Here is a 72089-nt window from a genome sequence, read left to right on the forward strand (position 1 = left end):
ATATAAAATATGGTACAAAGTTTTGTGTTTTGTGAGCATAAAAACATAAATGAATAGTTCGTATAACGAACCTAATGCAATAAAGGTAATATACGTACCAAACAAAAAAAAAATAAAAATATCGCATGTCCATTAAAATGAATAGCGGTATAGGTACCTACAGAAATATAAATAGGTAGGTACTCTGTAATACGGTATCGTACCAAGGGCCGTAACAGAAAAATAAATTCGGAAGAAGTCCAACTTTCTTTTGAGAACTGAGTGCTAGACTTTATTATCAATTTTACGTTAAAAATATAAAACGTTTTAATATATAAACGTTCGTTATCATATTTTGCTTTGACGGAAATATAAAATTATTCTCAATACTTATACAGTTATACGGCTATACCTTCATCTATATTCACTCGAACCAATTACTAAATTACAGTATTGCACTGGTATAACAATAATAATTAGAGCTAGGATTTTAATGAACTAAAAAATACACAAAAATGTTAAAATGACCTAAAAACTCTAAAAAAATTAAAAATGTACTTAGATGAGCAAAAAAATTTATTTTAAAAATAAATTTTATTATTAATTATTAATTATGAACATAATAGATTTGTGAATGTAACGGCTTCCTGATATAATTATTTTGAAAAATCAATAAAAGCATAAATTAAAATAATTTAATGAAGAATATGTCATTTTTTTTCAGCTGTACACATATCATTGCATTGCACAATGAGATTTTCAACATAATTTTTACGCAATGTAGACAAGTCTGGGATTTTAAATTTTATACTTTTTTCTAAAAAATGTCTAAAATTTGTGTTATTTAATTTAGCAAGTGGAATATTAGCTGCTAAAAGCACAAAGCTTCACAAAGCTCTAAATTAAATGACTATTGACTACTATTATTTGTTAAATTAGATAATAATACCTGATTATTTGGTTTCACTTCATTCAGTTTTCGTTGAATTTTACGAGCATGCTTTGATGTGTTGTTGAATTGTAAATTTATTTTCGGAGGCAACTGCAACATACAAACTTTACAAAAAAGCACCATACCGTCCGTAGAAAAAATATCGGCACAAAACTACGTAAACGGCTTCCTCTGTTGACTTAATTTTTGGCTTTTGTACAGTTACGATCGGTAGAACCACACAGGTACGTGTCGAATTCACTACTAAAGCTACTATTGTATACCTAAATAGTTATGGGTTCGTTGGATATTTTATCTTATCGGATAAATCGACAGTTAATTATATCACTATTTCAATATCAATGGACTGGAGTAGGTAGTTGCCTAAAGGTACTAATTGGGATTACCTTTACAAAACATATTAAAAAAGCTTAAAATAAACAAAAATTAGTTTAAATACACAAAATGAACGTAATATTTGTAATATTACGTAAAAATGACATTTTCAAAATGCAAGAAAATTCATTTTACACAAAAAATTCAAAATAAAAATTACATATTTTTAAATGTTATATTACGAAACAAATTTAGTCGTTGGTTAGAATTGTATAACACTTAGAGAAAAAAAATGCAAAGGTCACCAAAATACTAGCTCTAATAGTTATAATTATTATAATACGTCGATTTTCTGAGATATTTCTTCCGTAATCCACTTTGAGACATTTTGCCTGTGTGTGAATATTATGCAATATAAAAGATACTACATGTATGCGTGTATACAACGTCGCGAGATACCTACAACCTGTCGAGCGTTCGTCCGCTAAAGTTAATCTGACACGCGTTGACTTTTTTACACTCCAATAAATTATCCTTAATGCCTAACGTCGTATTAATGAATTAGATAGAGTCCTCGTTTAATTATTTTAATAATATAAACTATGCTCGACGCGAGCGCTTGCAGAGGTTAGCACGATGTTCTATACTATCTATATAATATCATGTACGTATAGGTACAGTGTTCGATAATATAAACGTCCGGAAAGTCGACTGTCGAGCGCAAGTTTTATAATTAGTTCTGACGGTATAATTTATCGAATTTTTAGTTCGTAACGTTCTATAATATGTAAATATATATATATACATGTATGAACATTTAATATGGTATACGTAAACGACATCCAACGTGCAGCTTTTTGCCACAGACTGCACGTGAAGAACTTCCAAACTCATTAAACCATTATATAAAAGTAATTCAACACAACATTATTAATACGAAAGTCGCAGCCAGGATATGCTAAGGATGCGCAACACTCCGAACTTTATATAGAGCTCGCACCACGAATCCCACAATAGGACATCAGCTATGATGAACATAATATCCTGAATGTGTATATAATAATATTATATACGAATGATAATATTTTCCTAAAAATATATGGTGCAAAATAGAACACCGACTACCATAATATATATATAATATATACTTCCACGAAATGCCCATGTTTAATAATATTATTCTTAATTTATTTGATGATGGTCAATCAGCATTTCATCAACTCTCGGTTTTAAATCACAATCAAAACTTTTCTAAAAAATGTTATGAAATATGCACTTATAGTACAAAATATGTAGATTACATTGAACTGAGTAATAGCAGTTAACGTTGAGTGTTTTAACTTTGAAGTTTAAATTGAACCTGTGCCTTGAAAATTTTTCTCGGCACCCTCGAATACGATTTGCGTCTTTATGCGCATGCGCATTTTACGTAGGTGTACATGGTGATGTCAGTGTACCTGTATATGATGTATAACGAGATTCGTATTATAGTATGATGTATAGATGTATAGATGTACGCTTAAATATAATACTTTAAAAATAGTGCACACATCCACTACATAAGATGATAACTTCGAGAGATCACATTGGGAGCGAATTAAATTATAATAATAATACAAATATTATATAATGACACGTTATATGCATGTACCTACCTATAAGGTATACGGAACCGCGAACGGGCCTATATGAGTCGTAGATTCGTATCGATATAATAATTATTACATACCTAAATGTTGTGCATATAGGTACCTACGAGTTTATCTCCGCGTGGTACACATTATATGACCACGGTATCGTGATAATATTATACACTCTGCATATCGCGGTGTGTATAAATATTATGTAGGTATATAATACGTAGGTACTGAGCCAATTCGACGGAACCCTTTTCTTCCTTTATAGGTGCATATTATAAATAGGGGACCGAGGTGTATAATAATATAATATAACGTTCAGAGCAGATACGTCGTACCAAAGACGCCGCGTACACGTATGCATTATAATATTATAACGTTTGTGTGTGTAATCGTATCGATACATAACGTGCAATTGGAAAACAGAATCGGACGCGCGCGGTGTATAAAATATTTAATGTAGTACGAGTGAGCTTGTGTGTGCCATGTACGGTGTATATATGTGTAGACAACGATCTGTAAAACGCCCGCGAAACGACGATAATTGATAACTCCGGAGCAGCGTGTGGGTCGTATAAAATCGACCGTGAAAATTGGGTTACCACGTAATATTATGTTTTACACCTGTATACGCACTATACATGTACATATAGGTATATTGACGCTATATAGTGGTGTACATACATATATATACAGAGCGCCGAACAGTCTGTACATGTGTATTATTTTCGGCCGCGTTTAGACACGACGACGACAAAGTAGAAGACGACGACGACGACGACGACGAGGATCGCCATCGTAATATCACATATTTACTTCCCATAATATTATGATATTATAACATTATCACCATTATTATTATTGTTGTTATAATAGGTGTACCGAGACCGCTCGCACTCGGCGTCGGACCCATCGACGTGCCGCACCAGATTCCGACGTTATATAACATTTAATATTATATTATCTATACGCATTATATACCTATATATAGCACTCTCTCAAGTATACAATTTGTACATAATATTCATGTATGCATAGGTATTGTGATATTGGTAGGCCGGACAGGTATGCTAGGTATACCGCGCGGTATTAAACACGCTCGCGATGCTACGGGGGTGTGTAAGTGTTTTTTTTCTTTTCGTCGTTCCATAACCTCTTATACCTATACTCATACCTACTTTTAGGTCTCTCCGCGGTGCGTATAATAATCGATCGATGGTTCGCGCTAAATTATATAGGTAAGCGCGGCCGCGTTAACACCTAGGCTTTGTGATCATCGATTATCACACCGGCGGCGCTAACCGATCATTATATCGATACCTATAGATACGTACGTTTTTCGAAGCCGATGCCAGCCGCAAACGTTATAACATAATAATATTAATATAATATTCTCCACGCCGTCGACGATTCCGGACCGATGGCTTGTCTCTATGCGTGTAGGTACCGCATCGTTATATGGGCTCGTGTCGAAAACGTTCTGAAGATGGTCCGTTTCATCCGCGCGTTAAACCTATATTAGGTATATTCCTTAGCTCAGGAATATTATAATATAATATTAATTTCTATCGCTACGCTTTTCCTTTAACTCCTTCGGTACATTTGACATAATATTAGTAGTACTCACAAATATGCGTTCGATAATATTATGGCTGGCTATAAAGCGTCACTGACTGCACAAGCATAGAAAATAACTATTCAAAATCTTACACTATATTATGCTCGAAAATGTATACGTTTAGTGTATTGTGTATAAGTATACATTGAAGTATAAGTCAGTCACGTGTTTGTTTTGTTTTTAAGTCTCTTTAATTAATAATAATATAATATTAATATACTATTGTTATACTGTCGGACTGCAGAGGAGGCATAATTTTAATCACTGTCTTTGATTTGCCGCCCAAATAATTGACTTGCGGATTTTTGTGCATTTATTTTAACGTAAATGGTAGACGAGTTTTTCTACTCGAAATGCTCCACGATTGGTATTACGATATTACTCGTATATCGAAGTCGTTATTGGTGTATTTTCGTATGTTGGCCGTACGCTATTATGCGATTGCACATCATATTCGACAAAGTTTGTGTCGTAAATGAATTAGCACGTTTATATACGTCTTAAACGAAACATCTCGAAATAACAATTTTCGCTGCAGTATAGTTGTCAGATAACATAATTTGAAAACATTACTGAAATTTCTTAATAAACAAACTATATTTAAGTCATTATAATTCTGTTACAAAGTTTCACCGGAATCATTATGCACGCATTTGAAAATTAATAATGCGGTTAACACTCGACATAACTTTATAATAAGCCACCCATATACTATATAATAACGGCGAGCGATTATAATATAGGAACAGATAGCCCCAGTGCTCTCACATCGGTAGAATTTTTTACCATTTTTTGTAGGCCAAACGCTTCTTTTGATTTATCAATATTATTTTTGGCGTATAATTAATACTGTCAGCTGTATGTGAACAACATTATAAATGTTGAATACAACCTAACTGAATACATCTCATAAAATTATATTTTTATATTTTCCCAATAGTTACTTATAACAGCTATACAGAGTTAAATACCAATATATGTTTTATCATTGTTATCATAAGTAGAGCTGTGATTTAAACGCGTTGGTATGGTTTTTTATGCGACGGCATTTTATAAATTTGGTTAGTAATGTCCACGAATCCGCTTCATATTAATACAAATTATCTTTTTTACTTTGGATGTTTTTGAATATTTTAACTATGTCTTCTGCTCCGTGGAGCTTCACAACTCTGTAAGAGTTTGGAGGGCGTGCCGCTGTCCCATTCCGTATTACTTCTAATCTTTCAAGATCATCCATTCATCCATCGCTACTTTGACGTGCCTCTGAGTCTTCTTCCTGTTGGCTTATATTATTTTACCTATGAACACTAAAACTTCATGATTTACAGGAATATTTAATTCGTTTAATGGTGCAAAAACCATGTCTTGTCACTTTCACTTAATGATAATTAAGTAACGAAACTATTTGTTCATTGCATGCCTATTATCATATTTTTATTGCATATATTTTACTGTTTTTCTATTCTATTATTAAATATTATAATGTAATATAAATCCTAACCCTAATTATATGTCTTTTGTGTCCAAAAGAACAGTTTAAAACTATTTTTCTTTCAAAATTTAAACTAATAAACGTGTTTAAATAATAAACGAATTTATTCGTCATTAGTTATTGAATTTCTGAAATTTTTTCAGAATGTTTCGGTTAATGGTTTTGTTAAAGACAGCTGCTCGGAACATGATATTGGTAAATTAAAATAAATTAATTGACTTAGACGCATATCATAAAAGTCTGTTTAAACAAAAACCTATTTAAACTTGGTATGCAATTATAATATATACGTTGCACTTACATAGTCGACAACCTTATTATTTTTGTGCAGGACTTATCTACAGCTATACATAAATTATAACACCTTTCGGGCGTAGGGACGTTCGATAAGAACCGCTTGTTACAGTACAAAAAAACTAAAAAATATCGTATAGTTAACCGCGATTTGAATTAACTATCTGAAAATAATAATAATTCGTCTGGATTGGATCCGCTCCAACGACCGCCGCCGCCGTCGTCGTCGTTTGTTTTAATTGGGTTTTATTTTAGACACTCGAATTAGCGTTATAATTAATACGTATACAGCTTTTGAAACCGATCGGTCGTGTAATACCATCACGCGTTTGTGTACTTATAAAGAGCATTCTTCTGTTTGTTTTCTTAAAAACAAATCGGCGACGGCTGCAGCCATTTAAAATACTATATCCTGCATATAGACTAGACACTAGACGGTGCTGCAGGGACGGTCCCGCGAGTGACGAGACCCATCATTTCAGAGCCGGGGATTACGGTTTTAGACGTTTATTTTCAGGTCGTTTTCTATTCCGGATGAATTACATTTGACGACGTAACACTTTACGGCCGTCCAAATATATACACACGGCACAATATTTTAAAAGCGAAGACGAGATTATATTATCGTGTGCGCTCGCTCTAATGTATATAGGTGCTCTGCAGCAGCGAGCTTATGATGCGGTTCGACGAGGATACTCTTTTCTGTGTTCAACATCAGTAATGAGTAATAAATAATAATAATAACTATTATTATTGCTACGATGCCGCGCGGTTTCACGTAAACCTGCAGCCTATTCCAATCCACCTACACACATATACACACATATATATATACGTATAACACGGAGCGGTGTTGTTTTAACCTCGTCTAATCGTATCTGGGTTGTACACGCCGGAAACACTGATTCTTACGTATACACACGTAGGTACCTATATTAAAATATGTACCCTGGATATAGAATGTGTGCACCACGCGTTTCTATGTGCGGAGGGGAAGGAAATCCGTCAGCTCGGTTAAACACGACGTCTGCTGCAGCAGCACACACTAGTCTTTATCTGTCGGTTCGGATGTGTGTTTGATCGAGAGAAGTAAAAAAAAAAAAAATCAAAATCAAACAAACGGTCGAGTCCGAAGCTTAGCGCGTATTGTTATGTACGGCGCAATAATATCATAATCGTGTATATAAGTCATGTACACATATATAATACATAATATTATTTACTACCATATCCCGGAGCGTGCAGTTACATACAGGTGGGTAGGTGGTATACACTCGTAAGCCGAGTGTAAACATTATTATTACGTCGATTTCCAGTAAACCGGTGCAGCAGCAGCCAGCAGCAGCTATCGCACATATAATATTATTTTAGGGTTTGTTTTGCGCTTATAATACGCGCGTTAAACACTCAATCGTAATACGCGTGTAATCCCACTGTATATACACGATGACGTGTTTGCGTATAATATATGGTAGCTATGTACCGCGTTCGTGGTGGTTTTTTACGACTCGATAAGATTGGTTTTTCCTGTTTCCGATGTATCGGAACCGGCGGCGGCGTCGTCGAGGCCGCAGCCCGGTTTGTATATATAATATTATTACGTAAGTGCCTGATGTCCTGCATGCAGTCGAGGAGGTCATAAAAATTTGTCGCACAGGTGAAAAGCCATTTCGGACGAGGATACAACATTATTTATTATATGGTACCTAACCGATTCGTGCCTAATATTTACATCCTTTAAACGTATTATAATGTACGTAGTGCGCCCTCGGGGCGTATCGTAGGTGTGTGTAACTGGAGCAGGTGCACTTTTGTCCACCTATCCGGTTTCATTCACCTGTACATAATATTATATACCTATACGGTAGGCAAGTATAAATCATCACTCGCGTGTGTACGAGAATTATACTTTTCAGAGGAGCCAATTAACATTTATATATATATATATATGTATATATGTATATGCGTGATACCTAATTTATAATATATATATAACAACGTTTAGGTATATGTACGTATATCTGTCGTATAATACACCATCGTCAGTGGCACCGTTTAGGCTTTCGGGGGTGGTTGGGGTACAACTACGGTCTATTGTATTACCGCCCAGGACTTTGCCATGTACAATTGTACATAATTGGCCACTGTATAAATCAAACGAACATTTTGTGTGATCGAAATCGAAAAATGTTCAGATAGTTATTTAATTTAAGTGCATACCTATGTACGTACAATAGTATATAAACGAAACTATTGAATAAACCAGGTGCACCAAAGTTTAGCTATGTATGGGCTTCCAATTATAAGGACATTAAACGGAAGGAACGACAAAAATAAATTAAAATCAATGAGTATAATAAAATATTATATATCATGAAATTATATTGTGTATTTTGTGTAGGGAACTACTTTTTTAAAAACTTTTTTACGAAAATAATTATCTGTCTTTCTCTGTCTACGGGTGAAAGATCAAAGCCGCTGCAGGATGGCTGCAGTGTGGTCGTGACGTGAAAAAACTCGTTAAATATTATAATACATTTTATTTAATTATTAATACTATCCGGGTCAGTCAGATACTAAACCATCTCGATTAACCACATTACTAGGTATATGGATCGAATTATTGATTTTTCTACCTATAATATCGTTACTTTTGTGCTTGCGTGTGCGCGCGTGTGTGTGTGTGTGTGTGTGCACACGTATACAGTGTATGCCTATAAATAAACACTCGTCGAACCCGTTGACAGATGAAAGTAATTTTCTTGTCTCATTTACTGCCATGCACCGCTTCGGTTTGCGTGCATTCGGAAAATAAAGAAGTCCTGAGGGGAACAAATAAAAAAAAACGGTTTTGATCGACAAGGCAATATCTTGAAATTCGAACCTGTGCGTGTATGTTATTGCTATTATATTATATTTTATACCTACTTATTTTTTTCTATACCTCCGTTTGTTTTGTTTTTTTTTTTTTTTGTTTGTATGTGTTTTTTTTATTGTTATTTATTTTTATTACTCCGTGCGTATATACATATATGATCACCTGTCATCGTCTGTTAGAAAATTATTTAACGGATATTCTTCCTCGTTATCGATGCGATTCTCCAACAATATACAACTGCCATTCGATGTAATGATATCATAATACTATAACGATTCGATCTAATGACCTATATATAATATCATGTAGGTACAATTAATAAGAAAATTATTTTTCCGTTCTCAAATACATATAGGTACAAGTGCTCATCGATCGAAATTATTAGAAATCGTATACGCATTATTAAACAGATAGGTGTATTATGAATTGTGACGCTCCTTGGGTCTAAGCGCTATGCTGCTGCAAGTAGTGCAGTATTCATGATATTACAATCGTCAGAGTAGACGGTTTACGAATTACAAATAATTACAAATGATGCCACAACAATGTCATTTTATATGTGAGAGGTTTAATTTGTATTTTCACACTTGAAAAAAATCTGCCAAATTAACATACAGGTAGCTGCACAGTTATTTTATCCAATGAAGATCTCAAGCATTTTTCAAACGTTGACTTATGTATTCATAATTTGAGCATTGAGTTTATCCATATTACCTATGTAGACTGTACGCTGTTTGCACAATTTTGAAACAATCGAATGTAAAAACAAACTAACATTGTGTTTTTTTATAATAAGACTCCTATTATATATTTTAATACTAATTAAGGAAATATAATTACTACGTTTTAATGAACAAGTAAGCAGTAAGAGATCAATGTTTGATGGAAACGTGTGTTTAGTAAATGTATGTATATTTTATTCAAATGTTTAGTTTGAACAAGTTTTTATGTACCTAGTACTTTTAAATTCATAGCTGAAAAAAATTTGAAAATAAATTATACCGAATTGTCTCATATTATATACTTATAAATTATAATTATTAATAATAAGTTATAACCTATAATAGTACCTACACCTACACCCTAATAATAAGTAATAACATATTAATATATATATATATTTCTTTATTGACTTAGCATCAACTACATAGATTATCTTAGAAGTGTTCATTTTAACATTAAAGATTATATACTATTATACAAATTGTTTTTTTTTAATTATGAAATTATGTTTTTGAGGTTAGAGAATGGACCAATTACTTCATACAAGTTGACCGGGATGTTGAAGTCTTTTATTAATATATATTATATACTAGCTGTTATACTCGTTGTTTTATCATATTATGTCAATAATATAATAAATTACATCGATATTTTTGGTATCATAATACCTAACATAATACTAATAATTATAATTGTGAACGAGTAATTAAATTTATTACCTATTTACTTATATATTGTGTATGTAACGGGATGAGAGTGTTGAAAATGTCATAAAAATGGTCAGTTTAATATATCTACGTTTATTAGTCAAATAACCAAATAAAAAAAACAATTTATAATCGCTTATACACAGTTTCTACCTATATACATATATATAACTTAATATAGCCTTGGCTAAATAATAGCTGAACAGACAAATAACTTTTTAAAACGGTTTGATATCTTAATGGCTTAATTAAGCACCTCGCCTATACCATAAAAAGCCATATATGAGTACCTGTACCTACACATTTAATACGTATGCACATTTCATAAATAGCTGCAGTTTCGAGAATTATATTAGGTGATGAATTTGCAAATCGAATGTTCACAAATGATTCAAAATTCGCTATAAGACTATAGGTAACGTATTTACTCAATGAAACAGAGTCCTATATCTATAAGTTGGTCACAATAATGGTATATTATATTATGACATTGTGCACTTTTATGCATAAACTGCCGATTACATACAATGATTAAATATTATATCGCGAATCATGTATAGGTAAGCCCACGCATGCGCCTTACTCAATACCTACCCAGAACTGTATATATTATATATATATATAATACTTATATCGGTATGTTTATAAAATTATAGACTTAATTATTACTATTACATAGGTTAGGTACGTACCTACCTATATACATGTTTTTTTTGTTTCTAATGCACTTGTCGAGAACATTAAAAATATAAAATCGTATCTATTCAGTGCGTAAATCGGTTTAATAAACTACCGGATCAAGTTAATGGTCTAATTATGAACAAAGTCCTGTACGAGGCCCAGGCGGCGAGGCGGCGGCGGCGACGGCGGTGGTGATTAGAGTCGAGGAAACGAGCGCCTCAGACCGTGGCGGCAGCGAATTAGACGCACATTCGAATTCACGGCAATAATAAGTCAGATGACCGTTAAAAAAAAAAAATGAATACAAAATGTATATTATGTACACGTATAATACACTATAAACCCATCAACCATCGCTGATAATTACGGATCAGCGATTTCAAAATGGCGGCCGATCTACTGCCGATGATATATTTACACCTATAACTACCTAAAAGAACGGGCTGGAAGAAAATGGTAATAACAATAATAATAACAACACAACAAGTATATACCTACAAGTGTATAATAAATATATATATGTATATTATAGTATATAATAATAATAATATTTTACTGCTTGTTCCATTAGAGAGAAAAATAATATAGTAAATATATATATGTAGAGAGAGATAGATAGATAGTTACTACACGAGCATTGGAGCGTACATATCGGATACGTACATCGCAACACTGATGTATATTACATATTATAAATATGTGACTATATAGGCACCTCCGTAGTATTGTAGAGTCCGCGTACAATAATTTCTCTCGTTCGACGAGTTGCAGTGTATACCTATACATTACTATTATAATACTATTATAATCGTCTCGTTAATTTCGATTCTGATAAACAATAACACAATATTATAATATACATACCAAGATGATGTCAGCGGCGCGAGCGGAGAAAACTGGTTGGCATCAGTATCTTGCACGCTCGACGCCATCCAAGTCGATAATATTTTTACCCGTATACATATGCATAAATAATAAATGCGATGGTATCAATGATGTGCTCTGCATATATTCGAAATAATATATGATCGCGTTACCGTTTTTAATATATTATCTACTAGCACTTCGGTGAGACGAACCTACCCTAACCTATACGTCGATAATAATATTATGACAACAATTAAAAAAAAATGATTATATTATATTTTATTAGCTTCGAAGTCGGTGATGTGCGCATTCCGTAAACATAAATTACACAAACTGTTGTCACTGTGCAGTATAATAGATATTATACGTTTCATACAAAATAAACCGTGTATGTGCCTATAATCTGTATATTATTTTATGTACAGTGTACGTTTTGGCGTCAGCGTTGATAATTTCTAAACGAGGATCTCATATAGAGAACACTTTAAAGTCTCGATTTGTCTCGGTTACGACAAGACCGTATAATATTATAATATCGAGTGTAGTGTAATAGTGTGTTAATAGCATTATTTTTTGCTGATTATACATTTAGAGTTGAGGTGTTTTCCCTTCGGAAAATCTTGTAACCTGTACAATTGTTATTTTTAAAATTAATCATAATATACTCTAGACACAGAGCCGTATTGATGACCGACGAAGAATGCAAAACACATTATTGAATTACCATATTTAGTATACACGGTATATAGGTACCTATAATATTTGTCAACAGTTCGGGCCGTCGTATATAGGTCCTCGCTAGTATTATACGAGTGTACGGTATCACTGCACTATTGCGTAATGTTGATGTAAAAAAAGTGATGAAAAAAAATAAGTAATCATAAACCAAAAATAACAATAATACACGAAACGAAATAATATGGTAGACTGCAGTAGTTGTTGATAATGTTTCGATGCCGGCGTATATACAGGAAGCAAACGAGCAGCTCGTTTCGAAAACAACAGGTGTACGCGTGTTGTGCGTATACGCGCGAACAATAGCCAATTGAAAGTTTTAATATCACAGGAGTGCATTATTACATTATTCCATCATGTTCGATGGACAAGTCGCTCGTTCAATACGACAAATAATATATACGAAAAAGAACCACCGGGAAATGTAGCAGTGGGGTTACGGTCGTTTTGAAAATTATGTAAACAACAATAATAATATAATATAAACTCTTCTCAGTGCCCCCCCCCCCCCACAGTGACGGTTATGTTCAACTGTCGGTCGATTTGCACGCATACAGAGATTTGTTTTATGCATTGCAGTCATTCATTTCTCCTACTCGCCAATAGGTCACAATGATCACATGATCAAAGGTCATCACAAAATTTGTGCATAAATCCAAATATTGCCTATATAAGCGTTCATTTTTTCGGTTAATGTCGTGAGTGTCGTTTCGCAATCGTGTTTAATAGCCGATTTATTATTATTATTATTATTATTATTATTAATTGTGACGAACATGGTATACAAACATTCAAAAATCCCAAAAGTTTTTTTTTTATATATATATATATAGTCAACAAATATTAAAGTGCTCTGTTGTTCACGAAGAGTGCATATTATATTCAAGGCGTTTACCTACGAGCATGCGCATAGTGCGCTTTGAGTGTTACGCGTATCGGCATGTAAAAATTAAAGAAAAAACTCCACGTGTAAAACTATAAAGTATGAAATCCGATTAAATCGTGTGTGTTATAACGTCATTTGTCCGGTTTGCTGGTCATTAACATCGCCGAGAGAATAAAATAATACCTACAATAGTAGTTGATAGTTCCGTCACCTCTCCACGACCTTGATAAGTGTAAACATTAGCGAATTCATTTTTATTATTATTATTCTTTTAACGCGTCTATAATTGATTTCCCGTAATATTACAATTATTGTTTACTCGTAACTAGACAGAGCTGTTATATCGGTGTACAATATGTCTATGAAAATATACAGTATATATTGTTTAATAATATGAATTTGTGAATACCTCCGAGTGCAACGTTTACGAGGCTCAAGTGTATTTTCCTTTCAATGTTCGCACTATTATAGGCGCCAATGCGATGATTATTCGATAATAATAGTAGATATACCGCAGTTCTCTGTTTCTACTTAGGTATACGTTCGTCGGTGAAAATTGACATGCGTCAAAAGATGTTGTTACTATATAAATGTATACACATTATACAATTATTTATCATTACCTTATAATATAATATCATCCTCAGGTAATACTGTGAATAAATGACGATAAAATATTTGGTTATTTGGACCGTTTAATGCGAGTATATACTTATATATCACTGCAGCAGACGAATGGTTTGTACATATATGTATATATGTGAGTACAAAGGTCAAGGACGCATGGCAAAATGTCACGAATTAAATATTGCACGTGCCAATTCGTTCGCATTAAAATAATATATCATATTGTATACGTTAATCATTTTCGTGCACAGACGGATATAGCAGGTATAATATACAACACGCGTATAGGGCGCAATGATAGAGTCCGAGCCCCGGTGAATTATAACTACACATCGGTGAGGGGATGGGCGAGTGTGAATGCGTGTGAGCGCGGGTGGATGTGGAATAATGTATAATCAACTCAATTTGTATGTAACCCCCGAAAGCGACCGCTGTTACACTCGTCGGCGCGGTAATGGCAGCGATGCGGTATGCGGCGACTGCACGAGGGCGTCGCACGGATTAAAATCACTTTCATTCATAGACAATTATTTAAACACTATGTGTATACCTACAAATGCTATCCGAAATTTCGGAAACTAGTGAACCTCGTGTCGTGTACATTTATAAAATATACGGGTACCGGGGAGGAGAAAATTAGGTAAGATGTATAAAATAGTCTTTAGAATACTCTGCAGTGATGTTGAGTTAGATGATTCTTGATAAAACATTTGTGACGTTAATTGATAAATGACGTATAATATCAGTGTTTTATTTTTTATTTTCGCTCTCTTGGCGGAGTTATTCAGTGAAAATGTCTACACCGATTTCCATCAGATATATTTTTTTATCGTTTAACAATTCTTATCTTATAGATTTTTTATTTAAACAAACTTTCCTTTTACCTAATTTGTGTGGAAAAAAGAGTATGATCAGGTATTAAAAAGATGAAGTGAAAACTTTTAAAACTTAGGAACTTGAATTGAATATCCAAATAAAGAGTTTTATTAAGAAACCCAATATAGTATAAGGAATTAAATATTAGGTACCTTATTTTCTACTTCCTATACATAGTATTTTGGTTCATATTAGATAACGTATATTTGCCTGCCGATTTTGCAGTAAACAACACTATTTACAATCCATAATATACAGTTTTAACATCGGAAAGACGTCATCGACGTTCAAATCGAATTAAAGAAAAATATTTGTATAATTTGTACTGGAAATAAATTCGAATCGAAATTTGTGTACATAATATTTTACGAAATCGAAAAAAAAAATAACAATGAACTTCAACGACAATCTCGAACAGTCATTGTTATTGTAAACGTAATAATATCAGCAGTGTGCATTGTATATTTTATTGTGGACATGTCAATTTCGTTTCAATTGCATTATTGCGGATCTTAGGTATAATTTTGGTTCGTATTTTTAATCGAAATGTATTCGAAAAAAAAAAATAGAAATAATGATGTTCGGGAATGACGATTGCTATTTCTCACGACCCGTATAATTTGTACACGGTAATGTACAAAACTGTGGATAATTTCCGAGACGTGTATTGGCATTTCGGCACTCAATTTAATTGAACCGGTCAACCGAGAGTATAGCTATGTTATATTACTTCTTAGTAATAACTGTACTTACTATTTTTTGTTGCTTCATGTGTGTTACACGATAACGACCAAAAATTATACAATTTATATTTTATACAGATACAGAACAACTCTTTTTTTAATGAAAATCGACTCAAAAAACATAGGTAATATTATATAAATTATATTTACTATCCAGGCATAGCTATAATAGTATAATTCGAATGTAATAAAATGTATAATGTTAAAGGTACACACACGCGAAGTCTCCACAGATTCCGCGCTCCGTCACCCATAGTTAGTAATTACAATTAAAAATAGGTAAACTAATATTAAAGTTAACTTTCAGACTAAATAATATACATATTATATACGTTCACAGCATAAATAATTCGTACCTACCTATACATTTTTAAGTGACTTGTAATTCACGAATCGATAAGTTTTCAGTTGCGTTGCATTTAAATAACCTTTTATTATTTAAACATATAATTTGAGTGTTTCGAGGGGATGTGGGCAACGTGTTACATGAACTGAAGAGAAAAGTACGATGCACAATTATTATTATTCTCGTATGGAGTAATCAATAAAATTGTTATTTTAGTATTACTAAATACACATGTAAAATTCATCGCATGAGTTTGTACATTGAATTATAACACTTAAATATATTAGGTATACCGTTCTAATATTTTAGATACATTTTTATGCGAGATTCATCTTACATATACATAGAACATAATATTAATCATGTTGTGTATAATTACAATTTTTTTATCGAACTGGTTGTCCTCGAAAAAATATACGACACAATTATTATTTAATGATAAAAAAAAATTTGATTTTATAAAAAATATCAACGTGTAATCAGTGTCTACGCATATTCACAGTGTATTTCAATGTAGATACCTACTTATCTACCTATATTTTAATAAATTATCTCCTAATATGATCTAAACAGCTAATACTGTTATAAAAACTAATTGATCTAAATAAATAAAGTAGTTTCAAACAGTTGAATAAAAAATACGTATTATAAAACACAAAGTGGTGTATTTTTTTTTTTATTCATGTTTATTTTCCTACTTAGGTATAATAATATATAGTTTTTTTTTAATATAGTTAGAGTTTTTTATTTTAGATTATAACAGTTTTCCTGCATTAGCAGCTAGTTTTTATTTTTATGCGTATACCGACAATTAACACTTATAAACATAAATAAACCCCGCAGAATCGTTTAAAAAGTTGCGATATTCGAGAGAAATCTGATAAATTGTTTGATGAACGATGAGAATAGTCAGTCTATTTTTACTAAATAAATTACTCTACAGTAACGAAAGCGTATATTATATATATATTTGCATATTTTTTTTGTTAAATTTGAATGATAAACATATTATTATAATATGTATAATATACATATAATTGTGAATAATATTTAAGTAATAAATACTTACTCTTTACAGTTATATCATCTAAAAGTATGTATCCTATGTGAATTATATGTATATATGGAATATCTTAGGTACTGACATATATCTATGTAAATACTAATGAAAAATATACAATTTTTTTTAGAATTATTTCGACAAACTATTATAATATGTGAGTACTGTGTATAGTATAATAAATACAGTAACACACATGATAAAATAGTTGAATTACAGTTTGATACATTTTTAAACCATCGGCAAGTCGGACCATTCATTTTGCAACAATAAATTCGACAATTCCTTTAGCGTCCTGAGGCCGGAACTCGTTCATAGGATTCGCATAGAACATGAAATTGAATACCTGATGTACCTAAATATACATGTTATATACTTATATAATCTATTTTGGAAAACCGAAGCAGAGTGGTAATTTGACGGCAAAAACAAAAAGAAACGTGTGACAAGCCGCCGGACGAGCAATCTAAAAATTGCAATCGTTTTCTTCTTCCGCCGCGGATACCGAAGGGCCAAGGCCTAAATAGTATGAAATATAATGTATAATATATTATAAATAAAAAATAATTTGAGCGGTGCCATGTGCGATAATATGTTTTACTGTGACGGGTGGGGGGGGGAAGGGGTTGATGGGCGTTCGCGATCGGCTGCGGTGTATTGGCGGCGGTATCGGAAAAAAAGAAAAGCGAAAACCGATCGGCGCGCCGAAGTGACGCACTTACGACCCGGCGCGCGCCGCCGCCGTGCGGTCTGCGCCTAAGTCGGTCGCGGGTCGCACACGCCGATTGGCCGCGGCAATATCGCCGTGCCCGGTGATTGATAATATAGGTATATACGCACATGTAAAAACATACAATATCATACGATTCGCGTGCAACCCATATGTACAGGAAGAGACGGACCGACGGGAAAACGATGTGTACATAAAATAGAAAACGTCGGTCGGCACGGGGGGGGGCTGTAAAACGGGGGCTGCGGGGGAGAAGGAAAAAATAGAGAGAAAATAAAAAGGCGGGCGGGCGGGCGGGCCGCGGAGGTGGCGGAAAATCGGAAACGGAAAATGGGAAGAGAGAGGACACAGCGATCGTGTGACCGGGGAGAGGAGAGGAGAAAAAAAATAAAAAGGAAGAAATAACGCGGAGCCATAGAGGGTAAAGGATTGTGCGCCGTGCGACCGCGGCCGTCGTATTACAGTCGTCGACGTCGCCGACGCCGCCGCCGCCGGCAGATGGCAGGAGTGCACGGGGACCGCTCGCGCCGGAGATATCGTCGTCACCGCGCCGCCGCCGCGCGTCGTCTCGTCGTCGGGCCCACCGGTATCCGCCGAACGCCGATCGCTCGCCAGTCGTCACTGATTGTACGCGCGGTGTCGACACGCGTGTGCTGTTCGTCGTCGTCGCCGGTTGTCGTCGTCGTCGTCATCGTGGTCGTTGTCGTGTGGTGTTTGTGTCTCGCCGTCGTCGCGTCTGCTGATCACATTGTCCGACGCCGCCGTCTTACACGCGAAAATAATAATAAAATTACTACCACATATTTTGTCATTGTTCTATAATTATTACCGTCGTCATTACCTATTATTGCCGTCGTCGGTCATTGTTGTTTTATCATCAATATCGTTTATTAAAAAATCTTTTTTTTTTTTTATTTTTTTTTTTTTTACTACGATAAACGTCGATTTTTGTGCGCCCGAAATACCCCCCAAACAGTGTCGTACCCGTACAGAAAAACTAGTGCGAAAACATTTTTACGATTAAAGATTTTCGGGGTATATTTCGAGAACGAAATTTTAATCCTATCTTATAAAAAAAAATTACTCCACTCTGAACATTCCGATTATTATTATTTTTTTTTTTTAAATCATCCACGAACCGGGTAGACGATCTTGACCTGTCACACCCGGTGTTCCTGCTGCAGCAGTGAATTCGAGTACGTTCTAAGAGGTGAGTTTTTCTTATTATAACATGCACATTTTTATATGATATAAGTGCTGCGTGATATAGGTGTATCACGTTTAGAAATGTTATCGCTTAATTTGAACCTGTTCTTTTTTTTCACTTTTCATGCAAACGAATTTTTTCTTGAAAAATCAAATTTCTATTGACGATAGGTATAAGAAAAATCAGTAAATATACTTCACCAAATTTTCAACTATAAATGAATAAAAATACGTCTTCGAAAAATACTATATTGTTTATTACAACAATTACGTCTAAAAAAATATTATTTCCAAATTTATTTATTTCCCGTATTATCTTCAAACATCTGACAACAGGTTAAAAAAACACAATTTTCACTAAAATAAATATGATAAACTTTTGTAGCGATTTAAATCCACTTTTAACTAATAGATATAAATTATTTGTATAGGAAATCTAAATTTTAAAATATAATTGTTTAAATATCAATTTCAACATGATTTCAACCTGGAATATTAAAGTTATAAAATTTGCAGAATAACTTATTCAGTTTTTTTTTTATCATATCTAGATATTCGGAAAAATAACAAATACGAATTATTATTTAAATTTTAAAAGTACTGCCGTTTTTCATTATTATTATTCATTATTATTGTTTATATTAATGTATTTATTTTATAAATCTAACCTGTATGTTTAGGATGAGTTGTGAAATATTATTATCGTGTTATATATTTTTTATTCTGATAAAATTATTTCATTTACCAATATCACGACCAATACTTAATAATTATAATATTACTTACTCCAAGATAATTTAATATATTATGAATGCCTAACATAATTTTTATACAAGCTTTTATAATCTTAAGTAAAATGCTGTAGTATTCAATATTACTAAACATATTTTTAGTACATTTGCCTGTAAATTAAAATGTTAACGTACCCATTTAGTAAATTATATTATAATATATTTTCGGATTAGTATATTTAATTTTTAGTTATTATTTGACCGAATTACAATATTATATTACTGATACGCTTAACAGAAATAATAATAAAAATAATAAATCACGATATTACATATTATTATACTTACATCATCAATTGGTTTTAACGTTTTGTAGTTCCACCTAAAAAATAGAGAAACAATGGTTATTGAATTTACTTTGAATTATTGACACAACAAATTATTTAGGCACTACCTGCAACAACAAAGGTTTAACATTTTTTAAATTTAATTTTATTTAGTCTTCGGTATCAATATGTTTTCATGATCAATATTGCAATTTTTAATTTCGATTAACTGAATACACACCTTCTACGAAAAATAAACAATAATAAACACATTGTATCTATTGTTTGGCATCAGGTGTTTTGTTTTTACGCTTATAATATTTTGATAGCCTACTTATTGAATTCCAAAGCTTCGAAACAAAAATATAAATGCAACAAATATTCCCAACAATAGTCCTGATCGTAGAATAATTAAAAACAATAAAACTGTAGGGATAAGCCGCTTAATAGTGTTATCGGCATCACCCATATATTCGACGTGCGTGCGTCAGACGACTGACTGTTAATATACTTTGATAATATTCATTTTGGAATTTATTGCAAAAAAAAATTGGTTTCTACCTTAAACTGATAGCCCGCATAATACTATAACGATAAACACGTTCAATATACTGTAATTAAACATGATCACAATAAATTGTCAATTTTAGATTATTAATTATTGTCAATTCGTTTTTTTATATATAAATATTTATAGATACCTGTACATAATTTATTTATCCATATATTTTGACAGCTATAATTAAACGACAGTAATAATTACCAAAGTAGAATAACAATTACATTAATTGAGCATTGAAAAACGCAATAAAAATGTGTTTATCACACCGGGTATGGAAATTACAAATTTAGAGGACGAATTAAACAAGTACGTTTAATAATAATATTATTATTTTCATTTCTATTCGATTTAAAAAAATATTTAGATAGGTAGATACGTAAATTATAACTTGTTCATTTTTAAAATAATCATTACTATACTTATGCGTGATCCATAATTTGTATTTTTGATGACGATCAACAAGTTTCCACGTAATTTATTAAATATGATGATTATTTTTGCACACAAGATGATTTTTAAAAATTAATGTTAAATGACTAATAAAAAATATACACTTCAAAATAGATAATATATTTCACCAATATTTTGTCTGTCACACATTATTTATAATTAAAACATCATTTTCCTTGATTTTACGAGTCATTGTATCGTATTTGATATTTAAAACTTTTTTTTATCATAGTATACCAACATTGATTGCATGAATTCCGAATTGTTTTGAACAAGATGATGTGTACGTAAACGAAAAAAACAATGATAAAACAATTTGGTTAGGCGTTTTGTGTATGCAATCTAAGTGCTTGTACGCCTTTAACTTAATTAAATCGGTGTTTTCAGTTTTAGACTTAATCCGTTTAAAAAATTATAAAACCAATAAATGAATTGATGTGTTTCAGATGATAGGCCAGACAACGTACACATTTTTCACTTGTTAAATCCTGACGATAAAAGCTGCTTGTACCATAATTATTGTGTATTTCACGGTAATTATGCGTAACACGTGATATGGATGTCCAGGCTATGCAGTCTATGGATTGGCTCTTTAAAAAGGAACGTATCTATCTACTGGCTCAATTTTGGCAACAGGTAAATACTAAAACAGAAGATAAAGAAACCAATATTTTTTTAACACGTCACATTGTTATAACGATCGAGGGTTAAATGGCAGAGTAAAAAAAAAAAGAGTAGAAAAGAAAACCGTTGGCACAGAAACATCGGCAGACGTTACGTCCCAGTTGTATGTGGTTTGCCGGCCGCCGTGATAGGGAGGGCAAAGGGGCAGGGCCAAACGGCTCTTTAACACACGGCCAAACGTTATAAAATCGTTTACATTTTATTGTTATTCGATGTATTTTCGACAGACATCCGAAACATCAATAAATTCCATATTTAGCGATATCATCATTATATATATATCTATGAAACATATAAAGTTATAACCAATTTCCTGAGCAATACAATAAATTCCTGACATCTCAGGTGCTTTGTGTATTTAGATTTTCATGCAATTTTGCAGTTATTGTATTCTTCCTGTGCGTATAAAATATATAATATAGTAGTTGAAGTGCGAAAGACATTTAACATTTTTTAGCATTTATTTTGAATTTCAACGTACGAATAAATCATTTTTGTACAGGTTTATAATATTAAAAGTTAGAGTTTATAATAAAATAATCAAAAACTCACGAAAATGATATATATCACACACATATTTTTACACCGTGCAAAAATTACAAAAATGCATGCGTCGTGCGGTCGTTATCCACTTGGAACTTAAATCACTATTGAAGCATTTTAAGCCAATGATTTGTATATTGGTATTATTTAGAAAAAACTTCCGATTTCTGTCTTGAACCTCGGAAGCGTAGGTTTGAAACGCCTCTGTGTGACTTTCAAATATAACTTGTATGTATAAGTATTCAAAACACGTCTAATAACATTTATCATTGCGTTTTGCGACGACCGTTTAGTGTTGTTTGACTTAAATATATTAAATAGAGAAGGACCGTTGCACGTCTAAAATTATGACGGTGGCCGCAAGAATTAAGATGGGGCATCGGGTGTCGATTAACAGTTGCGCGGTCCGAAATAGAATTTTACTTAAACGCCGTACAGCAGCCGTCGGCGGGGGAGATTTAGAGCGCATTACGATAATATGTATAATTAACGGGGTGACGTCTCGAAAAAATATTCATTAAATATATTTATTGTGTCCGTATCGCTTTACGCACGTATCGCCTCGTAAAAATCTTATTTATATCTGTTGCATTTTTTTTTCGATTTTATAATAATTCACAGTGGCGCTTTATATTTTATAATATCATATACGAGATATAAATACACCTCTATCCGTTCACGGTCTTTGCCCAGTGACAGTAGTGAATTTTATAATAATAATAATAATAATATGTCTCTTCCTATGCGCGCGTGTTTGAGTGTGTTTGTAATGTTTGTGTACGTATGTTCGAACGTATAAATTATTAGTTTACAGAATTATTTGGCAACGTCTCACAATTGACAGCGTGTTTTAATTTTAGAATTTTAGCTCATTAAACAAATACACTCGCATACATATTACATACGCTACATAAATACATAATAATAATTAATAATATTGGCTCTGTTTTTAATCAAATATAATATAACATAATAATACCGTATTGCGTCTCGTATTTAAAAAAAAAATAATAATATTGCAAACCGTTTGCGAGACCGGGAAACGGAATAAACCAGCAGCGGTCTCTGTTCGGGCGGCGTTTCGAGGGCGCTGGCACAAAGGTCGGGCGATAGATGGTAGCACAAGCGGTGCACGTGCGGCAGTGGTTAAACAGCTATATCCCATTAAAAATACTATACCGCGGTCGTTGTCGTCATCGTTTGGCGAGGACTCGTCACAATACCTCAAATAACCAGCTGTATACCTAATGCTGCAGTATATAATGCAATGTACGTGTGACGGAGAAGAAAATCGTTTTTCAAATCAAAGCCCTTCGTCCTCGATTCCGCGTTCGTAAACAGGTTTTAGGGACGGACTTGATCAAGTGCCCATACAAGTATATACACCTAAGCGGGACTGAGCGATTCGGCATTATTTTTGTGATGTGTCATTTCAATCGGAACCCACTTTTTATATACATATATACATAGTGTCGGGTGAGCTCGGACACCCTCTGCTGCAGCAGCTAGATACATATGGGAACGACGGGCAGCGCTGTCCGTCTAAGTTTAGAAAAACGTGACCGTCTCGTACGCTCGTTAGCGGCAACGACTTTCGGCGGCGGCGGTGTCAAAAACATTCGATTTTTCTTTAATGAAGCCTGTTCCCGGTCGGTCGGCTAAACGTGTGTGTGCAGTGTGTATATTATGCGCCGCGTGTGAGTGACACGCCGAAGAGACGCGCGGCGAAAAAGTGAAGGAAAAAAAATGTCGAAAATTTACGATTTTCTTGGCACCCGACTCGACACGGACGACACACGGGTTCATCGGTGACACTGTGGCGCGCGGACTTTTTTTTCTCAATAGATCGAAAATACACGTGTGTGCATGTGTGTGTATGCGTTGGACAGACTTAAAGCACATATTAATAAACTCCCACCGTTATAATACGGGCAACTGTATATGACGACCACGATGACAGCCGTACTGAAATAGCACCGGGGTCCACCTCCACCCGCCACCGACGTCTCACCCCCCCCCCCCCCCGCCGTCCCAAGTACCATCGCCGAACCACCCCCGCTCGTCGTCCGGTCCGAGCGTATAACTCTTCCCGCCGCCGACGATGGGACCGCGACGACGAGCGGGTGAAGAGGTGTCGTCAAACTAATGGCGTACACAGATTAAACACGTTTTAATGCGGTTTTTAATAATCGGTTTGTTTAGAGTGACACATCCGATCTATGCGGCGGCGGATCCCTTTTGAAAACGATCCAAAACGGCTATTTCGGTATATACGACCATCGCCGCCGTATATTATAATATTATCGTCGGTCGTCTCAACTATTATACTACCGATGCGGCGGCGGCGGCGTAGACGACGGTCATCTGTGTTTTTATTATTATTTCGTATATGATGCATATAGTATGTATATAATATATATATACAATCAACTACACATGATATTTATTGCGACGGCGTTTTCAATATAATAATATTATGCGGTCGCATATATTATTAGTTATTACCATACACATCGATACGTCATATTATTATATCGGATAATCTATTGATATGTTATTATTGTGCGTGTTTGGCAGAAAAAATTTCATCGGATTTGTTTTTTGGGAATTTTGTCACATCCATTACAATGTTTTCGCCTCCCGAAAGGGGGTTAGTGAACCCGAACGAAAACCGGTTCCACCATCGTTGATAAATCGGGTTACCTGACAATTGATTAATTTCGGATAAGCCACACCACGGCCGCCATTGGTATTTGCAATCACGACTTCGGTGATCTCTCCACGCCCGGGACGTCCCTCTCCGCCATCCGACCAGCATAAGCGGACTTGTCTATATTTTGTATAGTGAACAATAGTGAACAATATTGTAATACCTTTAAAATATTATGTATTACGATTTATATAATTCCATACTTACGACAAAGAAATCAAGCACACGACGCAGTTTTCACAAAGATTTCGGTATTTTTTCATTTTTATAGTATTTTTTCGGCCACGAAAACAACTACTTCAATCAATATAATATAATATTATGAATATTTATACGCGCATAAACGTGATTAAAGGGATCAGGGGATATAGTGTATGTGTAATCTTCATCCATCCTCGGTGATTCTTTTTTTTTACACGTTAATAATTGGATTACTCGGTAGAGGATATCTTATAATAAAATCTTTTTCCCCCAAGACTTTTTCCGGGGCCAATCTCGGGCCCTGTCATTTGGATAACAAACGACGTACCAAGAAATTTGCCTCTTCTTTTCCATTTTTTTTTTATCCTTACCACCGTGGCGGCGCTACACGCCGATTCTAATTATACGGCTGGCAGAGCACCGGGAAAAGAGAAGCTTTTTTTCGAATACTTGTCTTGTTTTCCCCCCCGAACACACATCGTTTTCCCATAACTAATTATGCACTATATACAGCACTGTCGTACGACATGATTTTTGGTGCGGTTTTTATACATCATTTACCTGCAGTCATTTTTTTTGTGACAAACAATCATTCGCGACAATTGTATTTCGGTATACAATAATCATATCACGCTATTTTCGGTTTATTATGCCATGATTATATTATGTTTTATTACTTATCGTTATTTCTTTGTCGATTGATTTATATACATATATATATTTTTATCATACATCCCCAATATATTTCCTATACGTTCAACATATATATTATTATATAATGATAATTATAAGATCGATTTTTGAATTAGGCATATTATCGATACAGTATTATATTTGTATACGTTTTAAATTATGAGTTTATCTTAATATTTTATATCTGAATTACGTATAAGCGAAAAAACATATTTTTCTGTCAATTGATATTTTTTTAAATCTCGTATTTCAAAAAAAAATCATTTAAATTTTCTTAAACGATAATAACATACAGTATGTATAGGACCTATACTTATATGCATGTATACATGATATGATAATGACAGTACCATTATCGATAATGCACAAACTACGCGTAGGTATATTTGAATAGGCACTGATTATACAAATAATTCAATACGCAATAAATTGCATTTTATATTACAAGTTGCTTACTCTGAGATATATTTTCAAACGGATTTCCACTTTGTGTTTCGTCCGTGGTTCGTATAATAAGCCGGTATGAGAAACGACGTATTCAAAATGCCCAGAAAATTATTATTTGTGCGAATATATATAATTATGCGACGTTTGCGAAGAATTCAGTGTAAACAGAAATCACTTATTCGAATTATTTTTTTTTTGTCTTTTTTTATAAACGTTGAATGGTTTTATTAGTGTACCCTGAATATGAAATCCGATATCCTCGTGTCAACGTGTCGGATTGTACGTAAACAAACACAATATAAATGTTCGGTTTTATTTTTATGTATACTCGCGAAACAAAAAATAAAAAAATCCGACCCTTTTCGGATGTATATATGCACTTCCGCCCCCGTCTTGTTGTTCTTGTGTGATTTGCATACGTGCCCGTGTCAAACATTTTTCTCCCCCTGCCGCGCGTAATGTGTTCTTTCGCAATTATTATTTTCCGCCCCCTCAGCTTGTGTACTGTACTCACATAATGAGTCATTCTTGTTGTCCATTTTGTCTTCAATCCGCCGATAACGATCTGATCGATACCAGCAACAGCAGCAACACCACCGCACTACAATGCCGTGGCTCTGCAGAATGCGTCTAGAGAAAATTTACATAAAATAAACCATATAAATATACACTAGTGGTTAGGTATATTAAAGTACAATAATAAAATATATTGTTTCAAAAGTCATTAAAATAAACAAGACTTCTTAGTTCTTATGAAATATGTTGCATATATACAGAAAAACGTATTATTTTATAATTCAGAATCGGTATTTGTATATTATAGCTACGTAAGAACAATATAATAATATAATAGGCTATTTCAAAAACCGTATTTATAGGTATACGTATACATTATATTATTACATAATTAATATACGTATAGCGTGTATATATACACTAAAAAACGTGATGTAGTTTATTATACACTGAAATCAAAAGTTTTGTAATTCCAACGACACATTAATAGTAATCTCACGAGCCGTGCCTATATTATTGAGATGTGTCATTAGACACGTTCTTATATATTATATATATATTTGTTATTTTTTTTTCTCCTTAGTCTACTTCTGAGATAAAGCCGACAGTTTACAGACGCGAGTAAGTAGGCGTAAAAAAAGTGTGTTTTAGAAAATCTGCAACTCTTATGAGAATCGATCTATATAGTTTTTACCTATATAGGCGGCGTTCTTTCATCGTTATCGATGTATACGCAGAAAAACAAGATAACATTGTACATGTATAAAAGCGCCTTATACCGCCTTAATTACTAGGAAACCACGAGGACTAAAACATACACACACACGATTATAGAAAGTTTTTTTTCTTGATTATTAAATCAAATAATAATTAAATATTTCATCAACACCTTTTTAACACAATAAACCCGCATCGTATTTATTATTTAATTAATCGTAAAAAAAAGGTCAACGGTTTTATATGTAAATGTGTTTATGTATACAGTATATAATATGGTGTCGTCCGATCAACAATGGGACATCGGACATCCAGGGGAGGAATAGGTTAGGCTGTAGTCATCGCGTTGAATGTACGCATACAGAGAGAGAGAGAGAGATAGAGGATAGTATATAAACACATAAATAATATAAATGAGCATAATGGAACAAAAAAAAAAGTACCAGCTAAGAAAATAATAATAACACAAAGCGATTTATGTTTATAAGGATGAAGTCTCAATTCGTCAGTGTCAAGACCGTTTTTTCCTTTCTTTTTGAAAGCAGTCTCCTCCCACGAACGGGTTTTTCTTCTGTTTGATCCGATTTATCACCTATACATACGGCACACACACACACCCGCGGCCGTATTATTGTTGTCATTTTTTCAAAACGATATGGCCCATTCACTGTTGAGCGCGCGCGTGTGTGCGTGTCAGTGTAATAATATGTAAATGGACAGAAAAACAACGAGAGCCCGTGGGTATTTTTTTCTAGTACGACCGGGGGATGGTGAGTGGGTGTGTGGATGGGGGGAACCCACGCGTTGAAAACAAAAGGGTCCGGACTTGCCCTGCGGAAGTCAAACGCGCGCCGCTGACGTCGACACTCGATGGTTGCTCGGATGTAAAATAATAATTAGAAAATAAATACATCATGCTCGTATGTGTACGATATTATGTGTGTGTGTGTTTCATAATAATAATATATGCGCCTGTATATATAGTTAGTAGTTACTATACATATAGGTGCTGAGTAAATAATATTATTTCGATACAGTATTTATATTTTTGCTGGACGAATTCGACGGTATATATACGCTTTGGTATACGATATAATATTGTATAAATTACAAGAAAATGTAGTGTTCGCCGCCGCCGCATTCGCAGGTGTTTTATTGAATATAATTAATTAATATACACATAATAGGTATAATATATAGCTGATACGTATCAACCATATGGGTTTTAATGCGAGGGGAAAAATCCAATGAGCTCTCCGTATACGTCAAAACTCAATATACATAATGCGTCGCTGTTAGAGAACGAATGTATAATAATATGTTTCAATTTAAAAATTCGGCAACAAGGTAAAATGTGTAGTTTTTTTCACCGTGTATGTATGGGTAGGAACCTCTAAAAAATGTACATTTTTACATAGGTATATATATTATTCAAACCCCGACTAAACGGAAAATACCGGTTTTTTGTTTTTGTTTTTTTTTTTATTTATTTACAAAGTTAATGAATATTAAGTATAGATATGGAAATGAAAAATAGTGGGTTGACTTTTTTATTTATTGTGTAGAGATATTTTTTTGAAGGGTGTTTGTCTTGTATGTGGCGAAAAAAACAACCCTCCTCCGTGTGATGTGTGTGTATTATGCACCTATACACATATATACGTTTTGGTTTTGGCGTGAAAAACACAGGTTATTTACGGTTTATTTTTTCTACATATTACTATACGCACTTCGAGGGGGATAAACCGCGATTTTTATCCCGCGCACCCTAATGACTGGTAATGGAGCTAATATGTTTGAACGAATTCCGCGCGATTGGGGGAAGTTGTTTAGTTGTCGTGGAGTACCCAAGTTCTTGTAAACTTTGATACATTCGGATTAACGCGCTCGTTATATTATACGATATAGGTTAACTACTCGAAAACAGATACCAATGCGACTAAACACCATAGTAAAGCATTATTAAGTATATCATTTATGTACCTCTAGTTATATGTATTATAATGTTAACGTTTGCGTACGTGAAAATAATATTTTTTTTGAGTATTGATTATTAAAAAAAATATTATTTCTATACTGCAATTGTATAAAGGGTTTTCCATACGTAGGTGCATTCATTATTTTTTTTTTCAAATAATATTTTATAAACTGCTTATTTGCATTGTGTGTACTTCCAATGTTGTTATCTTGTAAAACAGCCGTTGTAAAAATTATCGAGGGCCGGAAGCACTCTTATTAGCATATTACGACCCTGCAGCTATATTATACTCGAGGCGCACGTATATACGTATAGGTTATATATTATCATAGAACATAATAATGATATTATATAATAGAGCGAATAGGAATAATTTTTTCCGTTCTTTTTGTCTTAAGTGTATAGTTACGCCTAATTTGTCAAAACGAACATGCGTACATAAACTATTACTATACACATTTAATATATTGTATGTACCTACGAATAGTTAGTTAACATTAACAGAACATTATTATTTTTAATAAATGCGCGAACGGGAACAATGCGGGGAATTCAGAAAATGTTTTCAATGTTGCGATGCCGATGATGGATCCGGTACGTTGTAATTAATAATAATAACTTGTAACGCGCGGTACAAATAATTATCCAAACAATCAACAAGTACATTTACAAAGAAATCTAATTAAAAAGAAAAACGTCTGAATATAAATATATTCAAAAATATTAATTACTACCTATCTATATACCTAATATAATATAATGCGGATATAACAAAAAAAAAAAAAATAATAATAATAATAATAAAGTTTCTTGTGTATAGGAAAATCCAAACTCGACTCGTACCTGTAAGTACTATTAATAGCTCTACATAATATACATAAAACGGAATAATTATATATATATATACGGACAATACGCGGACGGACGTAATCGTTCGAGACATACATCCGTCGTCGTCTTCGAATCGATGAGAACTTAATAATAATAATGATGATGATGATGATGATGATAATATAATATTATTCGGCAGCGTTGTCCGCACCGTCGAGGAGCGGTCGTGAGTGTATTATTATTATTGCGAGGACGCCGCCGCCGTCGGGTGGTGCTCGGCCGGCGGGGGTTTGGAGGGGGCGGGTATACGATTTCTAGACGTCCGAATATCACGGAGCGCACGTCGTACCATTATAAATATATTATCGTAGGTACACCGATACAGGTACCTGCCTATACATATGTATACATATTATTTAATGTTATATAGACGTGCATATTATACCATATTTAACCGTATAGGTATACTGCAGTGTATATGATATTATTATGTACACCACCGTAGCATATAATATAAACGTAGGTATAATATGTATAGATAGGTATTATTATTATTACATTATAGTTCACGATCGGCCACGGCGGCGGCGGCGGCGGCGGCGGCGGCGGAGGTAGTGGGCGTGACTGCGGGCGACTGTCGGAATAGAGATACGAAAAACGAAAAACCGAAAACCGAAAAAAAGAAAACAATAAAAAAAAAACCCGACTACAAAGACGGCGGAGAGATACGATACGGAATGAAAACCGAACCCGACGCCTATACATAGTGTATACATATAAGTATACCTACTACGTCACAACGCCAGCACATACGGGTTTTTATGCGCGAAACGTGCGTGCGTGCGGCAACAGCAGTCAGCAGCAGTCGTCGTCGTATTGTAATAATAATAATAATAATACTGGTAATAATAATAATAATAATAATAATAATATATATTATTATTGTATTATCGTGTTTATACACGCGGGACGCGACTCTACGAGCAAACAAACAGCGGCGGCGGCGGCGGCGGCGGCGGTGGCGTTGCAGTGTTGTAGTGGCGAGCAGAAAAGAACGAGAAGAGAATGAAAAAAAAAAAGTAAAAGAAATAAAACGCCGCCGCCGACGTCTCGCACACACACGCACACCGCCGATCTATCGACGGGGCCGGTCCAATGGCGCGTGATACGGTCCAATAGTTCCACCTACTTTAAGACACCTCCCACCGGACTCTTTATATACATACGTATATATATATAATATCGTGTATATACACAGAAGGTCGATTTATTGTTATTTTTATATTTATATATTGTTCGATATTTTTCTTTTCGTCGCTCCGTTGTCCGTTTCTGTATTATATTATGTATGGAAGTATATATATATATACATAACTCCATATACCATTGTGTATGCTCGTTGTTCGGACGTCCCTCAGCGCACCGCGGTGTGCATGCGATGATGTGATATATATATATATATTATAGATATGTACTCGCTCGATTGATATATTATTACCCCGTTGGCGGGGGGTATAGGTGGAGTCGATATTTTCGTAGCCATTTTCCAAACATTATATCCACTGTACATACAATGTAATATATATATATATATATATTAGGTACAGGTACCCGTAGCAGCACGTGATATATTTTATTGTTATAATGTATATATTGTGTATGTATCGTATATAACACTGCAGTAAACGCTGTGCTGCAGCAGGTAAATTGTATTTTATTTTTTATAATAAAATGTACACCAGCTAGATATAACGCCACCGACTCCTATAATAAGTATACGCGCAAACCGTCCGTCTGCAGTGGCGTGGTAAACACTAGTATACTTGATCTAAACATGGGCACTTGCCCGGAGCTTTATTTAAAAAAAAATGGGGGTGTTGAGACGTCTGTCATGTTTTATTATTTTTACGTACCTATTATATAATTATAGACTAATTCAAATATACTGCATTATGTAGTTATATAGTAAGTTTGGTTTGTATATCTAATATGATAAAACTAATAAAATGCATACAAAATAAATATTTTGTTTTTTTCTATAATATAGTAAAAATGTCACTCATCACGCCTCTACATGGCCGTACCCGCGTTGTAGAGTTACGATTTATCGTATATATAATGTGTAAATAATATTATTATTATTAAAGTTTGTGTCATATTTAACTTACTATACTCATATATTATATCATGTTATATTATGAGATAAAACACTTTTTTAAAAATCAGTGGGTTGGTTGTACATTTAACGTTCTATAATAGTAATAATACTTATAATAAGGTAAAAATACTTATTAAAATGTTTTTGGCTCTTCTGAAAACCTTGAAAAACGTCGCTTAGCCTCTTTTACCGTGTAACCATCGATATGGTCAACTGCTACAAGTATGGGTACATTGCCAGTTATTGATACTCGATGTATAATAAAAATTAATTATTTTATTTTAAAATGTACCTAGCTGTGGATATTTACGATTTACCTATGCTAATGAAAAAATGACAAAAGTCGGTTATTATTATAAAAATATCACGAAATATCAACTTCATTATATATAATATGTAACTGCTGTATATTATAGTATAGCATACGATTTACGCTAAAGAGATTTCAATAGCGACAAATCGTTCTTCATAGTTCATAATATGTTTATGCCCTGTCCGTAAGTTTTCGGACAAAAACAGAAGACGCCAGAGCTAGTATAATATAATATATAATAAACTATATATTGCATGCGGCGCTTAAACAATACTGTTGTACATAGAACATAACTTTGGTCAATATAATATATAGGTGTATTATAATTTATATATGCATGTATTATTATGTGTAATAATGGCCGGAAACGGCATAAATATCGTCTTATTAAAATTGTTTTATTTTAATCATACGGTATGTAGGTACATACAATATGTACACGACCGGATTCGATCGATTCCGTGGCATAAGTGGATATAATAAAATATAATAAACGACGAGGAAGTCGTCTAGCAAATTGACCCGCGGACCATTATTTTCAATCACGTTCAATACTTAGAACCGCGCAGTGTGTTGTATTATATTAGGTATATATATATATGAGGCTGAAAGATTATATTACTGCGTTATTATTATTATTATTATTATTACGAGTGCCGTTATTATAATATTATACGGTCGACATGTATGAGTATATACCATCCATACGTATAATATATTATATATAAGGACCGGATACCGGTGATTTTCTTCAGACTTGTGTTGTGGTGTGCTGTTAGCTGAAGAGTGGAATTCGGATAATGATTTTAATGCACATATATATCTATGAAAAATATTATGTGTGTGTCTATTTACATATATATACTGTTTTTGTTAACATTTTTTTTACTATTATCTTTTGCAGAGAGCTACTTTGGCGGAAAAAGAAGTGACTGCCCTGAAGGAAAAGTTGACCAACAACAAAGCACAAGACACGAACGTCATGACCATGGCCACGCCTCTGAGCAATCATGTCGAATCCACCGAGGATCAAAATAAAACACCCGCCGAACTTGAACTTTCGGCCAAAGAAAAAGAGGTAAGAATATTCGAGTGAATAAATATACAATATTATATTGGGGGTGGGATCGATCTATATAGTTATCCCATATATATTATCATATAAACATGCATACCTAGAATATATACGATAATACTGTTATAATATATAGCCTACCTATGTGTATTTTATATTCTTACCCACAGTGTCATAACAATAAATAATATATGAATGTAAATAGTATATATGGGTACATACGGTAGCGGTTTATTACTCTGAATTACGTACGAGCGTTTATTGCGCTCAATAAAAAAAAATATATATATATGATAATAACGTTTACAATAGACGACTTCCGGCATTTGCTCTCTTAGTGCAGTTTTTTTTTTATTTTTTTAATAATATTCAAACACTTCTTATTCAAATATTTGCCTGCCACCGCCGTACCGGATGATGTGTCTTACATATTATAATCTCGTATTTTATCACCTTTCAAACACCTCCATTTTTTTATTATTATATATATTTATAATTCTCTTTATTATACTATTATTTTTTTACGAATAAAGGCAACTCCCGGAAATTCCTCAGCAGCCGTTCCGTTGTTGTTGTAGTTATATTATTATTATTTTTATTATATATTATTTATATGCCCGAGTTTAAATCTCCATATTTTACATTATAAATGCGTAATATATAAAATTTCCACGGGACAAAATACAATCGCGCGTCTGTCTATACGCGCTTGCACGGCGACGGAATTTCAAACCCTATCGAGTGTGTGTGTGTTTGTCCGTGTTTGTGCGTATACCTCTCTCTATACGTGTGTCTTATATATAATAAATATATAGACCAATGGCGCCTTCGAATCGGAAACAAGGTGCTCGGCGGTCTTGCAGGGGGGGTATATATTATAGTATAGTACACGGTAGTAAGGTTGTATAGGCGGTTATGTATGTGTGTGTGTGTGTGTGTGTGTGTGTATATACGAACGGGGAAAAAGGTAATGGTATAAATTTTCCACTTCTATCACGCAATTTCCTTCCGTTTCGCGTCCAATCACGCTATTACGTCGGACGCATAATAAGTCTTGTGTGTATATAATATACGGAGAACTTTGGGATTGATTTTATTACATCTGCATTTTCAACGTGTATATATAATATTGTGTTATATATTATTATTGTGTGTGTATACCTAGGTATACCTACGTATATATATTATATCGTCGTCGTTGCCGCCGCCGCCAGGGTCTGATATGATCGGGCGAGGCCCTTAAAAATCGAACCCGCTCGACCGGCACGACATGCACACACTGCCGACTATATTATAATATACGATCGTGTATATATATATATAAATTATAAGTATATGTATATAAAAGAAATAAGTATAGCAAAACGACTATATACATACATATATACATAGAATATAATACGGTTTAGTGTTTATATATATATATATATATATACACGTATAATGTTATGTATAATAAACGCGTGGTGGCGGTGATGAGGTCACGGAAATGCGAAGGACCGAATTCGTAGACGGAGCGAGAGCGGGGCAGAGTATACTTCCGCCCACGCTGGAGGCTCTTGTGTGCTATTAATGGCCGCAGACACAACGCGCTCAATTTAGTGTTTTAATAGTGTGCATATATATATATATATATATAGTAAACACGTAGGTATATTTTACATATATACCTATATTATATATATATATATTATATATACCTATATTATATATATATATATTATATATAGGTACCGACCAACCGATCGTTTTATTACGTGAGCGCATTCTTCGGTCTTTTCATCGGTTGAATATAATATAATATACATATTATTATCATGTGATATATTAATGATATCCGTATAATAATACACTTGGCGAATCATAGCCATATACTTATGTGTTATACTTATATCACATATATACATAAAACAACCTAACAACAGATAGCACATCATTCTTGGATATAATATAATAACAATAATATATATATATGTACAGTATGTGATGTAGAGACACTGAAGGGTGTCCCGGAGTATCCAATAATATTGCATACCATGGTACACGAGGACTATGTAGCGATAATAGTTCTCAATTTTCCCGGTTGGTATAACATTATTATCTAGATACGTCCAAGTGCACGCGGTCCCACTCGAAGGCCGCACTATTATTTTTGTAACATTGTTTATCGATTGGCAACATATAATTAAGCTATACGATATTTTGCAGACACTTAAAAGGTATAAACTATATGTATAATATATCGATTAAAATCCTGCGTTGTACAGCACATTATTCTATATTATTATATGCAATTGTTTGCGGATCGAAGAGTGGAAACGGGGCGCCGAGCGTAGTCCTTTCAGCCGATGTTTAAATGTTGTGCGTTTGTTTTTTAAGTGTTTAAACGCTCAAAGGGTTTTTCGTGCGCGGCCAAATTAGTTAAACGACTTCCCCACCACCGCCCCGTCGACGACAGGTGCGGGTGTTGCTAACGTCTCGCGTTATTGTCACCGTCCATGCTGCGCCGCGCTAAAGCCGCCCGCGCCCACTCCTTCACTTGGTTGTTTTCCCGTGTACATTATTCTATTTAAATCTATTCAGTCGACCGACGATGTTTCTAACTATTAAAGGTACACAATACGCACTGTATATATAATAAACCAGTTTATAGGTACTATAAAAAAAATTACAAATTATTGTTCCTAAGAGTCGAAATATAAATGCAAACGAATTATAAACAAAAAACGAAACAAATTATGTGATACTCGCGTCACTAGTTATAATCGTCCATTTCGATCTACTAACGCAGGGTTTTATATTTATTAGAAAACAAATGTCAGTTAAGTCGAGAAACGCAAGATATATAATATATTATACGTATATTATGATAGTATAAAAGAGTATAATTTTGAAACTTTAAAAGGACTTACAACTGTTTGACACAACACGATTAGCTTTCGTTAATCAGGTTTAATTTAACTACCAAAGTTAAGGCCATCAACTGATGTTAAATTAATTACAAGATGGTGATTTAACACCAGTTGAAATTAAATTTATAAGCGTTTGAACAGCGCCGCCATCCCTTTTATACATCATGAGTATTATTTTTTTATAATTACTATTCTTTCGAAGTACCTATAGTAATATGAATATAAAAAAAATAAAAATATAGGTATTTATTAATATTTTATTATAAACGCGCGTTACATACGAACCCGATTCATTCAGTTGGAATCAATGTTGACGTTATAATCGCATAATAATATAATTATATTAACATTATAAAGGAATAAGTGTAAAACTCTCAAGAAAAACCGTACATTATTACACATTGTATAATAGTTCATTTTTTCCGGTGTTCCTATATTGTATTAAATACCGTCGTCGCCGGCCAAATAGTTTGCACACAAATGTACAGGTATACACACACACGCACACATCATATATACTCGTATAATTTATTAATTTAATAGCAGAGTACACACACAACAAAACGACTACACACGATCCCCGCACTCACCTCCTCCGCGCATATAGACAGACCCGTCCGACATCTATACTTTTGGTCTCTCTGTCTCTCTCTCCACCGATGATTTTCTTCGCCGACGTTCGCTCTACAATGCGTACACACACACTCGCGCTCGCAAACATATATAAACGCACATATGACGAGTGGTCGCCGAAGGGTAGAAAATGAGGGTTGATAGATGGGCACATAACGTGGTATAACGGCGTATTATATCTGTACATATATATATTATATGAGTTCGGAACTTCGCATCATTCTCTCGTCCGCTGTACCCAGTGCTCGCGCACACACACACTCACACACACCACCTACCCGCCGACCACGTTCCTCGTCCCCACACTAGCATGCGAAAGGGGTAACTCCCACCTACGGGCAACTATTAAAACAATAGACGATTGACGCGGCCATCTTGATTTGAAGATATATCTCCGGGGTTCGGCATCTCATTCCCACACACACACACACGTGGCCCGCACTTTAAAACGGGATTGAATTATTGATCAGCTCTCCCACCCTCGCCCGATCATACCCCGCGACCATTTCCCACCCTCTCCAGCTCTGTGTCGGTGTCTCGCGCGCGCCGTATATATACGATATATAGACGGGGCTTCTAATTACGAAATTTCATATTTCATATCCACCCCTACACCCTCACATCCTAGAGCCTCTACCGTCCGTCGTCGTCATCTCCGCCCGCACACACACACACACACACTACTCGCGCCCCCTCTCATACTCACTCTTTTCGCCTCATCCGCCAGCAACGTACATCCGCTCGACCCCCCGAGATCCTTTACGAAGTCCGTCAAAACCTCACCCTCGTAACGATTGTAAACTCGGTCATGTATATATGTACATATGAATATGTGTACCTCTCTCCTCTGTCGTATCACCTTTGCCGTTGCATAATGTATAATACTCGCAGAAACCGATATTTGCCAATAATTCCAACTCGCTGTCCACCCGTGTATAATATATTACAGTCTCGTAGACCCATAATTTTTATAGCGTCGCACATTTAGTCCGAAGACGGCGACCGACGATTTGTCAATGACGTTAAGCCTCCGAGTGAAATGTAACACTAATTCGTGTAATAACATTATACTCCGATTACGGAATAACGATGTTACTGTGCAGTATACCATCGTTTCACGAAAATAATACCCGTCGCTCAATTAAAAAAATTACGCGTTGTTTCCGGTTGTAAAAATAATAAATATCAATGTTAAAAAAAATAACAATAACAACAACAATTATATTATATCAAACTAAAAGAAAAAGTTTCGTGTTAGCGTATAAATAAAGAAACGTGCAGACGCTTCCCGTGTCAGAAGTTATAATATGCATTTCAACGACTATAATACCTATGTGTAAAGAAGTTCGTACCTCGCGATTGTTGGCCTCGAAAACTTTCGGCGAGCGTGAGTTTCGGGCGAAGAATTCTTTTCTCTCGTTGTGTATGTTATAATATGCGTAAAACGATATAATACAATATAATAATATGTACAACATTAAAAAAACAACCGTGTTTACTGCAATAATTGGGTGTATTGTGCGTCAAGTGCCGACCGCGTGATCCCATCGATAATGTTTTGCTGAATGTGCACCGCACGTTGTGCAGTTCCAATATATATATATATATATATATTATTATTATTATCATATACACGTAAACGTCCGTGTATTAGTTTGTTTGCATAACAACTACTATGCACGAACGCAATGAGATAAAAACATAATATTATAAAGTACGCGACGGATTTACCATAAAATATTATCCCTACGTAAACGGCCCTATTTAAACATAATAATATATGCGCGTTCTATATATATATAATAGCACATACTTTGCCATTGAGTACCTACGTTTTTTTTTTTCTAAGCCCATTGATGTGTGCAAAAAGAAGTACGACCGATACCTGGGTATCTACACTCGGGGATCATTGAATTTATACCGCGGTAGGTCGGGTTGTACATCGAAACGACTGTTTAGTAGAGCGACAACTATGACAATAATATAATACATCTTCTTATTATGGTATATACTCGGCTAATCAAATCGTTTTATTTATACAACTCGTACGCGATGTATTCGTATTTTGTTTTATGGCGCTATATCAATATTATACTGCGGGTACCTATCTATTGCACGGCTTGTAAGCGATAAACGAGTGATATAATAAAATATATATATAGGTACCTATATAACATGGCTGTATATTATATTATTATCTTCGGGCCGCCGCTCTCCTAATCTGCAGTTCTCGCTAGAGATTTATACTCTTCTCGAGATATTTCGCTCCACATAGACATTCGGTAGCAGTACCTCCTATCATACATTAAATAGGTATTATAATTAATTATTATTTATATAACACTATATACGCGCACGTACGATTATATTATTGTCGTACGCTCCGCGGCGATATCGCGTACCTATATACAATATACATATATATATTTATATATATTTACACGCGGTAAGCACCCAACACGTCTATATACTTGCGTATTACATAATAATACAATATAATAATATCATATGATATATATAATAGGCATCGGATAAATATTAATCACCACCGCGTCGTGAACATTACGAAACATGGCGCATGTGAGAAAAAACCGGATGCGCCCAGAAAACGAGCGTTCACGCACACTCACGCTCACTCGTCACACTCGGTCAGCGTGTACACAGGCAATCAATGCATTGGCTGTATGTGTCTATATATTTATATATATATATATATATATACGGGTGTGTGTGTGTGTGTGTGTGTACACTATAGACGCGCAGATGATACATTATATTATGTATAGGTATAATATAATACGTCGCCGTGTTTGATGGACGTACAATAAAAAATTAAAATATAATATTTATATATATATATATATATACGGGTGTGTGTGTGTGTGTGTGTGTGTGTGTGTGTGTGTACACTATAGACGCGCAGATGATACATTATATTATGTATAGGTATAATATAATACGTCGCCGTGTTTGATGGACGTACAATAAAAAATTAAAATATAATAATAATATATAAAGGTCGGAAAAAAAATCGAACTATTACATGGGAGGGAAACTGGTTAAACTGGTTATCGTCGTTTTACCTATACGCTGTGCGTTATATACATGTGTGCGATTATTTCGTCGTGGGTACGCTATCTATCTATCTATATATATATATATATATGAATGCGCATATAATATAATATATTATTCACTTAAGGTTTTGACGGTCATCTATAACACAGAGTTCGAAATTCGCTCCTCCGCCGAACGTCGTCGTGCACTCGCGTGTGTACGTATGTATGCGCTCGCCGCAGTAAATTTGAAAAATGTCTTTTTACCGAAATCCACCCCCTCGTTTTGCACACGCACATACGTCGGATATTATAACGACCCTCGGTTAGGATGTGTGTTTATGTGTGTGTGTGTGTGTGTGTGGAAAAACAATGTACAGTGCTTTACAAACTGACGAAATCCGATCGTCTTTCAGCAGTATGACGTTTGTACCAACGCAACGACAAAACTGTACGTAATATTACAAGTGTTCTACAAAAATATCATTCATATTGTGAGTTTGTTTTTACGCACTGTCGGTAAAACTTTCAAAGCGTTTACGGTCGATTGGGATGTGAGTATATAACTATAATATGTAAGCGTCTATATATACTTGAATTACTTATATAAGTTGCGAATTGATCAGTGTATGTATGCCTATAAATCACGATGATTCGAAAGCGTTGTCTTGAAAATAATTAATCACGGCCTAATGAAAATCGTTTATACTCGTGCCCAATATAATATATAATATTTTTTATAATATAATTATGAGAATTTGAGAGATTATTAAGTGCGGAATTACTCGGGAGATGGAGTTGTTTCAAAGTTTTTCCAACAATTTTGATCGAAACATTTTAGACGAATATTTTCATCTGCGTACATTATAATATTCGTTGTAGCTGCAATACAAAAACAACTTTTCGCCTCGTGATTTAAACATTGTTTTATATTTATTTCGGGACTGTATGAACTTAATAACAACAATAAATTGTTTATTATGTACGGGCAAACTTATAACAAATTATTGACGGACGTGTTTTTTTCTTTACAACCAGTTTTATATATATTATAGTATTACTATTATTGGTTATAATATAATTATTTCGCAATGGGTCCTGTCATTGCCGTCAAGGTTTCCATTGTGATACGCGTCTAAAATAAAACAATTAAATCGTTTCCAAAGGTCACAAACTACCGCCACCGCCGCATATTATTATAATATCGAATGGCGTGTATTATAATAATATTTGTATTCTTGACAAACCATCGGCATAGTGTTTGGTTGATAAAAAACAAAAAAACAGACCCATTACTGTTACGACGTACGTATATGTACAATTCGTACTGCAGTGTATATATAATGTACATTGGTACCTATCTATAAATGTATACGTAAATATTATATAATAATTTTACTATGCTATTGACAAATATTCTAAACTGGCACCCTCTCTTCACCGCCATCACCACCTCCACTACCACCGTCACCACCGTCGTCGTCTGTACACCCCCGTTTCGCAACCGGAAGACGTAATACACAATAAAATCGAATTTCCCTGCCCGCGTTTCGTCACGAATGTGCTTTTGTTGCTCACACACGTACATGCTTAGTATACGTACACACACACGCAAAGGATTGACAGTGGTTGCGAGTTGCGAGGCGGAGGCGTGCAGGAGGTATGAAAGTGGCGGTGAGCAGAGAAGAAAGGTACGGCAAAAGACGGTAGTAGTGGGGGGGGGGGGTTGTCGATGGAAAAGGCGAGGGATATATATCTAAAACTACTTGGCGTATTTTGAATGAGAGCGAATTGATCGGCCCTGTTATGTACATATATATTTATATACGACCGTGAATAGGGATGATGGGTAGAAGAAATATTCGACGGGCGGCAAGAGTGTGATGATCGGTGAGGGTGTGTGTGTGTGTGTGTGTGTGAGCGAGCGTGAGGGATGAATATATGTGTACGGGGAGAAAAGGGTTTAAACTTGCCGTATCTGTCTAATTGTCAGGGCGCTACCGCTCCTTCGCCCTCCGCCGTCTCCCTCGCCGCTATACATGCCTGTCCCTGAAGTAGGGGTGTGCGTGGTGGGCGACGGCCGCGTAAGAGGTGGGAGGGTGATTGGGTGAGAGGCCGCGGGGGAGAGAGGCTTAATCACTCGCCCTGCAGGCTCCGGCGACCGTTATCTTAATGCCTCCGACACCGCCGCCACCGCCACCGACGCCCTTGTCAGCCGTATACATAAGTATATATATGTATACATGTATATATATATACACATATACATAGGTACATACATACGATATGTATACGTGCACGCGTTCGTCAGTCGATTTCCGAATCCCTTCATCGGCACTTGTCGATATAATCAATAATCCGTGTTCCACCACGGTCTCCTTTTGTTTTCTTCCCAGCCGTCCGCTCGTTATTTCTCCCGCGGTGTGCCATCATTATATACATGCATGCATATATTATAATTATAACATGTACACAATAATATACACGGACCAGCTCTCTTCGACTGTCATCCCTCCCCGCCGCCGTCTTTCGTACTGTATACATATAAATCGTAGTGAGTCGTTGTTGCCGTTGTCGTTATATTATTATACAATCAATCAGCAATGTTGACGCATTATTTTCCTGTTTCTTTTTTTCCGAAATCGTATTATGCACGAAAACGCATAGATAAAAGTATTGTGATTCTATATACGAATTTATTTAAATATTTTTATGGTACCGGTATGGCGTCCGGCGGTGGTATTATTTAAAACTATATTTCTTACTCAGAATCGCGTGACAATAATTATTAAAAGGTGTACACTTATATTTTACCCGTCGCTATATATTATGATATAAATTTATTATGCTCGTTATTATGAGTTTATTTAATATAGGAATAATAGGACAAATTGACCAAACATAATATTATAATTCATCGATACCGGTATATATATATTATCATGCATGCAAATATTATGCTCACGTATGCTCTCAGAATATTTTTTTTTCGCCGTGGGTACATATTTATGAACAATGACCGTTTTATGCGACGATATTACATAACATCCGTCACTTTCGGTTCCTTGCACGCATAGAAACCTGGTGGTCTTTGATGTTCTAGTGAAAATTAAAAATTAGCACTCGGCACCGACTTCAAAGTTCAAACGACGGCATTTAAAATCGCCCGATGTCGTATTAATAATATTTATAAATAAATGTTTCTTTTGTTTCTCGAGTAGGTACGTAAAAATAACAACAAAGTAAAAAAAAAAAACGAATTGAAAGGGACCGGGGGGACAACAAAAAAAAAAAAAAATAAATAGGTAATTCAAAGCTAAAACTGCGGCGAGTATCCTAATGGCAAAATCCCAAAATCGAGCCGAAAATTAAAAACCATATCAAACGCTCGCGTGGCACATATTGTTGGACAATAGACAAAAAGGGTGTAAGAATATAGTATTATGTATGCACAGGGTCTTACAAATTTCGTGTGACAAAAATGGTACACATTGGTTCATGCGCGATCCACACAGTTTTTGCGGCACAAAATTTGGGAGACCCTGTACATTTAGGTCCGTTAAACGATCGTGGTCATTTGGCCGAGCGGCTATAACATCATAGAGTGCCAGAGGTTCTCAAGAACGTTCGTTACACATTATGCGAACGGATTTTCACACCCACTCGTCGATCGATTTTTCCCAGCGACGTACATCATATGCATGCATTATGCATATACATACACATACGTACTCGTATTATATTATTATTATTATTATTATTATTATTATTATTATTATCGTCGAGAACGGTCCCTTGCATGCGTAATTATTATTATACACAGTACAAACTACCGCCACCACCACCACCGCCACCACCGCCGCCACCACGTGCAGCGGTTGAAAAGGATATGTCGCCATCGCAGGGTGAATGCGCGGTTGCGGGGGTGAGTGTTCCAGAGACCCTGAGAAAAAGGATCTCATCCGGTGCTAATGAACACCGCGCGCGGAACCCGTCTTCGTCGTCGTCGTAGTCGTCGGGCGGCGGTCTCACGAATTCGGGTTTTTTTTTCGCCATATGGGCGCTCTTGCAATATCATAGGTACCTATATAATAATATTCTGTAATATATTATTACCATACATTCGGTGGCCATATTATATCGCATACGTCAGTGTATTACATCTAACTTGCCAAACACGATATTCTGTTCACCGAAATCGACGAAAAACAGTGCGCCAGACCCACGCGCGCGCACACACACACACACACACACACACACACAACACTCTCACACATGCCGAATTAATAATTACAAGCGTCTTTTTCCTTGACAGACGTTGTTCTCGCGCGCGCTCGCGGAGGACGATGTGCGTACGTATCCGAACGGGACACGGTCGGTTGATCTCGAACAAACGAGCCTGCAGTGTACACACAGGCGCATAACAATAGTATGTGTTGGTTCGCGTTAAAAACGTAATAGATTTTAATGAGGAAAAAACAATGGATGGAAAATAACGACGACGTTTGTGTGTATAGAAAATCTGAAATATCACGAAAATGCGCGCAACGTAACAACAACAATTACAATAATATATAATATAGTAATATTGTTTTATTATTATTATTATTGTTATTATTAACATCATTGTGTATCGTTGTTACATATTATTATTGTACGGTTATCGTCATTATTATATATATTGAAAAAAAAAAAATAATATAATCCCATAGATCTACGACGACCACGACGACGACCGTTATTGCGTTGCACATGGGATCGATAACCGGTATATTATTACAATATATTATTATTACTATTATACGATGGCGATTGTCGATTCCGATAACCGGTTCCTCCTAGCGAACGAACGTGTCGGATTCGGGCGCGGGAGTCGGGTCCGCGCTCGGCTTCGGATATAATATTCTATTATTTTTTTTTCCCCGAAGTAATTAGAGTCTTGCGACGAATGTCCCACGCGACCCTTGCGAAACGGTTCGGGGGTGTTTTGTGTCGGCGTTTGGGGTGCGGACGAAATTAATTGTACTCGCGCACATTATACGCGTATAGTGTATAATACGTACTACACTACTACGTACGAATCGATATGCAAAATAATCATTTTCTTTTGAGGGTGGTCAAACACACGGAGGAGATTTATGCGTGTGCATGTGGGCACGCACACCCCACAGCCGTCGCGAGAGCGCACACCGGAGAGACGCTGAAACGACGTGATTTTTGCTGTCGCGTATTTTACATTATTAATAATATAATGTCGTACGATTTACAATCTAACACAATCGGATCACACGGACGGCCGACGAAATAAATAATATTTGTTTGTATCGTGTGTATTCGTCGTTGTTGTAATATCGTTACGTTAGATTTTATATCTCCGGACCCGCCAAGGTGACCTTGTAGTTTAGACAATTTTCGGATTATATCGACGTTATTATATTAACAGACAAATAGTTATAAAAGCACAGGAAACAGGAAACCGATGATTTTTTGACATCCCAAGATTTATTGCGGTTAGTCAATTGGAACAAATTACGGGCTGACCCGAACAACGACTTCTGTTTCGCTTTAATACGATTTTCCTTTGCGTTTATAATATTCTACCACTACTATTACTGACTACACAGTACACAATATTACTAGTTACTACCTACTACTTTACTTCTACACTATATAGTTAAAACATAAACTACTTCTTCTACTACTACTACTACCACTATGGCACTACTTCTAGCACTACTTCTACCGTCTACTTTTGCCGCCGCCACTGTAGCATATATACACATTCAGACCATCGTCGTGGACCCCCCTCACCCTTCAACCATAACTATTCGTTCGCGTGATGTTTATTCATGTGAGCTGTGTAATAATTTTAGGTTGCTACTTCGGTGTGTGCAGTTGTTGTATATATATATCGATGCAGACGATTCTCTCGTTTTATTTTTTCCTTTCGGTCATTACTCAATATAATAACATTATACATCGAAATACCGGCTAATGAGCCTCATTTGATGCATCCTTTCGGCGGCCATGTTTGATTCTTCTCTATAAAGTTTCGTTGTTTGCTAACGTTTAATTGTCTACGATGTATTCTATGTATACATAATATATATATATATATAGCACACACACACACACACACACATACGTATATATGTATTACCTTCAGTGGTGATATATAATCGGACAAACACTTTTATCTGTTTTTTTTTTTATTCGTTAACGTCATAAAACCTGCAACGATGAATACTGCTACGACGTCCCACCAGTGTTTGTTTGTGTGTGTCTATCTAATTACAAACATTTGTATTCCAATCTTTATTGGCGTTGATACCGACCGCAAACAAGCGTCGGAGAATATTTTCGTACGTGTAATTTATTCGACGAGAAGTATTTCATAATTTTTTAATGTGTATATTTATTGTACACTTAGATATAAACATTTTTTTCTTTTTTATTCCGCTCAAATAAATGCTGTTCAAGAAGGACGGCATACATTATTATTATGTAGGTTATACCTGCAGCGAGTACTGTGTATAGTGGCTGCTCGGGTTTGGACGTTCGTGAAATGGATTTTCAATACGTTTAATGGAAAAAGCGTATGCACGTTGTTTTTACACCCATCGCGTATATTATTTAAGCTCGGTATACGTGGTAAAATAAAAGGGCGAGGAAAAAAAGTGTAATCAATCCTGATGGATACAGACGCGCATAATAATGACTATAATTGTTGAAGAGAAAATCGGAAACGTCTGTCTGTCTGCACGTGGAACTTTTCCTTCATGACTAACACTATGGGACAGACTGGAGGGGGGACCTTTCAGAAAACAGTGCGCACTCGGCTCCCTTTAGTGTATCTCGTTACGGGCCGTTAATATTAAAATAAAAAGAGAATAAGGAATTGTTGTAATAATAATAATGTAATTACTGTAGTTTGATATCGAACACTCGCGCACGTTTTATGATAATTAAAAACATATATACATAAACATTTTATATATTATTATGTATACACAAGGTAAATAGTTCTGTTTCGTGTCTATGTGCCGTAGGCTATCGGTGGCGACAACGGTTTTCAGTAATTAACCGGGACGCTCTTAACGGGTTTTTGATGCAAATTGTATAAACAATAATTTTTTAGGACCCCTCATGCTTATAAACGCCATCTTGGATATCGATTGTGTTTGTTATTATACTCATTTCTACCACCCTCTTTATTTAAATAATTTTTTTTTAGATTTCACAATTGGTGGAGGATGTACGCAGACTACAATCTAGTATCGGTAAACTACAAGATCACACGGCAAAAGAGATCGCCAGACTCGAGGAAGAGTTACATGACAAAAGACAACACATTATGAGACTAGAAGCCAGATTGGACGCTCAGAGAGACTACGAAGAAGTTAAGCGACAGCTATGGTGAGTGACAAAATTTAAGGAATTCGATTGAATAAAATATTACAAGGCACAAGAATCTCGTGACAAAAATCTAAAAGTTGAAAACGTTAATTTTCTGTTCCTGGCACTTTTTCAATTTACACTAATTGTTTAATTTTTGGCATACCGGCCAAATTACACTATTTTTTATGATCCAAGAATATTATTTTCATAATCGTCCATAAGTCTTCTTATTTATTTTTGCATCTAGCAATTTAATATGTTCAACAGGCCAATTCAATTTTAGTGAGTTCCAATTCAATGCAACAAACTAAAAATACGATTTCCGAGACATTGTATTATAATGTAGGTACTATAATATGAATTGTATACAATATATATTTCATATTATATATAGGTACCTACGTTTATATGTTACATAATAAACAGCTTTTGTTCGAGCCAACAAAAATATGATAAATACCTTGTGCCTCGATCTCAATATTTCCTACACATTAATGTTTGTACGTGGGCAATGGTGGTTTTTTTTAGTGATATTTTAGTTCACTAAATAATATTATATAGATGCACTCGAATATTTTCAACTGATAAATACCACTTGTTAATAAGAAATATGCTTCGGTAGTTTTTTTTTATATAAATTAATATCTGACCAAAATATTTTTTGACATCAATGCCGATATTTTATGATCATGTGGATACAAACTAGTTTATTAAAACGAAATCTGGTATGCGAGGATAGGAAAAAATGTCATCGATATTAATTATATGGAACGGAAAGATGGTTATCGATACAGAATCGTCTGTATTTCTAATGTCAGCGGGGAGCCTACATAGTAAATGAGTCATAACGCTAATGAAATATTCGTTTGCTTAGTGATTTTTTACAATAAACTTGAATAACGGTTATAAAAAAAACGATTATTTAATTTGTTTTATATTGTATATTTTAGTGTACTGAAGGCCGTCGAATGTTCAGACGACCGTAATAACAAGTCGCCAAACAACAACAAATCTGAAAATACACAAAGCACATCACCTCAACAACAGAGGTCGTCTTGCAGTCCCGCGCCTGAAATTCAAAGTAAGTGAAACATTGCAATATGATATGATAATAGTCACCCATTAGTAGCAACACATAAAAAAGTAGCATCGCTAAAACGGCCGTCTGTCTGTCTTACAGATGATTTTTCAGTTCCGGTGGCCCCACCCCCTCCCGGGCTACAAAACGTCGAACAGTTTGGCCCGATACTCGGCGAAGAGATCGTGGCCAACTGGCGAAGATCCCTCGAATGCAATAAATATGAACAAAAGAAAGTCTATACTTCTCCAAACCGACATGAAACTACCGGTAAGGAAAAGTCTAGACGTGTTCTTGAAATGAGGGGGAGGAGGCCTCGAGAATTGTTATTATTTTATTGTTAACAAATTTACGGTTCTTAAAAAAATTCTATAAATATTTTTTTATTAATTATTTTTAGATAAGGAAAAGTCACCAGGTCTAGAATCTATCAAAACACCACCTCCGAGCACATCTCCAGCTCCAACTTCGCCGTCTATCATGGTTCAACCAGCGCGATCTGCTAGTAGGTCCGGAACACCATGCAAATCGCCCACAAGTGAATCAAACAGTTCACCGCGACTTAACAATAGTTCTCCTCATAACAATAACAATAATCCATCTCAGTTGAACAACAACAACAACAATATCCCCGCAGGTCTCATAAATGGTCTCTGTGGTCTTAATGTTGGTCTCAACAATAACATTTTAGGACCTGCTGGTGCTTTAGGGTTCGACTTGATAAAGTCGCCTTTTGATCACAGGTCTCCTTATCGATTTGGAGATGGTGATTGTACCATGGTTGGGCGTTTCGGAGAATCACTTATACCGAAAGGTGATCCTATGGAAGCTAGACTTCAAGAAATGCTTAGGTATATACAATTTAATATAATTAAAATTATTTCATTCTGTAATTTACACAATTATTTTATTACCCAACTAATTTTTACATAATTAGAATATTATTAAAACTATTAAAAATTTTTTTTTAGATATAATATGGACAAATATTCTACTCAAAACTTAGATACATTGCACATAGCTCGTCGTGTACGCGAACTACTATCCATTCATAACGTGGGCCAAAGGTTGTTTGCCAAGTATATTCTCGGACTTTCCCAAGGGACCGTCAGTGAATTGTTGTCAAAACCTAAGCCGTGGGACAAGCTGACCGAAAAGGGACGCGATAGCTATAGGAAAATGCATGCATGGGCATGTGACGAGAACGCGGTTATGCTACTCAAGTCGTTGATACCGAAAAAAGGTATGGTGTTCGGAAGCGATTATAGTTAATTTAACCCCGAGAAATTCCATTAATCATGACCATTCAAGTAGGCAAAAACGAGGGGTCAAAAGTCCGAAATCAATTAAGTTCTTGTTTTACGTAGTAGATGAAGTAATCTGGGGGCACTAATTAAAACCGCGAAACCCACCAGAACCCCTCTAAACAATTGTGGTCAATAGGGTCACCGTGAACCCATGGAAATTATCAATGTGAAAAAGGAATAAATCTTTGTCAAGATATATAAACGTATAGTTTTACCATCGGTATAACTAATTCTGACTAATTCTAGTTTGTTGGCCGAGGACAAAAGTCGAGAGGGGGTATAGTGTTTAAGAATAGTATCCCTTTATACTAACTTGTTGGGTATAGGTCATTAGGGTTTATCAAAGAAGGACTCCTTGTACTCATTGATTGCAGGTAAAGATTCTGGCATACCTACGGTAATGGGAAGAACTGAAAACGATGTCACCGATGAAAGGATTGTACATATATTGAACGAAGCAAGTCAAATGATGAAACCAAATCAACAACAAGATGACACTCAAAGCAATGACGAAAGCACTTCACCAAATCAATTAATTGTAAATATTATTTTTATTTTTTTATAATTGATTTATTTGTATTAATTTTAATTATTTTATACAGAATACTTCCCCGTCCAGACAAAGACCTAAGGAAGATATACCACAAGAACAAGTGGCCCGATTGTATCAAGAAGAGCTATCAAAAATCATGGGTAAGCGATTGGAAGACTCTATGAGAAGTGGCGAACAGCCGTTTGCAGGGTGAGTTTAGTTATTATTATCATTAAGATTTTCAAATTAATAATTTTATGATTATTAATATCGAAAAAATGTTTTTAGTTGGCTCTTCCCTCATTTCTTCGGAAATCATACCGGCAACCACGATGATATTCGAACTGCATTGGATGCCTACCACCGAGAATTATCAAAATTACAAAACTGCCCACAGAGCCAATTGTCAGGATTGTTAGCTCTTCAACAACAAGCTGCCGTCGCAGCGATGTCAAACAACAACAATAATAACAATAACAATACCATACAAGGAACTGGTATTGCTCAAGATTTGTCTTTACCAAAAGACAGAAAAGATATTTATCCGTTTGTACAGCGAAAAGATTTTGCTGTTAAAGTAAATGGTACTGAGGTTTCAGACAAAGAGTCTGAAACTGTAGCAGAAGCAATGAAACAGGCCGGAAGTGCTTTTTCGCTTGTACGACCTAAAACTGAACAAAGTGAGTTGTATGGAAAATTTAAATATGGCATAACAAAAAAATACATGTGTAATAAAAAAATAATATATCATAAATAGTTTTTATACATTCAGTATACATACAGTATAATACCACCTATGTATAAATTATGTACCCTATACTACAATGTATATTTATGTTTGTTTTTGTTCAAATTAGGTGGTACATCTTCTGTAGGAAGCTCGGCTAGCTCACCATTAGGTAACACTATTTTACCTCCCGAAGACTTTGGTCAATCAGCTGCAGTCAGTCCACTTCAAAGAATGGCTTCAATTACAAATGCTTTAATTTCTCAACCCGCTACTCCACATCATCATTCTCCTTCGCAGAGACCTCTGAAAGCTGTATTGCCTCCAATCACTCAACAACAATTTGATCAATTCAACAATTTGAATACTGAAGAAATTGTGAGGAAAGTCAAAGAGCAACTAAGTCAATTTTCAATCAGTCAGAGACTGTTTGGAGAATCTGTATTGGGTCTTTCTCAAGGAAGTGTGTCCGATCTCTTGGCTAGACCAAAACCATGGCATATGTTGACTCAAAAAGGAAGAGAACCCTTCATAAGAATGAAAATGTTTTTGGAAGATGATAAAGCTGTGCATAAACTAGTTGCTTCTCAATACAAAATAGCACCAGAAAAGCTTATGCGAACTGGAGGATATGGGGGATCAAGTCGTAAGTATATTATCATTTAGAACTACCAAAAAAAACACTAATTGAATATTTTAATACATTTTTTAGTACCCATGTATTAATATTTTTATTTTTCATTTATAGCTATGAACCAGAACTTAGTAAAATCAACTCACACTTTTGGTGGTAAAATGACCCCATCACCTCTCGATCTCTTAAAAGTTAGTGCAGATGTGGATCGCCAAACACCGCATCATCATATACTTACCTCAATGTGCAACACATCTACAACAATGTCAGAAGACTCTGATATGGCGTCTTCACTACAGTCACCGAGCAACCATCATATTCAACTTCAGTCTCCAGGTGGACATCACCACGCAACTTCATCTACTGCTTCATCATTAATGTCGACTGGAAGTCAACTGGCATCGATGATGGTCACTGAAAATAAACTTAAAGCAAGCCCAATACCAAACAATGGAATTCCGCAAAACCTGATGTTACAACATGTGGCTGCAGCTTTCCAAAATTCTGGAACACGTCACCCACCAGCTGTTGTACCTTCAGTCTACGAGATGGCTGCTCTAACGCAAGATCTCGACACACAGACTATAACCACTAAAATCAAAGAAGCACTCCTTGCTAATAATATTGGACAAAAAGTAAATATTTTTGTTTTTAATTAATAAATAGTACTTTTTACTAACTGCATATATTTTTTAAGATTTTCGGTGAAGCTGTACTGGGACTCTCTCAAGGATCAGTCAGTGAATTGCTATCAAAACCTAAGCCATGGCATATGCTGAGCATTAAGGGACGTGAACCATTCATTCGGATGCAACTTTGGCTATCTGATCAACACAATGTAGAAAGATTGCAAGCTATTAAAAGTGAACGCAGAGAGATGAACAAAAGAAGACGAGGATCTGGCCAACAAGATAATGGAAGTGATACATCCTCAAACGACACTTCAGATTTTTATCACAGTGGCACTAGTAGTCCTCCATCCGCCGCAAAAAAACAACGAGTAAGAATTATATAAATACTAAACAACCATTTTATGGTTCTAATCGTTGATTTTAGAATTTTTCGGAAATTTAATATGGCCATTATAATAACACATTTTTTTTTCAGGTTCTGTTTTCCGATGAACAAAAAGAAGCATTGAAATTAGCATTTGCCCTGGATCAATACCCGAGTGTCGGTACCATTGAGTTTCTTGCATCGGAGTTAAATTTAGCGACTAGGACAATAACGAACTGGTTCCACAACCATAGAATGAGGATCAAGCAACAATCGCCTCACTCTGATTCACAGCAACAACAATCACAAACTGGTCCTGGATTCGACCCAATTCAGTTTAGGATTCTCTTGAGCCATCGACTTGGTTTCGGTGGCTTACCAATTCCGTTCAACGCAGGAAACCCTTATTTACAACACGGCGCCGATTTGTCTTCCTTCATACCAATGTTGACTTCTTCCTCTTCGGCCACGGTGGACGAACAAATGTCCGGTTTAGACTTAAGCGTAAAACACGAAGTAGACACTGACTTTGATGATGAAGACAGTCGGTCGGAAGAATCGGAGCCTCGAGAAGAAATCCCGGCCGTACCCGTAGTCGGAAGTTCTCGCCGAAAACCAGCTGCTCCACAATGGGTCAACCCAGATTGGTTGCAATCAGAACAGAAGCAACAGCAGCAATCCGAAGTAATAATAAATGGCGTTTGTGTAATGCAAGCGGCCGATGGCTGCACCGAAAGAAGAAGGTCGGAGACCATTCGAGTGGAACCGTCGGATGTCCACGACGAAGACAAGTCTGGTAGATCCACACCATCGGAAGCCAGTTCCTTAAAACAAGAATCAGATGGCGAACACGAACAGGAAGCTATCAGTGTTAAGGAAGAGAAATCGTGGAACAACGAATTTTAGAGATTAGGCCAACGAAATGTTACCACAACCTGCGTGAGTAACAGATTATGACATAGTTAATTTTTTTATAACGTTTTGTATACACCGTTTGTAAATAGTTATTATACATATACATATATTATTATAAAAATCATATACTATATTATATATATATATAAATATAAAGAATGTGCAATTTTTTAGACTTAAATACGCATCCCAAAAATTGTTTGATTTGTATCACTTGTGAGTGATAATATTTTTTTTGTGATTATATAGTTTCTTTATTATAACTTACTATTTTGTTTAAATTTAATGTTAGTGTGAAAAACAACCTTCAACTAAAACAGTTTAAAACAACTAGAAAGACTGTCACATCTTTAAGTACAGCGTCAACAATTTCTTAGTTCCATGATGTAAACAATTTTTTCTAGTCTATCACGGTCTCTAGTCTTGGGAAAGTTTTTCACTTATAAAAAAAAAATATCTTATATTATATAATGCAATAATTATAATATTCGAACCGAAAACCATTGGGAACTATTTGAGACCTGTTAAAATAAGACTTATAGTGTTATTCGAAGGGTTGAGAAACCAAGCGGATCAACCCGATTTATTTCATTTAACTAATAGTTCTAGATAATAAGAGACTAATATCTGTAAAAAAAAATCGGGAGGAATTACGTTTTGAAGGTATAAGATAAGATGTCAAATACTTTTTATGTTAGAATATACACTTCGAATAGACGTAACGATACGGTCCGTTTGGTTTCTAAGCCTTTTATTTATTATTATTATTATTATTATTATTATTATTATTATCATTATTATTATTATTATGATTATTATTATGATTATTAGTGTAAATGAGTACCTATTCTACTATAATTTTGTAATTTTTAAATATATTTATTTGTATAATATCGTGTAGTTTTAACGAAATCGTACACTAGATAAGTAGGTTTGGTAATGTTCTGCGACTGTTGTTGAGTTATTGTCGTTGTCACCGCCGATGCGACTGGTAATGTGTCGCTTCATACTAGCATACGCATTATACACCATACTGAGATTTTTTCTAGTGGGTACACCGCGATTTTATGGTATGTATGTGACAAGTCTGCTGGATAACGATGACTCAATGACGGACATAGAACCGTAATGAATGTACAAAGATAAGCCTACCTAATTGCACCAAAAATAATATGTATAAAAAAAACCAACTGTTTAGTGTAAATACTTTACATTTTTTAAACTATTCTATTAAGTTTCACTCGCTTATTATTGTTGTACCTTAGGCAGTTGATTTTTTTTTGTGGAATCAAATCAAAAACTTTTTCAAAAATAATAAATATTGTTATTTTTTTCTTCGTTCTGATATTAATTTGTTTGTTCGATATTTTTATTATTATTTTTTAAACTTCTACTTATAATTATTTTTTTATAAGTAAGACTATTTGGTGTTGACTACAATATTATGAACGATATAATTGTTAATTTATTTTCATTGGTTTAGTTAAGAAAATTTCCACGTGACATCTCACCGTCTGTCCTTTTTTAAGAAAACAATAAATAAATACAATTATTATAATCAATATCTCGTTAGTATTAATCGATAATTACCTAGTAAAATATTATTTATTGATATATACAAACATATTTATTTTGTATATAGATACGAATTGCTCTTACGATTTAAGGATTCATATCATTCGATTGTTCTCGTGAATAGTAATGTGTAAAAATGATTTTAAAAAAAATTGATTTTATTAAAAATAACAATAAAACAAAATTATTTGAAATTGTTCTTTTTTTATTATCTTTGTTGTTGACAATATGTTGTAATAATATTTAAATAACAAACGAGCAAACAAAAAAATTAAATATTACACGCAAGTACATGATGATGGGACCACGCCGATAACGACTGTTTCGTTGGAGCAGTTTGTCGAACACTGCGGGCGAGTCCACGAAAGACTCACGAAGAAGTCGTGGTTTGCATTCCCATGGGCATTCCCGATCCCATTCCCATCCACGAAAACAGTAAACAGTTCGGCTGGTAAAACACCGGCTGCGGTGGTGGTTGATAGAAAAACCTGCACCAGCCCTGGCACCTGAAAATCGTATTATTAATATTGTTACGCCCACGACAGCCGATCGACGTAACATAATTCAATGACGTTTCAATTTTTGTTTATTATACGCATCAATTATTGCACAAGTGCCGCCGATAAATTGATTTTTACCGATCGGAACGGCGCGGTGGCGACACAATATTTTCGAGGCTATAATTAAGTGCCTATAACGACACAAGGGTAACGGGTTGACACCGTTGTACTTGCTTACCAGTTCGGGTACATAATGACCGTTTGCGAGGTGTACGTCGTGGTCGTCGGTGCCGGCCTAGGGGCTGGTGTTGTGGTTTTCGGCTTTTTCGTGGTCGTCGGAGCTTGTGTGGCTGAAATCGTGAAAACAGAATGGCGTTAATTTGTGTGTACGGAATTATCATGGATGTATTCATAAGTTGTCGATGGGAAAATCTTAGGAAGGAAATGTGAAAAACGACAGTAAATTCAAAGTGGGATCATCTCACAACTTTAAAAGTCTCTATAAATTATAATACAATAATAAAATATAATGTACCAATATTGAACGGTAAACACTTTTTAAATATTAAATGTGAATTTATGTTGATCGTTGTGTTCGCGTATATTCAGCGACGTAGACATGAATTTTCATTTTCATTATTTCTAAGATAAAATGCCCCCCAGCACTAGTAGTGTGTATAAAAATAAAGGCCATAGGGGGATCCATCCTTAATATGCCCACCCCCGTGAATACGCCCATGCGTCTATAGCATAATAATATTATAATTTAATTTGGAAAAATTAGCAGTAAGAACGATTTAAATGTTTAAATGTATATACTTTTTAAGAAATGTTAAAAAAAGAACCTTTCATTATTAAAAATATGTTTGGACTACTTTGGATAACGTTTGGTTACCTAAGACAAAATCATATGAATTTTCTACTGAAGGTGAAGTACCGAAATTGTTTACTACATTAAAATTATTACTTTAAAAGTTCTCTGATTTTAGATTCTCTTTATCGATTATATAGTTTTGGGGTCGCAAAAGTTTTTTTTTTGAAATCAAAAATAATTATCATTCATAAAAGCATAAACGCCATAAACCATAATATGAAAGACTTCATACATAATTATGTCATAATATTTTAAAAATATTTGAATCACACGTTGGCTTACTGCAAGTATATTAAGTATATAAGTAAGTATATTATTATATTTTATTTCATTGTCGTGTAAAATACGTATTTCACTGAATTCTGATTTAAATTGATATTATTGACGATGAAAATCAGCACACGTTTTTTCTTGGATTTCATTTAATATGGTTTGTATGCATTTTAAATTTTTTTGAATTTTTTTACATTAGTTTGGTTTTCGTTTACACATCTGGTACCTACCATTTATTAGCATGGCCGGATATGGCCATCGGGAAATCGGGATTTTCCCGTTAGGCCCTCAACAATATTACACTCAGGGGCCTCAATCCCAAAAAAATTGTAAAAAAAATAATAATAATATAAAAGTAAATTTTTATAATACTAGATTGCACCCTGTTACCCTGTTGGCTGTACAGTATTAATGCGTATCTGTAATATTTGTATACTCCATTTGGGCCTAGGGGTTTCAGTATAAAATCGTCGATACCCTTATAAATACATATGTATTTTGTTGTATGTACTTTTGTGCTTAAACTAAATAATATATAAAATGTAAATATAAATAAATATAACCGATGTCCGAATAACAAAAATAAACAACCATAATAATAATTAATTTTATTGATTAGTGAGAGTATCTACGATCTACGTTTATATGTATATCTTTGTATCGTAATAAATTCAATTTGTTCTATTTTTAAACAATGCACATTAATATGAATGTCTAAAATATCGTTTTATCTTGCATCAACATTAATAAACAGTATAAACTATAAAGTAAGGACAATAATATCATTTACCTATTCTTATTTCTTACTCTATGCCCTATTGTATTATTTTCAATGTATATCAGGTGTTATTATTTTTATTTTACTTTACCTATTTGCTATTATGACAGTGGTTTCGATAATTGTGTTTTAATTTATTAAAAAATATACATGATAATTATTAATCATTAAATAATGCAATTTCGAAAGTGGGGCTTCAAAAAGAAAAAGAATGGATCCAGATTTTTTTAATAAATGTGCCAACGATAAAACTCATAAGAAGTTAAATTTTTTTTGTATACAATATATAGGCGGCAGGTATATGTGGCCCTAATATATATATCCCGGTAAAAAAAATACCTATCCGCCCATGTCGATTAGTATATTAAAATTATTGTAAGGCTTACTAGTCGTCACTGGCTGTTGCTGTACTTGTTGTTGCTGAAATACTTGTAACTGCATCGGTTGGCATGTCAAGTCACATCCGAATGGCGGGAAAAACGGGAACGGTAGTTGGATGCCGGACATGCCGTTCATGTTGAATGTCATGTTACCGATACCTGTAGGAATGGTTCTGTTACCACTACCTGTTTTATTACCACTGCTACCTGATGAGTTATCCTTTTTATCATCTTTATCGTCTTTATCGTCTTTATCTTGGCATATCTAAAACGATTACACCTGAATCAGCGGCCGCGTCACTAGCATCCGTTACATATTATTATACGTCTAGCAGTAAAATTATTTTAGCTGATATTTTATTCTTCAGTGTTGCAGCGCATTAAAATTATATATCGATTGATTTCAAACCATAAGAAATGTATATTAGATCGTTGGGTGTGCGGATCGCTATTTTATCTTTTTTCTATTATATAAAGCAACTCACAGCATCAGACACATAAATAATATCTATTTGTAAAATATGCAGTGAATATAAGAAAATCAATATGAACGTGATAAGTACCATTAGGTTCTAGTTTTTGGTTACTGTCAGTTATTAGATTCTTACCGTCCCTATGATAAAACAACCTGTCTAAAAAATAGTTTAGAAAAAAAAGAAATACACTTTAGAATCTAGTTGCATCGAGTCACATAGTACTCATATAGCTGGATCTAGTAAAAAGCATATAGTATTATAATATTAAACTAATCGAACGCCCGTCTAGACAAGACAAGTAAGGGCTTTATAAGCGTGAAACACAATTTAAGAAATATTTTTAATGTGAAAAAATGAGTGTATACTTACAGTTTGACTTATGAATAATATGGCTAAAAGCCACGCGGCGGACGTCACTTTGGAATGCATGGCGATGAATAATATGATTTAACAACTGTACACAACGCTCTTCAGTTTTATACCCAAAACATTGGTATGTAGTGACATTGAGTGAAATGGAGGCTACTGCTTTTCCCCGGTTTTACAGTGATTTATAAGTCCCACTCCGATGCCATTGTTATATAAGGTTTATTGGCTCTTATTGACGCGGAATTTGTGTATGGGATATAGACCTTTAAGGTCAGAGATTTTAATTCATTAATTTCAAGGTAGATACGCGCGAACAATGCGAAATCATGTATTGTTTTAAAATTAACGAAATCTGTTGTTGTCCGGCCGTCTAATGGTCTAGAGTAAAAAAATCCCGTGTATTGTATACGCGCGTCCAAAACTGATTTGGCACCTATTTAAACACGTCAAATTAACGATGATATAAAAATAATATACAGAATTATACTTTTATAAGTGCATTATTTTTTATACTTGCAAATCATCACTTTGACGCAAACCTATAATATAAGTCAATGTGCATATTATAAACAATGCATTAATATTGATCATAGAGCATCATCACCATGCACGCTCATTGCCCAATCCGCTTTTTTCAATAATGCAGTTATTTTGCAATCTATAAAAATGATTTTTAGAATTTTTAAATATACTCAAAGACAGTATTTTCGAACGTTTATTATAATTTTGTAATATTTAAGCCATTTAAGAAGTGTCCTGTGGTGATATAAACTTCTGCTTTTTGAATGACAACGGTGGTTTCTACATTATTTACTAAGGGATAATTATGGGGCCACAATGAATTGAAAATTATAGTTATTAATTTTAATCTATCAACATTTGATAATTTGTAAAAATGGTTCAATCATATGCTAAATATTAGATTCAATATTTCATTTTATGTTTTTAAAATGATCAAACTATCTACAAAATAGTTTATACTAAAAGAAAGCGGTGGTTCACTTGAAAAATTAAAGTTTGTATCGCCACGGTGGAGTATGCTGGACACAATTAAGTGGTACGAAAAATCTCAAGTATCTATTCGAAAATATGGTATTTATGTAAACATTTACATATCCAAAAGTATAAAAAAATGTTTTGAATAACTGCATTATTAAATAAAATGGATGATACGGTAAACGGGGTAGCCCGGGGAACCATCCTATGTACATTCTACATATTATATAGCTGTGTATAGATTTTTGAAAGTATGACAAACTAATTTTATAAATTATTTATGTGTTATTTACTTATTTGACACTTTGACAGTGTTATTTTTGAACAAAATTGTTGAACAAATAAATAAATAAAGAATGAGGACGGTCACGAGTCCTATCTATAGAATAGATACGCATCAATATGCAATTAAGCATACATTTAGTTATTACTTGCATAGGTTTACAGGTATACCATTTTTTTTAATATGTCTGTAAATAATATTATATTATATTCAATGAAGTAATATGTTAATGTGCCTCTTCAGAGACAAAATGCTGACAAAAACACCTGCTGTCATCATTAAACAGTCGGGAGGTTAGTCCATCAGTCTTAGTAAAAATATCACAGGATAAAATATCCGAATAATATTAATCACTTAAATGTTCATAATTTAATTATTTACTAGTGTGGAATAGTCACCGATCATTTATTTGAATCATTATTTTATTGTTGAAGATATTCTGTGTACATGATCTTGTTGTAAATTGACCATATTAGAAATAAAATGATACTATTTTTTTTATTTTCTCGGGATATTCGTTCGATTTAATATTGTACTTTAATTATCATTTTTATTCCACACGCTGTAAGAGGTAAAGAATGTGACCGACAAAACAACATAATAATATATAATAAATAATAATTATTTACCATATTATTTTATAACGTGCCGATTCACTAAGCAGAATACTAGCTTTGGTTATTATGAATTATAATACTCAATGTTTGATACAGTCAAACATAATATAATGACCGTCAACGAATTCAGTAACCTTGGGCATTCAGTCTTTTTTTATCGCAACAATAATGCACTTTAACGACGATTTTTGTATTATTTTTTGTACTATTTACAGATGCGAGATGCGTAACAAATGCCTTCAAAGTTTGAACTTCAAACACTTTAACCTATAAACCAAGCATGATTCACACGGTAAAATGGAACTTGCGCAAAATAGGCACAAAAACTGATTTTAAAAACATTAAATGAATTCGAAAATTGGGCCAAATTCTAAATTTCAGGTGTAACCAATCGACAATCTTGTCACTAAATGTATAGTCAAGACATGGAACTACGATGGCAAAATGAACCATCGGCGAACCCGGCTGACCGCGCTTTGTCAGAGTTGGACGATTTGTCCTGAGATCCTCAAACGTCATCAGCATCAAGTCGGTCACGGAAGACAGCTCGACCAGTGGCGCGTCGCCGGCAGGAGTACCATCTGCCTTGGGTGGACCAGCAAGACCACGATGATACGCCAGTGGTTTCGAAGAGTTCGACAGCAGATCCACGAACACTTGGCGCATCACTTCCGTTTCTGACAGTACATTCATCTCAAGCGATGCAAAGCTATTTGCAGACATGATGATTTTTTGCTAATTATGCAGTACAAGGGTAAATTACGAAAGTGAAATAAGTTGTACAGACAGTAAATAATATATCAAATAATTAGATGTGCTCAGTGCGACAAGCAGATAGGTTATGACGTATACAAATTATATAAAACACTTATCGTGTTCCATAGCAACAAAATTATTTGTTGTTTCTGCACTCCGGATATAAATATTAACTTATTGATAATTGATTATTATTTAAAATATTAATCTTAAAATTTTAAAAAATTGTCCTAAGAAATTAAACAAGTTATAGGAAAGCGAGCGCAGTAAATTCCAGGTTCTCAAGAGGTTCCTATACTTTAATATTATACAACGCAATAAACTAAAATTTATTATTCCATGCACAGTTTAAAACCTTTTATATTTTTGTGTTAACTGTTTAGGTACCTACTCCAGCGGAATAGTACCTATAACTTAGTATTTTCGAAAATGTCATTGAAATTAAATGATAAATTATAATTTATATAATATATATAGAATAAAATACTCTGTAGTGCTTTTTGATGCAACCTATTACCTATTGACTAAAAATAGATCGTAAACATTATATTTCTCCACGATGTATACGTTATCGTTAATCGTCCAACAATTATAGGAATATCCGAATATTGGATGAATTATAATGAATTATATTATATGTCTTACGACCAAATAATTATACATTTTTTCATGAAATTTTCGATAGTTAAAAAAACATAAAATTCATGGTATTTCAATAAAATAAGAAAAGTTAGATATAAAAAACAAGGGGTGCTAAATTTTAACTTGGAGGTGCTAAAAACCTTTTTGCACTCCCCTAGTTGCGTCACCGCAGATAAGCAAATCATAAATAAAAAATTATAATTATATCATTGAAATTACGATTTAAGTATACTTATCGATTAATTGACCAAACTGCAATATTAGTGCTAAGCGCTATAGAGAACTATATATAGAACTATTTTACTCTGTCATAATATTCATATTATATTAAAATAGTAACATCGATGATTTATTAAATTGTACAAGTCTCAGTGAGGATTCATTTTCGTATAAAAATTAGAAAGTATACATCATTATTACGTTATGATTACATCGATAAGATGATTCGTATTTGTTCGAACTTCTGCGAACATTTAATTCAATGGTACCGACGCATAGATATACACAGTGATGGAGACTGGAGGATGACAATTTAAATTAATTAAGTGAGTATTAAATAAGAAATAACAGGTCTATGTTCTCTGTACGTAGTTGTCTTACATTCTGAGTTAGTTGATTGTATACAGTTATCACACCTTATTCAACAAACAATTTTTAAGGATTAATGGTTATATATAGAAATGTAGAATGTATATTATAAATTTGATGAATGTACTGAATAAGAGCGTATTTATAGTTGGTAGGTTGTATAGTAATTAAGGCTAGGGTTTTAATGACCCAAAAAACCCCCGAAAAAATACCCTAAAATAATTTTTAAATGGTTTTTGTTTCCACATAATATTGTACAAATATGTCGATACACACTCGTGAAAGACAAAACACTTACTAAATAGCTAATGTATTGTAAAACCATACGTAGGTTGGGTACTCACCACATCACTATCATTTAATTTGACAATTAAGATAGCTGAAGATATCGAATATTATTGTTTTCTTATAAACCTAATTGTTTTTATTATCGATGGCGAGTATTTATAAAAATTCTGATATTGAATTAAGTTATCATTTGTGTTACAGATCTATAACTGCCATCGAAAACTTCAAGAGTAAATGAAAATAAATAAAAATATTACATAGTTTTCAATCAAGTATAAACAACGTCATGAAACGCAAAAAACGACCAACAAATGCAAAGTAAAAACCATTTATTAAAACTCGCGGTTGACCAAATCACATTTTGAGCTTGAAAAGCTATACCTTGTGGCTTGTGTATCAAAAAATAAAATGCAAAATTCTGTACTATCCTACATTTAAACTATTTTTTGTGCTTTGGTTGAGTTTCCACTTTTAAAAAATTTTCAGGAAGTCGAATGATCTTAAGCCAACTATAACAACATTTTAACATAGATACATTTCGTGTTACTATATAAAATTAAACAAGTTACTGTTATTTCTTTTTTTTTTTGTTAAAATTTAGTTATTAAAATAATAAAGTACGATAAAGTATAAAGTATAATAAGTATAAAAAGAAAAAAAAATGCCACATATTTTATTTAGTATTGTCTATGAGAGAGACATGAGAAAAATGTTCTTTTTTAGCGAAACTTAAACAAACAAAAGTTTGGTGATCGTTGACTAACGGTTAGAACAAAAGTATATCAAATGGGTAAGAACATCATATATTCGTTAAAAGTATAATCAAATAGATAAGACTCAGTTATTTATAATAAACATGTTGCATATGTATGTCGGACACTGCATGCCGCAGGCGATAAGATTTTACGACGCGACCGCGACGCCTCTCTTGTTGAAATTTATATTTAAAACTCTAATATATACAATACTACACAATCATGTGTATATATCTATATATATATATTATGGCCATACGGGCAATAGCCATATTATAATAATGTAGTACAAAATAGTAAATACACAAAATGACGTACGTAATATATTATAATGAGACTCGTTTGTGGGTTTTTCACGCTCGACCTCCTCACATATTATTATACTCAATCATTCCCGATATATATACGAGACCGTCATTATCTCCACCGTTGCTCCGTAAATAGTAAATCGTGAAAATCATCTGCGTGCATTATATTATGTTAAACCGACAGCGACGAGAGACTATATAATATTATATATATAGGTACCTAAACCGCGCGTCTCATAACTTCTGGCTCGGCTGTACATCCATGTCGGAAAATCGATTTGTATAACTAGTTTAAACTGTTATTCGCGTACTGCAGTCTATTAAGGTTTGAAAGAAAATACCACGCACGGTAAATTCATATTTCAATTTCCAACCATTTGATTCGCCACGAGTATAAGTGCATATAGGTACCCGTAATCTATGTGCACGTGGTTAAAGTGAGGTTAAAATATTATTTAAATTTAATAAATTAAAAAATCATGAATGTAAAAATGCAGGTAAGTGGGTGACGCTCTGTTGTACATTAGGTGTCTAGTGAGTCTAGTATTGGATATGTTAGATTTGAATTTTTTGGATATTTTGATTACCCAATAAACTATTTGTGCAGGACCTTGTTTTAAATTTCTAACAATTTGAGCTTAAAATTTAAAATTTTATAAATTTGTAACTACAAAATAATTGGTTAATTTTTAGTTTGATCGATTTTGATGAAATTTGAACTTTAAATGCTAATAAAAAAAATCTTGGCTAAGTATTTTTGATATTTTTAAACTAATATTGGAAAAATGTGTGAGGAGCCTTGTATTAATTTTCAAGTGGTTTTACCCAACGAATAACATTTAATTGACACTTAAAAAAAAAAAACGAAAATTGGAAATGACCATGAACGACTCAAAATGAGTTGAAATATTTTGCGAATGTTATCAAGTTTACAGAATAATAAAATAAACATATACCGCTGTAAATTTCAAGTATATTCTGTTATTAGGTTTTGAATAACAGCAAAATAAGAAAATCGCTCAATAAGAAATCGAGTGAATATACAATGTTGTAAAAATGTAGACTTCAAACGATCATAAAAATTTAATTTAACTTTCTGGTCGACATTTTTTTAATAAAGGAATCTTGTATTAAATTGACAAATTTTAGATATAAAAAGAAAAAAACTTTATGAATTTATAAATCATAATAATTTGCACATTTTCGTGACTTATACGAATCTTGTCAAAATTTGAACTTCAGACGGTCATAAAAAATTGTGGATTTAAGCTGAATATTTTTTATTTCCTATAACAATATCTTACGAGTTAGTAACACATTATTGTAAGATCAATACAGTCATCGCTCCTCTCAGAACCTAAAATAATAGTCTATTCATTACTCACCTACGTCACACCATTAAAAATCAAATAAATTTAGTCTATCAATATAAAATATGATTGATTTTAATGTAATTTTATGGCATTCAGTTTATAGCTTATGCAATACGCTAAAATGTAAATTAATTGTTATTAAAAATATCTTAGTTTGTTAAAAATAATTGTTAAAAATTAAATAATTACTGAATAAAAAATTATAAATATGAAAAGCTAATATTATGTTTGTACTTTAAATTTAGAAATAGAATGGCTCATTAATCAAATGCATTTAGTCATCAATCATAATATTGATTGATAATACTAGCTGCCAAGGTACTATGACATCATTTGTTGTCCTGTAAATTGTAATATATTATTTTTTTACTTTATAAGCAATAATGATTTTATACATATCAACACTTTTTAACTACCTATATGATATTAATCGATACAAATATACCTATACTTTGTTCAGTACTTTTGTTATTGTTAATTTTAAGGTGTTTAATGTATTAGACTTATTGACATTCATACTTTTTAGACGGCGCCTTGTATAGGCAATTTAGGGACATATACAGGTATTGAACAATTTACCCAACGCACCAAAGGCTACAATATTACCAATAACAACCAACAACGATACGGGAAATCAGCGAACTAGCTATACTTAGTAATAATAATAATAATAATAATAATATAAATTTACCATTTTATTTAATAAAGTACTGATAAGCTTACATTATACTATAAAGTTTCGAATATTATTGTAACGCGTAATGTACCTACCTAAAATATGATAAAAATATATGGTAACAGGCCAAGTCGTTTGATCGTTTGGCCAACTCGGATGTCAGGATCGTCATGATGGGACCGTGGTCAAACACGTGGTTACAGATTTTTGCTGAAGTCGCTACACGCCTAAACAAGCGCAACTTTACCGGTTTGTCTAGACATCACGTGAGCAAAACGTTGGGGCTCATCTCACGAAAACTTGACGTAAGTAGATCGTGTATATTGTGTCATAACACGATAAGCCTGTGGGGCTGGGCAAGTTAGTGATTATTTTTAATTGAGTTAATTTGATAGAAAACATTTTTAAAAGTTTAATGTTAACAGTTAATAATTATTCTATCTTTTTTTAACGAGGTTAAATTGTATTAACTTATTGTGTGGACACTGTAATTGACTTATTAACTTGAATTATTTTTTAAAAAATTGAATATATAATACACAAAAATACAGTAATATGGTTTAAAATAATAAAAAGTAAACGTTTATGCAATGTACATTATCAATAATAACTTTATTATAGTTATTATTTAATTATTTATAAACTAACGTAGGTAGCTCAATTAAAAGTAACTTCAAGTTAAGGTACCTATTCTGTTTATACTGATGGGTTAAAACTTAAGTTGATGAAAATTAAATTCCTTAATTTACTTAACTTTAACTTTTTAACTAGTTTATGCCCATGCTTGCATAATGATATGATAGAAATATATTATAATAACATCAATAACATAATGTTGTTATTGCTATACCTATACGAGTCTATGGTGTCGTCGTCGACGAGTTGTTTTCTTATAATGCAAGTATTATGTAGACGATTTCGTTATGACATCTAGCAGAGCACTACAACATGCATAGCGAAAATATGAATAATATAAAATATTTCAAAATATTAAATATAACAACAACACGGTTTAATAGATTCGATAAAATAGTCGCCTATGGCGAAACATAATATTACATATAGGCTTATCTTTTATACTTAAAATGTTAATTGTATTTTGTGGGTATTATAAACCGTTTTACCTACTCAGTGTTTGACGTAGAATGGAGTGTTTGTTTTTTGAAAATGAAAATACATAAAAATACTGCTTGTGAGTCATAGTCGAGATATAGAAATAAGAAATGCGTCGAAGTATATTTAAGATTTATTTTGTAATATTATTACAAAAACGATTACTTTTTTTTCAAAATTAAGGGTTTGTATAATAATATGTTTAAAAGTGTTCAAAAACTATCTTCAGGTATACAAGTATTTACCTAGGTCCTAGACTCTAGTGGTTATACTCACATACATGGACATATTTTAGCTAAGTTTCAAGAATACATTATTTTCTATTGAAATTTAAAAATATTTTACACTATGATATTATTTATGAATACATTTTTGGGTTTCGATATTTTAGCCATAATTTAACTATCACGTTAAGCACATTAAAATATATAATAAATTATGTACCGATGAACACTTCGTGTGCAACAGTGCGAAGTGCACGAATTATCGGACGTATACGTTTGGGGTAAAAATTTCATGGACATAGCCGATGCTAAGAAAAAAACGAAATTTGAACCGAGAAAAAATGAATTACAGTGCACCGTGAAAACGCAGAACGTCATGGATCTTTTAACTTCGAATTGGATCGACGATTATTTCACACCCCAGTTTGTACGTACCTTTTGTTTATTTAATATAATGTAACTATACAAATTTGTATTAAGACTACATCGATCATTGCCAAACTAAAATTATAATGTTTTAAAAGTTGATTCAATTTCGGTTTTATGAACATGAGTGCAATTGATTTTTGGTCAATGTTGATATTAAGCATATCGCACCTGAAATAAAAAATTTTCTTTTATAATTATTATTATATTTTTTTGGTCTCACTGTAATAATAATAAAATAATAACAATAGTAATATTGACATAATTAACGCGTATTTCAATTTTCAACAGTCACTCCAGTTCTCCAGTTGTGCAGCAGATGTTATGAGACTCATAACTTTTGTCCATCCAAATTTCTAATCTTACATTTTTCACATTCATTGCGACTTGATTTTTGATTTTTAAAAAAAAAATCTCGACTTGATTTTTTGCCAAATCGATCAAGCCCAATTATTAATATTATGTCATATTACTTGTGTGACGTGTAGGAAGCGATGCAAACCACAACGACCTACAGACATCGTGTTATATCGGCCGTGTGCCATCACTTAATCGACTGGTATCGGGGCACCGATGACAGGACAGTGTGCATGACGATTTCCGTACATCAACCAGAACAGATCAACGATGGCTTTTTCTCGTCGTATCCGGTGGTAATCGGCAAGTCCGGCCAAATGTCCGTTCGAGTGAGTAAAATGTTTCGTTTTTCGTTTCTATTGTTAATTTTCGCACATTTTAGATGTATAGATATAAACTAAGCACAGTATTGTGATCAGCAGTAGTTCCCACCCTTCCCTTGTTTTTTGCATCGGAAAAAATATATAATTAGATAAAAACTCATTGAATGAAAAGGAAAAAAAATGTGTCCAATATTATAAAATGCCTCGTGAAGTGAAAATATGTTAAGCACGTATTGTAAGCGTATTTGCTGAGAAAATTCGATTGAACGACGCCCTCGTCGTGTGAAATTTCCCCCCCCCCTGATATATTTTCAAATATGTATAGGCACCTTTGGAGTCTAGACCTATACTTACGTAAGTCACCCAAAACAGCCAAATCCATTGACACGCGTAGACTATGATATAAATATTCGATGGTAATAAAAATGATTAATACTGGCATTGGGCACTCAAATATTTGACAACTCTGTCTTACATACATAATAATATGAATTATTTCAATTTGTGTACCTACGACATTTTCTGGCATTAAATTGATATCCAATTATCGTTGTTTTAAATTTATCCTTTACCTACGAACAAAAGAAAAACGTAGTTATATACAAAATACAACAATATGATACACAATATTACGCCAATGCGAGTATTGATATATAATAATTATTATCTAGTTAAGAAGTACAATAAACTAAAAACCAATAAAATGCAGTGTTGCCGTTTGTTTTAGCACATTGAAAAAGATTCACAACAATTTATAAAACTGTACAGATATTTGGAAAGTCAACAAAAAGAAAGGTGCCTTATTCGCAATTACATCAAGTACGAGAGTTAAAGAATATATACCTACCGTTAAAAATACATGTTGTGAAAAAATTACACACATAATATTGTAATATCACGTATTAATCGTTATAATTGTTTAAAATATTGTTAACTTTTGACGAAAAAAAATGACAAAATAGACATTAGACGTTGAATGGAAATTTCCATAAATACTTAAGTACTGTAATATTAAAAAAAAAACTTTTACTTTGCTCCGAATCCAATAATGTATTATGGTAATATTAAAGTTATAAACACGATATTGCATGGTGTCAATTAATTAGCGTCAATATTATTATGGTATGGTTGATGGGAAAAGGACAATAAGACCTCGGGACAATAAGACCACGCGGTCTTATTGTCACCTGTGGTCTTATTCACCCTTTTTTTTGAAGTTATTAATATTTTATCATATCAGGCAATATAAGAGAACGTGACTTAAGACTTTCCACTCAAGGAATTCATAAAATCATTACATCTTTTAAGGTCTTATAATTATCCCTATGTCCTTCTTCCTCGTGTTTCGACCTAAAAAATAGGTCTACCCAACTGTGGGGTTATGACAAGATTATTTATTAGGGACAAACCAACCTTTAAATTGTTTACACCATGAACCAAAAAATACATAATAGGCATATAGGTAGTAAATAAATATCTATATACCTAAGTTACAACTAGCTAGGTAGTTAAATTTTCTTCCAAATTTAGCTGCAGTTGCCAAATTTTATTTGGATTAAATACAAATAGTAAATATGATACTTACGAGTATATATACAATATATTGATAAACATTGGTAAACATATCATATTATTATTAACATAAATATAGAAATAACAAAACTGAGAACTCATATAATCATATACCTACCAACCATTATAATAATTTTATTTATCAGAATAAAACCACAATTAACAACTGTTCATTTTTTTGTTTAATCGAATAATGAATCTTGAAGTATTTGCATATTAGTTAATCGCTTCATCAACATTTATTTCAAAATCTATTTCACATACTTATAGTATTAAATATTGAAGTAAGTAAATACTGGTTAATTTTTTAATGCAATCTGGTTTTTTAAGACTTTAATAATAATTATTATAAAAGAAACTTCCTCTTAAAGTATAGCTGGCATTGTGGTACCTATGGTACCTTCTTTTAACTTATAACTTATAAGGTTTTTCAACCCGTCACTTACCTTTATGTGAGAGGCAATGAGAGCCTTAGTTAAGTACCTACACGGCTGTATATATATTTTTTATTACACTATAGTGTAGTAGTATAATATAATCACACAATTTTTTAGCAAATACATCGGTGACTGCACACTATTATAGAATAATATTGTTTAATAACAAATCAATGCCGAGCCCAGAGATAATATTATATTCACGATTAAAGTATCCATTTTTTTATTAATTCAATAAATTTCAAAGCCTAATTTTGATTTTTTTTCATGTCTCGACACTTCTAGAGTTTTGTATTAAGTTATAGTTTAACCGTTAAGACAAAAAACAATATTATGAGATGAATATTGTGAGATGCCGGACAAAAAATGGACTCGCCACAATAGTGTATCTAAATGTCCTATAAGCAGAGTTCCGTGTTCTAAATTACATAGATTTATACACTCCGAATAATATTCTGTTTAAAAAAATAAATAAAAAATATATCGTGTCATCCAAAGAATACAAAAACTCGAAAACTGATAACAACATATTATATTATAATATCTAATATCTATCATCTATGGCAAAAGCCAATCGTCGTCACTCATCGGAGATGATTCACAATTATAATAATTTCATTGAACAAAATGTGTAAGGCAACAATAAACATTTACT

General features: G+C 33.7%; 3 protein-coding genes across 7 annotated transcripts; 2 read left to right on the plus strand and 1 right to left on the minus strand.

Moving 5' to 3' along the window:
- The first annotated feature begins 18753 nt into the window (after positions 1–18753).
- Positions 18754–56039, plus strand: LOC111040158 (homeobox protein cut). 5 transcript variants are annotated; one of them, XM_022323916.1, is made up of 15 exons: positions 18754–19356; positions 21868–22057; positions 34117–34290; positions 48123–48304; positions 49237–49367; positions 49467–49634; positions 49765–50215; positions 50336–50607; positions 51046–51209; positions 51274–51413; positions 51492–51883; positions 52061–52576; positions 52679–53199; positions 53262–53564; positions 53672–54466. In XM_022323916.1, the coding sequence occupies exons 2-15, from the start codon at positions 21977–21979 to the stop codon at positions 54464–54466; spliced, it is 4290 nt and encodes a 1429-aa protein (XP_022179608.1). In that variant the 5' UTR covers positions 18754–19356; positions 21868–21976. The 5 variants fall into 5 exon arrangements, with proteins under 5 accessions (XP_022179608.1, XP_022179609.1, XP_022179610.1 ...); XM_022323917.1 differs by having other exon boundaries at positions 18754–19342; XM_022323918.1 differs by lacking the exon at positions 18754–19356 and having other exon boundaries at positions 21977–22057; positions 53672–56039.
- Positions 56040–56242: 203 nt separating this feature from the next.
- LOC111040159 lies at positions 56243–59856 on the minus strand. Its single transcript, XM_022323921.1, has 4 exons — positions 59701–59856; positions 58862–59120; positions 56789–56900; positions 56243–56556 (listed from the first exon to the last, which is right to left on the minus strand). The coding sequence occupies exons 1-4, from the start codon at positions 59758–59760 to the stop codon at positions 56421–56423; spliced, it is 567 nt and encodes a 188-aa protein (XP_022179613.1). The 5' UTR covers positions 59761–59856; the 3' UTR covers positions 56243–56420.
- A 5568-nt stretch (positions 59857–65424) lies between these two features.
- LOC111040157 (malate dehydrogenase 3, cytoplasmic-like) lies at positions 65425–70310 on the plus strand. Its single transcript, XM_022323915.1, is given in 6 exon segments — positions 65425–65430; positions 67108–67287; positions 68564–68746; positions 69234–69431; positions 70153–70246; positions 70249–70310. Coding segments are annotated over 6 exon segments (723 nt in total).
- Positions 70311–72089: the final 1779 nt, after the last annotated feature.

The sequence above is a fragment of the Myzus persicae genome, unplaced genomic scaffold (assembly GCF_001856785.1).
Source record: "Myzus persicae strain clone G006 unplaced genomic scaffold, MPER_G0061.0, whole genome shotgun sequence".
NCBI classification, from domain to species: domain Eukaryota; kingdom Metazoa; phylum Arthropoda; class Insecta; order Hemiptera; family Aphididae; genus Myzus; species Myzus persicae.

What these genes read in the sequence shown, in the direction of transcription:
- LOC111040158 (XM_022323916.1), top strand. Translation starts at nt 21,977, where the DNA reads ATGGATGTCCAGGCTATGCAGTCTATGGATTGGCTCTTTAAAAAGGAA. An exon ending in GGCGAACAGCCGTTTGCAGG is followed by an intron (nt 51,414 to 51,491) that starts GTGAGTTTAGTT and finishes AAATGTTTTTAG; the next exon opens with TTGGCTCTTCCCTCATTTCT. An exon ending in ACGACCTAAAACTGAACAAA is followed by an intron (nt 51,884 to 52,060) that starts GTGAGTTGTATG and finishes TGTTCAAATTAG; the next exon opens with GTGGTACATCTTCTGTAGGA.
- LOC111040159 (XM_022323921.1), bottom strand. Translation starts at nt 59,760, where the DNA reads ATGCATTCCAAAGTGACGTCCGCCGCGTGGCTTTTAGCCATATTATTC. An exon ending in TATTATTCATAAGTCAAACT is followed by an intron (nt 59,121 to 59,700) that starts GTAAGTATACAC and finishes TAATCGTTTTAG; the next exon opens with ATATGCCAAGATAAAGACGA. An exon ending in GCAACAGCCAGTGACGACTA is followed by an intron (nt 56,901 to 58,861) that starts GTAAGCCTTACA and finishes TCACGATTTCAG; the next exon opens with CCACACAAGCTCCGACGACC.